This window comes from Anser anser, assembly GCF_964211835.1.
Source record: "Anser anser genome assembly, chromosome: 1".
NCBI classification, from domain to species: domain Eukaryota; kingdom Metazoa; phylum Chordata; class Aves; order Anseriformes; family Anatidae; genus Anser; species Anser anser.
This window is the reverse complement of record NC_139720.1, coordinates 67,245,364-67,317,452: the sequence shown is the minus strand read 5'-3', so window position 1 is coordinate 67,317,452 and position 72,089 is coordinate 67,245,364. Positions and strand designations below refer to the sequence as shown.

At 41.3% G+C, this 72,089-nt stretch overlaps 1 protein-coding gene and 1 long non-coding RNA gene across 2 annotated transcripts in view; both read right to left on the bottom strand.

Moving 5' to 3' along the window:
• Window positions 1–17,584, bottom strand: part of CALD1 (caldesmon 1) — a 193,193-nt gene extending 175,609 nt beyond the window's left edge. The window contains 1 exon segment of the mRNA XM_083802758.1: window positions 17,316–17,584. The gene's annotated coding sequence lies outside the window, so the exon portion shown is untranslated.
• Window positions 17,585–29,548: 11,964 nt separating this feature from the next.
• Window positions 29,549–55,168, bottom strand: LOC310890044. The gene is made up of 3 exons (XR_014576987.1): window positions 54,997–55,168; window positions 31,564–31,616; window positions 29,549–30,131 (listed from the first exon to the last, which is right to left on the bottom strand). It is a non-coding gene; the product is annotated as an uncharacterized lncRNA (long non-coding RNA).
• Window positions 55,169–72,089: the final 16,921 nt, after the last annotated feature.

Here is a 72,089-nt window from a genome sequence, read left to right as displayed (position 1 = left end):
TAAATATTATCCACGGACAGATAGAAGAACACAAAAATTTGCAGTTGTTTGTGTAGTTTGACTTATGTGCCATGCATTGCCCATCGTGATATATTAATTTTCTTTTGCAAGCAAAAATAAACAAATCTCAGCTACAAGTTGCTTGGGCTTAGGGGCTATATATGATGCAGAGTGCCCTGGGAACCATTCAAAGCAGGAATTTTACCTACATAATGTCTGTAGGTCACTCACAAACTTCATTTTCCTTCTTTAAAAAAAAAAAAAGGGGCAATACAAAACAAAACACCACAGAGTTTGGGCCTCCACTGTAGCTTTTGTATCCAGACACTGCTAGAGAGGCAGAGGGATTAAAAGCAGTCCACAGAGTTGCTATTAACTCCACAAAAGACTCAGAGCAGCATTGCACAGGAGGAAAATGCCTCTTAGAGAGCACGTGTTACGTCAATACAAGAATGAGGCAGTGTCTCAAGAACGGTCCCGTGCTGCTCTCCCTCTGCTGCCTTCCCAAAGAGTAGCCCAAAGAGGGACAAGCCACGTCTCAACCCTTGCACACCCCACTTACACACCCCTGAAGCAGAGACAGAGGAGTCAACATGGCCCCAACACAGGCTAGGGCACCACATAGGGCAGTTATTGCTTGCGCTACTACCACAAAAGCCTTCTCGGGGAACAGAAGTACCGCAGGGGTAGGAGATGAACTGGCTGCAACTCCTTGCACCCATCCTCAGTACAGACCACACACCTGGAAAGACGCTTGCTTCTCCTGGTGCAATGCTGAGGGATAATTACACATCTGTCCGCAGGAGTACAAATGCTAAGGTTACGGCTGCTTCTTGCCATGGTCTGAAATGCATAGGAAGTCTCTCTTAGCCTATTCTTCCTGTAGAAGTTACACCTCAGCTGGGCTGGCTTGTAATACCAAAATCCTTGACTGTTCTAAATCTGGCGTTGTTTTTCTAAGAGGAGGAAAGTACTTTAATTGATCGATGGGCTAAAAATACTTGTTAGTTTATCAGGAGTCTTGTCCTGTAACCTACACTGGCTACTCAAAGCAGTAATTTCTAAAACATTGTTAACCCTCCCTGAGTTCGAAAAGGACATGGTGCTCTAAGTTAGAACTGAAATTGTAAACCTAATAATTTACTCCAATTGGTTGGATTAGTCACCCCAAATCAGTTGGCCCCCATCAGCTCAGCAACGCACAAAGAGGGATTTAAAAGTATGATGAAAAGGAAGAATTGGAAACCTGCAGGATCAAAGAGCAGGAACAAAAAACTTAGCAGTTGATGATAGCTTTCTCTAGCCACTGGTTCTTGTGCCAATTGCTTTAGTCAACAATACCACAATGCACTTATCACTTCTAGGGCACATTTCATTAAAGGACCTCTAACCGCTTTGTAGACACTAATTACAGCTCAAGTCACCACACTACTGTGAGAAACAGGATCTCTACCTGCTGAAATTTCCAAAGATCAGGGAACAAGGATACTTTTGCTTATTGTTATAGCAGATAAGTAAGGCCCTACCCTCTATAGGAAATGACACTGACATTTGTTGGGGTGAAGCTGCAGAATAATGGACAGCTACACCCATGTAAGCCATGCTTTGCGCCAGTGGTCCAACCAGACAAAGATCTCCCACAGCCTATCATGAACTTATTGTTGTCTCCATATGAATTACTGACCCACACTGAATTCCTTTGCTGCAGTCAGCCTGTTACCCCTGTACTACTATGGAAATCCAAAATATGCCTTTCAAAGATAAGTAAACACGACAAGGCCAAAAAGTCTGCTAAAATCATACAGCAAAACTAAAGAAGCACCAGAAATGGAGTGCAGAGTCCTACCCACTGCTCCTGCACTAGCAATACTGCTGCATTAAAGTAGGTCAGTGAAGGCTTTTGGATGCCTTAGGTGTTCCTGAAGATTTTATCAAGTGTTCAATTTTGAAGCAGCCCACTTAGCTACAATTTTACCAGAGCTTTTGAAATAATAAAAAATAAAAAAAAAAAAAGCTTCCCTCACCAAGATGCTTTAAACAGAAGAAAACAGTGGGAAGAAATGTCAAAGGCCAGGACCACAACTCACTTTAATTCACTTTAATGTACACTCAGAAGAATGCAAGGCAATATTTTCTCCTCCATTCTGTCTGCATAGCACAGCTCAAGCCATCACCTCTGTCTTCTGACACTAGTCAGCTATAAGAAACAGGTATCTTAACATTAAACCTGGCCAGCTGTAATACATTTGCTAAAGTAATTACATTTATTTTTACAGATTACATGTGCTTAGGTTTCACTTACTGATGTACTAGAGAATCAGAGGTTTCAATTTTGCAGATAAAGTTCAGCACTGTTGTAATCAAAGACAGCATCTAGTGCTTAAAGCTGCTAACCATATGCACTTTAAAAAAATAATACTGTAGTTACCATGTGCTACGGGATCCATAATTCTGACCTGCTAACTTAAAGTTCCTTATATTTTTTCTCTCTTTCCTCACCACATTAACAAGGCTATGATAATTAGATAGCTATTACCTAAGTGTATAAATCTGTATGATCCTTTAAAGGAAGCTTTTTTCAATACACAATTTTATGTGGAAGCAGCAACATTATTCTGAGTCAACACCTGAGGTTCCTAACAAAATCCGGTACTTTTGGTAATACAGCAGTTGCTGAACTGCTTGATGGCTAAAAAGCATTCAAAGTGAAATTTCAGGTCCTCTTCCCGTCAGTCACCAGTTGTAGCACAACTACAAACCAGGCACCCTAAGCAACTGGGCACATGCAGATGGGTAAAAATCAAAGCCAGGCACATGTTTCTTTGGTCAGTCTGCATCGGATGTCAGTAGAAGAAATACTGAAATAGAATTAAACTGACATTGATGAAAATGTCCACAAGAGCCAGCAAACAACTGTTCCTCTGGGAGAGCAAGTAACTTACAATCAAAACTCTGACTCTTGAAAGTTCCTGAAAACATCATTTTGGGGCAACTCAGATTTTATTGTGCATGTGTCACGGGACACCCCAATATTGGAATGATTTCTTCCAAAGGCTGTTGGAAATACCATGCTTCGGAGTATAAATAGGAGAGGAGCTACCACTTCTGATGTGCAATACCTCCAAGAAGGCATTTAACTGACTGTATGCATTGCCCCTGAACAATTTGCTGGGAATTTTCAGAACCGCCTTTATTTTTTATTTTTTCCTATTAAGCTCTTACTTTAATACTCTACTAAACACAAGAGCTTGTTTTAATCTTGATGAATAGGGGAAACAATTGCTTATTTCGTGTCACTTCCAAAGATGTATTCTGTAGTATCACAGATACTGGAGGGAAATAAGCTTCAGCCATGGTAAACCTTGCCTGAGATTGCTAGGGTTCCAAATGCAATCAGCAGTAAAACACTACAGTACAATTGCCCAATAACACCTATTTAAATTGTCCAGAAGCTTTATACTGCTGTGGTATTATTAAACCAGAAGTAATATTTGATCACTAAAGCTGAAGTGAAGCAAAACACGTACAAAATAAAGCAATCGGGTAACATAGCAAGCAATTTGGTGTAACAGTTGGACTCGGTGTTGTACAAACTGATCTGCTTGAGACCTGATGCTCTTAGTGGCACTGTACACCCCAAAGTTTTGTCTTGACACCCTTTCCTTCTCCTTACAATTTGTTGAGAGTGCAGCTGGTTCCCTTTCTAGAGATCACTGAATCAAAAAAAGTGAACGTTGGGCAGTGATTTAATTTCAGTCTTTAGATTTAATATAACAGTCTAATTCAAGACTGAATCCTTCAGAGTTGCAAAATAGCATCTTATTTCTATTTATAGTCTCTCCCATCCCTGCCCCCTGAAAAAAATAAACAATCCAACAAAGCCCTTCCTGATACCACCTAAGGAGCTTAATTCGGCTTGGCAAAACTTTATATTTGCATTGGGAATTTGTACTTAACTTTGGACATCCCAGACAGATTTTTGCATGATGTGTATTGTAGGTCATGTTAAAAGAGCATGCAATGGATTGGAACAAGATTCAGCTGATGCTATCCACATAAACATTGTAAACCACTAATTGCATTTCTTTTTAATGAAGAAAAATGTATAAACAATTTCCATTTGCAAAAATCAGTGATTTCAGCTGGGTGGAATTCTGCAACTGCCTCTTCATCAAGCAGCCAAGCTGGGTAGCCACTACCTTCTTTATGAATACTGAATAGGGGCATTATATCCTTACAGAAAATGCATATGGGTAAGGAGGACAGGTCTTCTTTTATGCACACAACAAGAATGCCAACAGAAGTGGAGTGTGTTTGTTTTCTACCACTCATGTAAATGTCAAGAAGTAATTTATATCAATGATATAAATGAGACATTTCGTCTCTCGTCAAAACAGCCCTTCAGCTGAGGCCAGTTGCACCTGTATAAATGCAGTCACATGTTGTACATAAAGCTTTTCTTTCCGATATTTCAGAGATATGTTTATACTCCCAGTGGAGCAAGCAGCACCAATGCTGTATGAGGAACACAGCTGTTTCCATGTACCCTACTGTCCTTCTCTGCTGCAGACATGTTTCAACATGGAATCATAATTGTTCGTTCCTGACACCCACTTCAGCTAAAGCGACACTTTTAGATATGGTACAAATGGATGTAACACCATCTGTCAGAGCTTCTGCTCTCTCCCCTCCCACATTATTTCTTTGCTGAAGTCCCATTTTCAGACTTTGCACCACCTTTGCTTTCCGAAACCAGCACAACAGATACACACAGTCCATTCAGACTATTGCCCACTTTCTAATACCTCCATGATATTATGTTTAAAAAAATGGTAAAAGTAGTCCAATACAGAAAGTGTAGTAGTAATAGAACTCCACAGATGTTGACCATTTTAGTATCCCTGGCAGCAGCAAATACCACGCGGTTCAGCATCTCTTGCCATGCATTTTTACTGATCAAAAACAAAACTGATCAAGGGTGGCCAGACTACTTTGGGCGGAATACCATAACACTGCATACTAACCTCGGATTTAAGTAGCAAAGAGGGAATTCAGCTTCTAATAAAAGGCATCACCTCATAACATCCAAGTCACTAGACCACATCTAGCTAGGTCTTTTGCCAATAAAAACCTTCGCACAGGAGAATGTTCGGCAGATAAACCTGTATTCAATACCTTGAGCTTTATTATTTTTTCTTTCTTTCACTTTAATGTCTCTAAAGTTTGTCTAAGGTGTTCTTAAATTCTAACCATGCTTCACAGAAAAATTTGCCTATTTACTTATCTCTTCCTTTTCAGTCATATGCCAGTCCCATTAAATAGTCCCAGGAGCTAAGAGAAAAAAAAAAAAAAAAAGTAGGTAAATAGTAGGCTTATGAGTATGCCTTCAGATGAGAGTATAGTTTAGACCTGTGCATCTTGATGTAGGTGTCAGAAGTCCTGGTCTGTGCCTCTGACCATTGATGTTCCACATAACCTGGGCCATTTTTACTTGAAGGTACCTACAGTGTGCACAGTATTATTCTGTGTATACAGGTCAAGCTGGACTTGGCAAGCTCTGTTCAGCTAAAGACAGTATTGAAATAGCAATAGAATATGGTGTTTAGAATATGCTCTGGTAGAATATGGTCTGTTTTTTGAGTGATCCTGTGCAGACCCAGGAGCTAGACTCTATGATTCTTGTGGATCCCTTCAAATTCAGGATATTCTGTGATTCTATTTGTTTTGGGTTTTTCAAGGACAGAAACATACAAAGCAAGCAGGAGAAAACCTGTATGTGCTATTACCAGACAAATTTCTCTTAACAGCATCTAATTTGCTCAGGAGAAAGGTCCAGAGAGGACCAAAGAGCTCATCAGAAATCTTCTACGTAACTGGGCCTCTACTTTACACTTACCATGATGAATCTGGCAGAGCCTTGCAGCTAGAAGTCACTTCTGTCTCATGGCACAACGGTATCATACAGGAAATAAACTGGCACTCTGAGACCAATTCCGTGGGGGCACACTGCTGCATCACCAACGGGAATAATTAGCCTGTGTATGAACCACAGGGATGCTAGCTTCTGCTGTGCTTTTTTGTGGACAATATAATTAGCTTTGGCTCAGACAGTGAACAGCAAGAACCCTGTAACAGACTGAGAAAAAACTTGTAACCACTCTCCATAAGAGTTCCCTTTTAAACAAACGGATGGGGCCATTTAAAACATTTCACATACTTTACTGCCTTCTCCCTCTCAGTTTTGGCCAATAGATCAAGCTTAGTTATCATTATTCTGCTTTCCTTCGAGATCTTCAGTAAAATAAAAATGAATTAACACTACATAACTCCATAGTCTTAAAGTGTTTTCCCCCCATCAGCAGGAGTGCCCCAAGTCAAACTGCAAACCACATTACAATGAATATTTCTGTCGCACACCTGTAAACTTCACCATTTCAAAGGCTGAGCAAAGCAAAAAGCATCCGAAACCAGTGTTTATACTGCTGAGAAATCTTACTAAAATCCAGGGAGCTGTGTTAAAGTCAAACCCTAAAACACATTTCAAAGCTTGCACCAAAGAGGCTGCAGACCTTGGTTCCACACAAGCCTGTAACTCAGGTGCTGCTGTGCTGGAGAGAAAGGAGCAGGACCACCAAGACACAAGCAGCAAGAAGCCATGAACACACAGCCTCTTTCCCTGGCCTTTCTCTACTCTTAATCAATGCCTATCACTTCTTCATCTCAGTTTCCTCATACACGGTGTAAATGCAAAGCTCATCTCACAGTTGCAGACTGCTACTGCAGCTTGTAAAGTAACAACACTGATGGACTTTAGGAAGTTTTGAAGCTCTTCTCCCTTTTTGAGCCCAGAGCTGCACTTCCAACAGAGCACAACAGCCTTCCCAGAGTTTTGCAAGATTCAGCTAAGCTGAAGGCAGAGCAAGGAAGACGTATTATTGTGCAACTCAGAAGAGAGGTTTGACTAAAATACATGGTTCTTATTTCCCTGCTTGCTTTGATAGTTTCAAGGCAGAATAGCTGCACATGTGGTGCTTTTGTCTGAGCTGGCTTCACAATAGTCAACACAGCTTCTCTTTTAATTTGATATGGTTGAAATTAAGAAGCAAAAATACTGAAGCTGCAGAACAGTCTTACTCTGCCATATGTCCCACCCATCTCATCGAGGAAACACCAGAAATACACTCAGAAGGAAACTCGGCCCAGCACTCAGAAAAATGAGATACTTCTCTGGCTCTCCCTGGCAAGCTATCTATTCGTTTCGCTTTGGATTTACACAGGTGCTATTCAAAGCAGAATTTGGCCCTTTTCTCCCAGGTGGCCTGATGCATTTACTGAGATGTCCAGATATGCCCATATATTTTATATGTACGTAAAGTACATTCCCCAAACTAAAACCCTCTCCCAGAGAGTCTCCCTAGGTGTCTGACTGATTTGGGCCTCATTTACTCCCTTGCAAATGAAAAACTGTTCCATTGAAGTCAGTGAGGTAACACTTGTATTAAACTAGCGTGAGATCATGTCAGAGCCATGGTCCATAATAAAACCAGCTGCCGTTAACTCTTCTACAAGTTTCCATTCATTAGACATTTTTTTGCTTGACTTCACATAAGCAATATCCATAGGCCAAGAAACACATTTTAGAATGATAGCTATTTCCCCCTGCTAAAAACTAGAAAGTGCAGCAAAATATCCCAATCCTCACTGAAAAACTACAGCTTATTGTATTTTGTTAATAAACAGAGGTGTTTATGGACAAAACACGTGTGAATATGCTTTAGGGAGTCATCCTGCACTGCCTAGAGGAAAGGGACAAGATGACCTAATATGTCTTTCCCAGGTTTTCAGGCTATGCCTATAGCCTCTGGTATTTAATTCTAAAATGGGGAAAAAACCTCGAACGTAAAGATTTAAATTCAACCTCAGCGACCTTTAAGCACCGAACCAAAATCAATGAAACCATTTCTATGCCTGCTAATGCCAACAGTCTTTCCATCAGTGCCTTTCCATTGCTTTGAAGGGTCACAGGAGAGACAGAAATAAAGTGTTCAGATTATAATGTTTTTTCCAGTTCATCAAGCCAGTCTCCAGACTTTCAGGACTGTATAGCTGTATTTTGTCATATAAGTCAGATTCACTGTCTGCCACCACTTCAATCTGTTCGTTATAACTAAACATATTTCTTACACAGATAGTAAACTCCTTTCATTTCTTACTAAGATAAACTGATCTTTATCAGATATCTGATACAGAAGATAAAAGTACCTTTGTTCCCTCCCCTCTCATTAATATTAGGTTTTCTGTATACTGAATCTAAGGAGGACTCTTCTAAGAGGAAAAAGGAAATCAAAGCAGCCTCACATCTTACATTTGGGCTCAGGAAGACTGAGGATACTAAAACTAGAAGAAACAAAAAGTTTCTTCAACCATGCAAGAATACTTATTGCTCTCAATTTGCTTATTATTCAGGAGCTTTTTCCAAAGGTTCCAGACAGCATTTAAGGAGCAGATACAAAGCTTCTACATTTTTCTCCATCCAGGATTTAAACAGTGAGGAGGCTAAATATCTAGCTATTTTGGTCTCCAAATTGGCTCTTCCTGATCCTTTCAATAGCCAGAAAACAGAAGCAGCCACGTGCATTACTGTCACTTTAGTGGGCTGTCAGAACCTGAAAGCACTTGTCTTGGTCACATTACAGTTCCTCCATGGGCATCAGTCTTAGCCCAGCTTCATGACAGTGGTCAGATGATGTCACCTCAGAAGTACTGCCATCCAGAGAGGAAAAGTAACACCATTTCAAAGTGGGCCTAATTTACACCCTACTGCTCTTTGATGTAAAAGATCTTGTGCCTTCAGGTGAAGCTGAGGGTGCTGGTTTCACCATTAAAGTAATAAATGAAACCAAACCAGACCAAGAAAAATAATAATAAAAAAACTCTTCTCAGTAAATGAAGGTATCAGCAACTGTCATAAGGGATCACCAAAAAGAAAGGTCAATTCTCCTTAACACTAGGAAACTGAAGCAGTGATGTGTCAAAAAGCCACTGGCAGTGAGAAGCCAAACCACTTGAAAGCTGCCAGTCAATACCTAACCTAAACTGCAGGGGTAAACCCAGTATCACCCAATAGCTGGTCACTTGCAAGAAAGTCTGCTTTATTGACACTGACAAAAATCCATATTACCAGTTACTACTGTTGGAAATTGCAGAGGTCCAGATGTGTGTCAAAACAAGAAGCTGAACCACACGCCTGTCACAGGGCTGTTATCCATCCTGGGAGACACGATAACTTTTTGGAGGAGCGGAAGACTGGATTCAAATCCAGCCACCTGTCCGGGGATCAACTAAAATCATCCGAGGAGCCAATTATGATTTTAACCACGTCAGCTTAAGTGGCCTCAAAACTAGTAACTGGATGATGTGCAATGATGCATGGGGTCTGGGAGATCACACTAATCAATCAGCCTTTCTGGACTTACGTCAAAATGACAGCAGCTTAAAGGACCCCATCTATAACCTCTAAACCTACCAATATGACATAGACAAAATATTTCTAAGGCACGTGACAAATAAAAGCCTCAGGAAAATGTCCAGCAAGGAGGGACCCTACATAGCTCCATTGCTGCAGTCACTTAACTGTTTTTCTCCTTAGGAAATAAAATGCGAATAGACTGATGATTTTCTCCCTGTGATTTTGATGGCAGAGAAAGTACTGAACCCCAAAGAAATAAACTGAAAAGCAAGAATGTAAACACAACTGTGCTGTAATGACTTCACATCTTAATGTCATCTGCACAGGATTTCACTGCAGGAACTGATGCGGTGGAAGGAAAATCCCTGATGGGTATGCACAGCCTTGCTCCCCTGTGCTCTTTCCCATCCAAAGCACGCTGGTCCTGCCCTCCCCCAAAACTCATCCCTATTCATGCACACACGTTTCCTATTTGCTTCACTCCCATGGTCCCATTACTGTTTCGGAAATACCAGCATTTAATCATTGCTTTTGTTAAAGTTAGTGTTTTATACCTGGGGTGAGAATAAAATTTTGTCTGCTAACCCCAGGCTGCAGTCATATAAACCAACAACAGATACGCTGAAGACAGAGGAGCTACATTTATTTATACTGTTAGAGGAAATGTCTTTTTCTTGTTTGGGTTGTTTAGGGGGAAGGAGAGGAAATAGGCTGGTGTGTCTGGTTTTATGGAGTGAGGGTTAAGTAGCAAAACAAACTGACTGCCATTTACATAGATCTAAATAAAGGAACAAAAAAATAGTCACAGAGCATTTTAATAACCCACAGTGGAGAAAACTGAAAACAAACTGCAAGCAAAAGTTGCTGCTTTTCCCTTTTATTGTCCCAAACCCTTGCTATTTGCTTGCATACTGTGTCCAGTGAATAAGCCATTTACTATTGTGGCTGAAGTGAATGAAGCTCTGGCCTTCCCCATTTACAGCAAGGCCTTTTAATCACCAGGGAGCAAACGAGCAGTGGAATTTTACTGGCTTGCTGGTTTTGCAGTGCCCTCTCTTGTATGAAATATCAATTCCCAATGAATGCTTGTTACTGCAATCCTGACCTAATTTCCTGCTGCTAGCGGCCTTCAGGGGATGTATAGAAAGCAAAACAAAAAGGGCTGGTTTCTGATACCAAGCAGCCCTCTGAATTCTGAGTAACTCTAGGAAATCAAACAGATTTACACTACAATAACTGAGATCAGTCCCAGTACATACATATATATATATATATATATTTAAAACTAACTGTATGGTTTACCTCACCATACAGCTGCTGACAGCACTGTCAGATTCAGGCCAACCAATGCCCAGGTTAAAACTTCTCCCTCATTTTCACCAGCACAGTGACAGCAGACCTCAAACGATTCAAGTCGTGTGGTAAGTTAGTGGCGGTAGCAGGAGGGAAATCTTCAGCAGGCCTGCTTTTGTCAGTGTAATATACATTAGCCACAGAAATGCTTAGCTCTGTCATCTGGATTGCCTAAACACTCTTATTCGTATTTACAGCAATTAAAATGCTGCACTTCAGTCTTTATAATCCAGTTTTGTTTGAAGTGGCACAGAAACAGCTGCGGCTTATCAGACATCCGAATGATGAAGCCCCCTGTTTCCATAGCAGGGTGTGGCTGTGCATATAGGGCCGTGCTGTTCCCAAAGCTCTGCCAAGCAGCAGACCCTCTCCTGCCCTCAGGCCGCAGAGGTGCAGCGCACCACAGCCCTCCATGCAGGATGCTGACCTCTGCCAGAGGCATCCTACAGCACCCGCAACAGAGGGGATCAGCTCTGCAGGTAAACAGGAGCTGACCAAACTTCCCCACGTCTCAGAGCTAACCCAGCTCGCTCCCATTTCCACAGCTTGCATCCAAGCCTGAGGAAATTCTTTCCCAAACCTATGAGGCTTTAACTAGACAGGAATGAAGCCAAATTCTCCCCCTGGCTTTTGAAACTGCTGAGAGAAAGCAGGTTATCACCAGGTCATTATTTTAGGGCAAAAAGAAGACGCAGACAGAAAATCCTTAGCTTTTACTCCATCTGCAGCTGATCCCACAAGACCAAGCAAAATTGTTCTTGACACAAGTGCTTGTGTTAGATGGTGATGACCCAGGCTATCAGACAAGCACTGCTAGGTCTTCTGGAACGGTGAGGAATTAAACGAGGTCCTGCCTGAGCTTCTGGGATCAGAGAGAGGTTTTACCAGGGTGAACACTGTGGCTCAGGAAGAAAATGGGGACAGGAGGAGGACCATTTCACCAGTAGAGAGCTCGCTGTCAAAGAAAAGAATGAAGTGGGAAAAGGCTAGTAACATGCCCTGTGGCAGTCACAGACAGACAAGGGAACATCAAAGCCCTGCAAATAAGAAACAAACGAGGGCCTGATCACAGGCTCCTCCACATGGGCAAAGCTCCCTTTGAAGCTGACTTGCGCCAGTCCCAGGGCTTGGCCCCTGCAGCAGCACCGCAGCCAGTGGCCGCCTGGCCCCGCAGCGGGAGGTGAAGTGAGCTTCCAACACACCATGCGCCTTGCAATGCCAGTTCTCCCTCACCCCAAGTTACTCAGCTTCTGGAAGTGCACCCCGAGATTGCTGTGCCCCTTGGGTCTCCACGCACTTGGAGGAAGAAGTGTGGAGGGTGCCCACACGGCGTCCTGCTGCGGCTAGCAATAGCTGCCTTTTTCTTATCAGCTGGCCTACAGAGTTACTCTTCTGAATACACCCAAAACCAGAGCATTTACAGCAAAACTTTATCTCCACTAATCTATTTATAACCCTTCTATGAGCTAAATTCCAAAGATTTTTTTTCCCATTTAAGGACATAAACCAGAAAATGTGCAAACGGGTGGGTTCCACTTTGCTTCACACCCTCCACAGCAAGTCCCAAGGGAAATGCTCGTTATTTGTATTCTGTACACAAGAGGGTGTGGAAAACATGTAATGATGTTTCCATTGCCTGAAATCTTTCCCTAATATTTTCCCCACTGCAGCCTGGCCTGGCCCCAGGAGTTACAACTTGAAATGCTCCCATCAGCAAGAAACCAGACAAGCAGATAAGCTTCGCCAGCTTGGTCAGTAGTTTCTCTTCCACTCTTGTGGCACTGTGGCAGGGCTGAAGGTAAAAGCTGTCATCCTGCAGTTTTGGTACCCACACAACAGCTTCACAGGATGCTCCCTTAGGTGCAGCAAGTGCAGTTAAATCTGCGAGCACCCAAGAAATCCCATCCAGGCGTTTCAGCTCAGAGTCACCGTGCTGAGCCTGCCCTGTTTTCCACCTCATTCGCTGCACTTCTGGGTTTTTATGTCCACAATCTAGAAAAACAGTTAAATTCTAGTGGAATATATAACTGTGCAAACAAACCAAAAGTTGTACGTTCTTGCCAGAAAATAAATCAAAAATAAGGTTTCTCAATCAATCAAAACAGAAATCAATCAAAAATAAGGCCAGTGCTTAAACTTGGCATTTCAAGATTACAAATTCTTTAGGAGCACTAATGAATTAAGCCTCAGTAGCCACATGGGCTAAATACAAAATGGCATGGATTATTCTGCACTTGAAGACACAGAAACAGACACAGCCATTAAATGACTCACCAGGTATTTATGACCACAGGAAAAAAAAAATCAAAGGAGAAATGACTGCAGCGGTTTAAGATCTGGCCTTCTTTTTCCTTTCTCTCTTCCCCCCACTTCCTCAGTCATTTGCTACTACGAGTCAGCAGAACAGACCCTGTGAGCGCTTTACCCTGGCTTCAACACAAACCCCATAACCACTCCTATAGGCAGGATTTTCTGATCAGGAGGTGCCAACTGGTGATGCCTGGGGAGAGGGGATGTTGTAGAATCTGCACTGCTATTGCTGGTATCTGCTTGGCAGCCAAGCTGCCAGCCCCACACCGTTTATCAGCACTAAGCACAGTTCCAAAGGGGGAAAAAACACATAAGCAGCAGTTTCCTAATTGGATGTAAACCATACAGCTAACATACCAGGGCTAGCAGCTAATTGACAGTGTTACATGCCCTAATGTTTCTAGTTAATCTAATCCATTTCAAGAAAAGTAGGAGCAAGCTCCTCTGGGGGTGGGAGGGATCCCAAATTATAATGTACAGAGTGTCCTTCCACACAGGGCTAGCTAAACTGTGCAAAAGCTTTAGGAAAAGCAAAGAGAAATTCTTACATAGTTCAACTGTCCTATGACCTCAGTGTTTCATCCCAAAAGGTCAAACCTAATCTGATCTTCAAATGCCTTTGAGTCAAATTTCAGCTCCAGCAAAATCCTTGATGAACCATTTGGAGGCATGCAACAGCTACAGCTTCCCAGAAGGCACCAGCACCAGAGGAGAAAGCACTGGCATGTAGATGACTTGTTCCCAGCACAGTTGTGCCCGAAATCCATTCTCACCAGGTCCTGAGGCTTTAGGCCATGCAGGAACTATGAACTGAAACAACAAGCTGGCCTTTGCACCTGAATATTTCTGAAGGTGCACACTTGAGTAAGGAAGCTGTTTTCCTGTTACAAGCTGCCAGGGAGTAGTTACTAACAGGAGACAATTTTTAAAGAATGAAAACCTGCTTTGAAGATAGACTCCCACTCTTCGCAGTCACAGGCCTGACTGCCTCAGGCTTTGTACACCTGGAGCCCAGTCCTGCAAACACGCCATAATGCTCCCCTCAAAGGCAACGAAAGGTTCGCAGGATTGCACTTCACGTTCTGCTGGTTACCTTTTTTGGTGCTTTCTTGGACACCCAGGAAAGTCCAGGCAAGCCCTGCAGATGGACAGCTAATGCAGCTGTCTGGCCCTCTCTTTCTTATGCATATATGGTTTCCTGTCCCTCTTGGTTCACATGCAGTTATCAATGTACCAAGCTGTCCCCTTAGCGGATAGGAGTTACCAAGTCCACTGATCTCTGATAGAAATTAGAACTCGAGCACCCAATGGAACATTTTCATGTAAGCAGCTACCGAGAAATCAGAGTATTTTAGGCAGCTCCAGGGCATTCAAATCCTATTTGTCCTGCAGGAAGGAAGGAAGGGAGCAGAGGCTTACTTCTCTGCAATGGAACAGATCCCCTTGGGAAGCAAAACCTCTCCAGGGCATGTGGCATTTCAAGCCTCCATGAGCGCAAGGAGGAGTTTTTGGTTTGTTTATTATTATTACTTTGTTTTTTTACCTGTGACAACACAGATTAACACCCACCCCAGTTGGACACAAAAAGCTGAACCAGTGTCAGCATTACCAGAAGAATATGAGTTGTATTGCTCCCTCCCACCTGTGCAAGCAACCCAAAGTCAGGAAAAACAGTCACATCAGACAATAGATGTTCATCATTTGTGGTGGGGGATATTTTGCCCAGAGTTTGATTTTGTTTTTTGTTCAAACACATCAAACCCAGGGCCCTCCACCCTGCTCCTGTGTTGCAGTGCCTGGCTTTGCAGGGATCAGCCCCATAGGCTGTGCCACTCTGGTTGCACACATGGAAGGGCGAACCCCGGAGGACTTCCAGCCCAGCTCTTCATAGACCCTCACAGCATATCTCTTCATATGACAGAAGCAACCTCCCGGAAGGCAGCCAGCAAAAAGAGCTTTGCCATACCTTTCTAGTCTCACTACCTGGAGTTGGTAGCGCAGATCCCTAACCCTGTATCGGTATGGATGGATGATGACCAGTGTGCCTCCCTGCCATGCATGGCCCTGCAAATGAGACTTCAAGGAATAAGACATCTTCCCATCTTAATACACTTTAATTTTCCCTCTACTGGTAGCCAGAGGAACTCAGAGGCCCTCTGTCCTTCCAAATTACTTATTTTCCAGTGACACTATTGCGTTGTCTATCAGTGCTGCACAAGAAACAAAAGCAGAAGGGAAGTTACCCCATTCTCAGGCTGCTCTGTGTCAGAATACTGCTGTGAGCATCTGAAGTAGCAATTGCAGAAAATCCCTCGTTCTCCTAATACACACTTACATTGCTCATTGTCAAAGTGTATTCAGACTACACAAGGCTCTCCTCGCATCAGCTCCTGCATCTGTTAGTGATGGTATTGATTTCACCAAGACTAATTCTGTGAATGAAGGCCGTGGAATTGATCCCCTTGCCATTGCATGCTGCAACAAAAAGGAGTTTTCAGGAAATACAAATTATTGCAATTTTTTTCTCCTGTTCATGGTTTAGATAATATGTTAACGTGCAGTTGTTGGTTGTGTTTTGTTTTTTTATCAGCAAGGATACCGGCCTATAAGAAAGCCTCCCAAAAAAGGCAGACCTGTTACCTTCTTTGAGTATCTTGAAACACTTCACCTTAAAGGCAACTTAATTAAGCAAATGGACTACTTACTTCCTTGAAACATCACCCCCTTTGTAATTTAGGTCAAAACAGTCCATCTGTTTTGTTGTATGTAGTTTTAGGATCCCATCCCATCTCTCAATGGCAGGAGGAAAAAGTATGAAATTTGTCTGCAGATGTGTACCCTTGTGTAGCAACCTTGTGCTACATTTAAAGAGACTGAGAAAGAATGCATGCAGGGTCTCAGGGTTCTTTGATGGCAAATCATACAAGCACAATCACTCACAGTATGGTATCTAAAATAGACAAATTATAATAAATACACGGTTTTCACAACAGAAATACTGCCTCCTTATTTTCTTTGAGCTGCTGCCAAGGAGAGAATGGGTTATTTTCACAAATTGTTCTGCTATATGCCTATTAGCAAGAAAAGAGCTAGGCAAAATTGCATAAATACTGCCCACTGAAAATAAATATTCCACAAGAAGTCTTTTAAAAGAGTTATCTCGCCCATTTTTCCAAACAACACATAATATGACATATGAGAATAATCAATTCTAGCACTGCAGGTCTGGTCAGAGGTTGTTTGTTCAGTCAACGTGTGTCTCTCCCAAAGTCTCCCTCTGCAGCTAACTTCATCCCTGCTTTCATTTTCCCAGCTCTTTCCCCAAGAAATTCCCCGCTACACAGAATATCGTGCTAGCAGCAGCCAGCCTTGCACAACACTTTCAAGCTGTCCGAGCATGTCAAAGGAGCTGGAAACGAGAGCCTGCGCGCTGGCTCCCCAGAGCAGCGCTCTGACTGACACCAGCACAGAGCAATACTTTTAAGAGCTCCGGTCCCACCCAAGCGATTTTTTTCTCCCCCTTTTAACAGGAAAGACAACTTCACAATAAACTTTCTGGCAATACGCGGCTGTGCATGTTGAAGGCTGAAAACAAAAACGGATGCTGTCTATTGTCAACAAAATTTCTATGAAAGGCTGCCATGGCAGACATCTGCAGCAGCAAGCATCAGATCAGTTACATTAACCAGAGCTTTACTGTATCTGTATCAGTTACACCACGAGACTGCCTTTGCAGCCGTGCTGACCCGAAAGCCCAGGTATTAAGTTGCAAAATAAAAAGCAATTCAGCCACTACCACGCCAAAGACCTTTTTATTGCAATGCTTTTATATATTTATATATATAAAGAAAAGTTAAAGGAAGGGCAGACAGGTTATTGCCCCATGCGCAGTGGGACCAGCGCACGGAGCCAGCACCAACCTGCCCTGCAGCCAGAGCCTTGCCCCCACAGCTCCACGTACAGGTGGGTCCACCAGGGTGGGCGAGCTCGCAGCCCTCTGCCCGCCCCGGCCCTCCAAGGACAGCAGGAAAGGGGGGGCAACGGGGAGAGGAAAAAGAGCATCTGACACCGTCGGACCATTTCCACGACTCGTTATATTTCGCATGCTGCTTAATCTCTAGACACGATGCAAACGCAGTCAGACCGGCTCGCTCCCAAACAAACACGTATCGTAAGCCCTTACCTCTGAGGTGCAAAGTTTTCAACTAGTAGGAAGGAAATGAATAACTGGCTGCTTGAGCAGGAGCGCAGCAAGAAAGGCACACCAGCAGCCTCACACACAGCCCTATTCAATAAAACTGCAGCCTTTCCTTGGCCCCTCCCAAAAGTCAATGCTAAGTGAATACATATCCCTTATGTTTACAATTGGCAGGCAGCGGTATGCATTGTCCTCAATTTATTCTAATAGGCAGCCAATGACTACACACAAGCCAAGGTGGGTTCAGCCTGCCTGCAGAGATGCCTGTCATTCCCTAGGCATGCTCAGGAAGCCACTCATCAGAAAACCAAGACCTAAAAAGCTCCGAAAATTCATGCAAGCTGCCAAAACTGTCTTGCTACATGCCCTTTTTTGGTTATCCTTAGCAGGGCCTCTGAAAGTAAATCCTCTGTCAGGAACAATCATAAGAAATGTTAATCTTGGAGAAAGAGGCTGTCTTGTTGAACACAAACGGAGCTTAAAAAAGGAAATACACTGAATGTAGAGGGACACAGTAAACATATTTACTTTTTGCACCAGAAGAAAAAAAAATCAAATAATTTCACTACAGCCAAACTTCATTGTATTTTTATAACGAGCACCACATGTAAAAGGGAACACAGAAATGCTCCACTGTGCAAGCTTGATTCTGCAGAAAGAGGGACACTAGTGGAAAAGGCACATGAAAGATGAGTCGGCAGGCTCCGCAGCCTGTTTCCATTTCAAATAGCGCAACAGAAGTCACATATAGAATATCCATGTTCTGAAAAGTAACTTTAAAAGGGATTCAAAACTTTGACAGTGCCCCTTAGAAAGTCAGGGCAGTCAGATGAAGAGGTTTCTTTTCCAGGCTCACAGTTATATTTATCTATACATTAAAACAGGTTCATTTACTGCAAGAATACAGCCATACCTCTACATATTCTGACAATACTTTTCACTGTCTTTCACTAGTATGCATAGAGTAAGCTTAGATTCTTTTTTATCTTTTTTTTTTTTCTTTAGGGATCACACGGTATTGATAACTTTCCAAATTATGCAGACAGCTTGAAATGAAAGAACAGACGTAGTCTGATACTGGAAACAAATGAGCTACATAAATTAAGAGAGTGCAAAAAGAAATACGAAAATTATTGCAGCGCACAGACCCTAACACATGTACCAGCCACTAAGTAAAGCTGAAAGAGAACTGCTGACTGCTCCAGAGGACAGGATCAGGATTGCAGACCAGGGATATTCTGCAGATTCATATTTGACAATAATATACACAAAACCAGTTGGGGGAAAATATGTATAAGATGACTTTGCAGCTGAGTGGTCTAAACTATTTTAATGCCTTTCTGGGTCTTTTTTTCTGGTCACTGGGCCCCATGGATTTAGTCACATGTGTAATGCAAGAAAGATTCAGTCCACAGACAGTAAACTAATCTTTACAACATGAAAAAAATATATCTTTAAAGAGCTAAAGCTATGCAGAATTACACCAAGCAATCCCAATTTTCTAGTGCCATTTTAAATTTTACAACCTTATTAGATGAAGCAAAAAATAAATACATAATAATAATTGTATGTTTTCAGAAAGCACTTTAGAAAAAAAAAAAAAACACAACTTTGGAAACTGTTGAATCCTAGATATCTCCCATGATGTGACTGTGATGGTTTTAAATATTAACACTAATATATACAACATATATATATATAGTTTAATTTGCAAGATTTACTGGTTTATTTACTAAACAACCCAAATCTTTGGTCTCTGTCATGCTATTAACTACAGAAATTATTAGCTTATGTATCAATGACCAAATCAGAAGAGGTAGTGGTATTGTCTAGAAAGAAATAACAAATCCACACTAGAGCCTGCTGTTTCCCAGGTATTCAAAATGCAACACATTCAAAAATCCAGGCCAAAGAGTAGACAGTTGTTAGGAATGCTGATGGGCAGGGCAGAAAACTGAATGCTAGAAGTACCCCAAAGTTCTCGTTCCTGCAGTCCATCACTTACTGCAGTCTCCGTGCCCACTACAATAGGGAGTTAGTAAGTGCATGGCTGAAAAGCCACGTATGGCTGAAAGCCATTAAAAAATGTGTTTTGAAAGAGACTTGGCATGAGTTTTGATGCTCCCTTGTCAAAGCATCCCAAACTTTGTATTCTAGGTCACTTTTCCATTAAAATTCTGCAAAAAGACCAATATTGCTTTGGGGAAGTTATTATCACGGAAAGTAAAGTTTGCATCCTTCTTGATGAGCTGAATGTCACCTAGAGAGACTTAAAACTTCCAAGTCAGTGAACTCACACAGATACCATAGCCCTCCTGGAGATATTTCTGAAAACCCAAGCCACCAAGAATGCTGAGTTAAATTTCTAGTGGATGTCCCTTTGCATCCTATGACCAGGAGCAACCTGCAGATGCCTGCTGCCAATACATAGCTATAATATGCTTAAGCCCCCAGTAGAAGGAAATTAGGGAACTACCATGGCAGTCCTTGCCCTCATCACCAAGACTGCCACTCTAGCCACAGCTTCCTATCCCCTCTGCTTTGACCCTGGCAATAAAACTCTGTGTCATAGCACAAGGCTGAAAACCTTTTTGGGGCTGAATAACCCAATTCCTGATTTATGATTGCAGATACAAGACACGGGAAAAAAAAATGTACATGCAGAAATTAGGCCTCAAAACAGACACAATTTTAATATCAATACCTTATAACTGTAAGTAAGGGCTCTGCAATGCTCATTGCTAAGCTCTGGAGCTCGGTAACTTGGGGCAAGGGTGGGACTGCTTGTGATAAGAGCCAAAGCATTTATGTGTGCGGCTGTCAGAGCATTCCTGGAGGCCAAGCATGTGGTCACTCTCTCAGAAGAACCACGTTAGAAATACCTGGAAATCTCTGTTGAGACTGTGGTTCTCTAAGGTTTATCAATTTTTCCTATGAAATTTACAGTCTAAAGCTGAGGTAAGTCTGTGGCCTAGAAAGTGCACTATTAATCATCCCCTGGGAGGCAGGTCTTGTTGCTGCATGCAGCCACGCTGAAGAACTTGTGCTTTGGTGCCGCAACGCCCTCAGGGCTCTGCAGGCAGCAGTGGCCAAGGGGGTCACTTGGATTATTGCTGCTCCAGTCCTCCGAGTGCCCTCTTCCTAAAGCAGCCATGAGGAAAGAGCTGTGCTCCCTGCTTGGGAAGTGTGTTTGGGGTATTTGGGAAGGGATAATTTTTTGTTTTTCAACATGAAGTCACTTTTTGGTTTGGAGTTTCCTGATATTTTTTATTTTTATTTTTTTCATTTGACTTGGCACACGTGACCATTACTGAGTAGCAATGAGTCTCAAACCACCCCTATCACTGGCAGCATCCTCAGCTTCCTTTTCAAACTCCAGAAATGAAAAGGAAATACATTCCCACCCCTGCACATTCCCACAATACAGCAAGATGCATAATGGAGCATCAAACATGCCATGGAGAAGACCATTCTTCAGTCTGTTCCCAACCCACTTGCCCATTATCTCATATCCCTAAAATCTAGTTTTGGTGGTCACCACAGATAACAGTGGATCAAACTGATCTCATGCTCACAGCACAAAGACAGAAATCCTTAGGAAGGAGCTTCCATGCTGTAACTATCCCAGATGCTCAGTGTTTAGGTTGGGAGACCAGGGCTCTCTTTACGAGGAAGGCAGTAACGAGATCTGTGCTAGGAGTAACTGACCCTATTTCCTAGCACAGATGGACACAAACAGGCAGGCTCCTCTGGCCCCCAGAAGGGCACAAATGGCCTACAGGTTCGGTCAGCACCAGGAGCAGTTGAGATGGATACAATAGTTGCTGCTGTCTGTGCGCTGGTCAGCGCAGGACAATAGGCAGGGGCACCCTCTCCAGCAAACCTTGCTTTCTTTCTCTCCCCTGGTACAAGAGAGCAGTGGTCAGGAAACATGCCGTGCATCCCGGGCCAGTTCACAACCCTTTTCCTTACTCCAGGCTAGGGTGGAGAGCAGGGCTCGGCTCTTTGCCCTTTTTCTCACAGCCCCTTATAACATAGAGAATAGCGTGGGTCCCCCCGGCCGCAGCAGATGAATTCAAAACAAGGTTGTGGCTATGCTGTTTCCACAGCTCATCTGAAATCAGCCTAATCTTATATACAGAGGATAGAGCCCAGATGGCAGTGCTCACAGCTGTGTCTGACATGAAGGTGAGCAAGCTTAGATTTGTGAGCAAGCCACCCAGCTGGCAGGTCTGTCTGGGGGACTGCTTCAAAGTGTGTGAGGGAGAAGCCCACACACCATGAGCGGATTTGGTCATCCTTATGATTACCTCCTGGGCACAGACAAGGTTCTTCTATGTTAGAGAGTCAGAGGTAACTTTTTAGGGAAAATGTTACACATGCTGATTCAGGCGATATCTTTTGGCCTGGAACAGCACAATCCATAGGAGTTCAAAGCCATAAGTGCATTCAAAGTGGGTGTAAAAGCTACCACAAAAGAGAGCAGAGGAATATGAGTGTCTCTTCAAATGCAGGGCTATGTGCAATACAACGTCAGTCAGCCAGAAATAAAATCTAGTGCTGTTCAGACACAGTAGCAAGGTCTGTAGTGTATGTAGATAAAAGAGGCATGTGTGTCTTTCTTTATACAGATGCCAGCCTCAGTCTCTGTAGTGGTCTTTTGTATCCATTGGAAGAGACAGATCCCTCCAAAGGGCTATTCACATCATGGATGTTAGCAGATCCAGAAGAGCTCCACTGATAAGTAGAAAACTCAAGGCATCAAACCCGCCCAGACAAAATGCCACAAATCCCCCACGAGCAGCAGAGACTGTGTTCTCTTTCCTTACTGAAAGGCATTACAAGTCTTCCAGGTCCTAACAAAAGCAATACACGAAAAGGCCACGGGATGCTGTTTGAGGTGAAGGAAATCAAGAAGTGTGTCATTCATCAGTCCATGCCATGACAACCAAGCAAGGAATGCAGGACAGAAGATGGTACCACTTTCAGCTTGCATAAATGTGTTGAGAAAGAAGAGACACCCCCCCCACTATGACAAAGTTTCCAGTCTAAAGTTTCCAGAGCACTCATTCTCCTTGGGATTAAAAAAAAAAAAAAAAAAAAAAAAAAAAAAGTAAACAAGTAACAGTAAGCATATAATTGTGTGTCATTCCCATCCATTTTGATGTGGAGTATCTGCCCATTTGTGCTCGGTGTTGTACTCTATTTCTCTTGGTTTAGCCAAGCATAGCATATTTATATACTAAAAAAGAATAATTAAAACAAAAAAGGCACCCCAAACCTTCTGGAAAGCAACGCTTTACCCACAGTAAGAAGAATTAATCATGGACTCGGTGACTTTACCTTATTAAAAAACAAAATAAGCAGCATAGTAGCCCATGTTCCAAAGAAAATTGAATACCTGCACATTTCCAATAAGAAAATAAGCCTAGCTACAAGTACACAGTGCCCCCCAAAGAACAGACACTTCACAGCACCTTTACGTATGAGTAGAAAGGGAAAAAAAAAAAGAAAAAAAAAAACAGAGCTTTTCTGGATTGCTTTGGGAAGTAGGACGTTTATACACTTTTTCTGCAGTCTAACATATGGTAAGAGAACTCTGCCCTCAGGGACACCTCCTTTCCTGAAGGGCATGCCCACTTCTCTCACACAAGCTATGAACAACAGATGTGTATCTTTTTCCCCAAACACCCCTGTTTTCCATTGGCAGACATGAAAAATTATGTGCAATTGAATTAGCAGCATTCAGAAAAATTGTGAGCATTCTCAAACTATCTTGATTTGAGAAAAATCAGTGCATCTGCTCAAAAACAATTGCACTGTATACACTCCTCCTTTGTAAAATTGGCTTTATTTTGAGTATTGTTTTCCAGGCAGAAAAGATGGTGCCATCATTTACTTTTGCAACCAAGCTACAAATTGCACAGCTGCTGGTACAGGCTTTTTGAGGGTGAGGCATATTCCTTGGCCTTGGTTCTCCTCTCGCCTAGACTAGGGTAAACCAAGTGTCAGCCTAATAAAATCAATATTCTCTGATGTATCCCATTGTTACAGCAATGTGAGAACCAGGCCCTTTGTGCTCTGATGCTAATAAACTATTCAGCTTCAGCAGTTTAGTTCAGGCAATGAGCAAAGGTTAGGTCTCGGTCATTAACTTGGACTCAAATGAAAAACAACGTTAGTGGGCAAGCTTCATTTCAGTTCTACACATGCCCATGTTTGCAAACAGTGCTACTGATCTTCCCCCATGTCTCCTGTGCAGCTCTGGATGCTATAACAGAGTTCAGCACTTTCAGCTACTTCTCCACAGCCACGTGCCTAGGGATGGCAAGCCACGGTAGAGAGCAAGGCACCTCAGGCAGCTGTAGGCAGCGCTTACCCAACAAAGACCTCTGCTTCTCTACTGTAGCAGGCTTCGGTTGCGAGCTGGTAGAAACAAGAACAATAGCAAGGAAGGAATATTGCTCCCTTTTTATAGATAGGAACCAAGGTACAGAAGGGATCCATGTAAATCCATCTTAGGTCCATGCAGGTATGCAGACATTCAGCTCTTATTTATGCAATTCATAAGTTCCCTGTCATTTGAGCACTTCAGTCCACTGCGGATCCAGGTCTCAGCAACACGCAATACCATCACACAGGCAGTGTCTGGCAGAGCCAAGAAGGAGACCAGAAGTTCTTCTCAGTCCACAGTCAAGAGTCAGGAGACCTCCTAGTGAAAGGCTTGCTGTGCCAGGCAGCTCACATGAGGCTACCAGCTAGCAGCTTCACTCCAAGCAGCAGAGCAAGCTAGCCGAAAGAGTGCAAGGCAGGACTGCGTGCGTTAGGCAGGAAGAAGCTCTGGCACTGTATAGGACATGGAGAAAACATAGCAAAGTGTGTGGCACAATAGCAGAAGACTGGTCAGATACTGCAGCAGGCCCAGAACTAAGCAGGATGAAAGCGTGATGACTAGGGTGTACAAGAGCACCAAGCCCCCATTTTCACACTCCATTTGCTATTTCATACAGAGTGGTAGCGCTGCACTGTCCCAGCTCAGAAGTGACCAGTTGCGGCTTTGTGCCATGCTCTGAGCACAGATGTGCAATAGCTCCAGTGAACAAACAAAACCCAACAAATTTGTTTAAAGTGAGATCTCTAGTGCCCCACATCACACCCTGTTAGCCTGTGCAATGCAACAGCAGAGCCATAATTAGAAGCCAAATAGAGCCAACCGTAGCTGTGCCAAAGTAACGCAGCAGTTCTGTAGAAGGAGCTATGCATGTCAGTCAGAATACAGCCCTCCCTCAATCTTCCAGCCACACAATCCCTCTGGACTGAACAAGCCTTTGCCACTTCCTTGGGAAAGCCAACTTTCTGTCATCACCGCTGACAAGAAATCTATAGGAAAGAGGAGCAGGCACAGCAGACAGCTCCAACAGCAGTCCCAGGCATTTTGCTAAGCCAAAACCTCCGTCTGCCCTTGGGTTATCCAGTGGAGGGAAGAGGAACTGCAACATCTGCCTCAAAAGAAATGAAAGAATTGGGAGCAGAAGAGAAGAGGAAAAAAATGAAGAAACATTAGATATATGGCTTATGTAGTACCAGTGATCAAATTTGAGAATTGGATATAGGAGTCCCTAACACTCACCTAGCAACACACAGTGCCAAGCCATCTTGTCCCAAAGCTGTGAAAGGGCTCACAAAAATAATGACTCCTGTTGCAACATTGCCTGATAATCTCAGTCAGGTTCCCATGAAGCAGTCCCTCTGTTTACATCGCAGCACACAGCTGTGGGGGGCACTGGTGCGCTGGGACTCCCAGGTAGACGGATGTCCTTGCACAGGCAGGACTCCACACATGAAACCCTTGGGAAGCCCAAGACTTACCATGAGCTTCTGACAAGGAGGTAGCATTTAGTGGTATAGTGCAACGTCTTTCCCTGCCCCCTTCTCCTATGGAATGGAGGGATTGTGGCTTTTTTGCTAACTATCCAGCACAGCAGTTGCTCTTCTCCAAATTTAGACACACCCAACTTCCTCTTTAGAGTGCTGGGTAATGTCCTCTGACAAGCAATTTCCTGTAGCAGCTTCATTTAAATTAAAATTAAATATGAAATTTAAAAAGATAGGATCCATACAGAAGCTTCCCTGCTATATATTTTGAAATTACATTTCATTTTACAATTCTTATCCCCCTAATTTTCCCACTATGTCTCAATCATCTCTATTGACATAGTGGCATGACAGAATTTCTCAGGGTGAAGCTATCAGAGGGCAGCTGGGGCTTTGAACTGCAGACAGCTATGCTATTTGTCTATATAAGCTAAGTCACTGGCACAATACATGATGAGGTAACTACAGAAGTACACAGGAAAGAGGAGCAACAGCTCATATGTTTCTCACAGCTCTAGTCTCCAGTTTCTCTGGGCTTCAAAATGACTTTGCTTCCAAGAGATTAACTCTCTATGTTTTGCTATGCAAGTCATATAGGCACTGTTTATCCTAAAACTGGGGTTGATGCAGAATGTAGCTTGCTGCTCTGAGCACTTTGTATCAAATCTACTTTGGCCTGCCCCTTGGTCAGAGGGTGAAATTGAAAGTACTAGGTTTAATTCTCTAGGGAAGGGTCACGCTTACCTGAAAAATTACTTTGTGACCTTATGGCTCTTCTGTAATCGGCGTTCATCAAGTACTTATTAAAATATTTGACCTCCTGAATGGCTTCAATTTCCCTTTGGCCCTTTCCTTCCCAGGTTCACCTTCTGTGGCACACTCCGATCTCCTGGAGTTTTATGCAAGTCCCAACACACTGACATACACACGCTCAGTGCAAATGTCCTATATTTTCTTCCTATTCTTAAAGAGGAAAATCACAACAAGCTAATTTTTCCCTTAATTGTTCTTTTGAGACTAATTCACAGCAAGTGAGCACTATCAGCTGTAATGGGAGTGCATTGATATCAATTAAAAATACCTTATGTTAGGAGAATAATTCCCACTTGGTCCTTTGAATTTATGTTTCAAGCCCTTCTTTAAATGCGTATAGTGACCTTCCTCCAGTTCTGCATAAGGAAGAATGGAAATGTGATACTAATGTAATGTTCCTACCAGGTTTCTGGAATTCTTCTTTTGTAGGTCATGGTATCTCATCAGATACCACTTCCTCTGACAAGCCATATAATGTCAGGGAACACTGCTATGCTCCTATGTCTTTTTGCAGCAGTAACAGTAGACAAAGATTACTTCCAGATACCCTGAATAACTCCTATAAGGAAACACTGTTTATCTTCTTTAACAACAGCAACAGGAACATAGCAATGCAAGCAAGTCACAGGATTTCTGTAGGCATAAAGCATGTTCTTTGTCATCATGCATGCTCTGTAGCACTGTTTTATGTTCTACCACAAAGATCAGCACAGGGATGCCCATGTGATATACATGTTCATAGTATCTCAGTGCAGCTTCACTCACCAAAATAGAGGTCTTAGGACCCCTACAAAGCTCAAAAGACACAGTTTTGAAAAAAACACTCTTTTTCTTATTAAAGACTGAAAAGCATCTTTAAGAATTTTTGGCTGAGCATTAAGTTCTCATAAAGAAAATAACTTATTCTTCCATGAAACTGGATTATCATGCGCTACCTTTACTAAGCTAGCACCATTACCACATTCTTCTCATTGCTAATGCTCAGTCTCACACGCTATTAAAAGCGATTCCCAGTGCTGCAAGTTTAGACCCCGATGACGTAAACCAGTCACCAGCAGCTTATGGTTAATATCTTTATTATTTTCAGCCACAAAGAAAACTTCCATAAACAAAAAATAATCAATGAACTTCAAGCACAAATATGGAAAGAATTATGCTTTCTGTTACAAAAGTCTTTTCATTGCTGTTAAATGCTTTAGGGTAAAGAAAAGGGACCTCCTTGCCAGGATCTACCACATATGATATTATAACCATTGAGATAAACATCCACGCATCACGAGACAGAGCTGCTTCTCAGCATCAGAATGCGTGCATGCATTCCTAACTAATAGCTATTGTTTGCATTCATTAGAAGTATCACATGCCTTTGACTTTTTCCAGAACTTAACACTCTATAACACCACAAGCAAAAAAGTATCAGTTGATTGGTTTAAGAAGTCACCTTAGATTTTAAAGAGACTTTCAAGAAATCATGGATTAGAAATGTTTACGCATTTGGTTGCCATTTTTAGGGTTCAAAGCAAGTCTCAAAATACTCCATATTTGATAGCTATACACAGCAGAACGTATAGCTCTATCTTTCAAAATATTGTCACCCTGAACTCCGGTGTATGTCAGGAACTCTTAAAATCACAGTGAGAAGATTTGCTTATTCTCCTCAGCCCATATAATCAGGGCTTACTCCTCACTTTGCACTGCACTCAGCTGCAGAATCCCACAGGCATGCATTGTGTTCCGCATCAGTCTGAAACCATGAAGAGCTGTTGTGAAATACCAGCTAGTGAAATGCAAGTAAAAAAGCCATACTCTCCCTCTCACCAGAGGTGAGCTGTTCCATCCCCTACCTACACCAAAGAGGCACACTGAGCATTAAATTATCCTTGCACAATGCTATGAAAGGACAAAATGCTATTCCAACATTTCTCTGGGCTGGTCAAAGTCCCAGACGTCTGTTTCATGGGAAACTCCACCATTTCAGGAATATACTTGAGTTCATTATTTAATTGGAAGTAAGAAAATTTCCAGTTATGTGAAATTTTGGAAGTACCTTTGCTTGACAATGACATCCTTTCTAAATTCATCCAAGAACTTCTTCTTAAAGTTAAATAATAAATACCAAAATGTGTTTCACTTGCTTTCAAAATCTCTTCAATAATGTTTAGTCAAAATGACAAAATTGATTCCTGTGAAATACTTTCCCATGAAATTTAAGAAATATGTAAAAAAAAGTTACTGAAATTAAAAAAAAAAATCTTAACTTCTGTAGTAATCATTCATTATTTACTAATACAGCCTCTTTTTGAAATCACAAAAGATATGTGAAGAAGCAAGTACTAATTTCTAGAAAAAAATGTTTAGCTTAAGAGTTTTGGTACAGTGACCAATTTCTCAATTGCTTTTTCAACTTATCTTCCAGCTTCATTATGATTGATTATAAGAGTCACGTGGTACTAGTTCTGGCTTATGGACATGGGCTTCGTATACTCAGAAAGATTAGCAAAAGATGTTTTGAATCATTTTTTCCAAGGGAGAGAAGATTTTTACAATCTTTGTCCAAATTCAATCAGGAAAAAAATATATTGGTGGCTACATAGTTCAACAGTATGGGAAATTGGACGGCTTATTGTTTCAGGCACAGGCCACCCAAGATTTGAGAGGGTTTGGCAGCTTTCAGAATATATCATATGAGAGACTGGTGAAAACAGACAAACAAAACAAAAACAACCCAGATGGCTGTGCTTCCCTCAGTTACAAGGCAAAGCCAGAGAGGCCTTTTCCTGAATAGAAAAAAAAAATCATTTTAATAACAGATATTTTAAGAATGTCCACCTTCCATGGTCTTTACTTTAATTCTACTTTTATCAAAAATCATGTTCTCCTCTTAAAATTTTCTGTGTGAAACCTATAGGAAATCTCAAAGAAACTCATAAGATTTCTGCTTCTTTCTTCTGTTTAACTATGATGCATGAATATTAAATGCAGGAATGTATAAGGGCAAAAAATAGTTTCTTAGGCTCATCCAGGTACTTGAATAGTTCAGTCATCCATCTCTGTATTTCCTGGCATCATTAGATTTTCTTGGGCTTGTTACATTGATTTTTACGCTGTTATAGGACTGTTCCTTTTCACTATATTTTATTCCCTCTGACTAAAATTAGTATCAAAAAAGTATTGAAAAACAGTACTTTCTCACAATGTTCCCTAATAACAACCACTCCGATTTCCAATGCTGCTTGGCTTCCACTCAGCTTCATCAAGTCCTCCCAGTTTAAAGCCGGACACCTTTTTTAAGCACCCTTTTCTGCCTCACTGCTACAAACTCAGATCCAAACTCTGGGCAGCCCTTATGTATGCACACAGCTGGCAGGCCTGGTATATAGCCAAGGAATGAGATGGTATTTTGACTCAGTAATGACTTTGGTACATGACCGCAGCAATGCCTTACCCGCATCTGTTATAATGTGCAGATTTACCCATTCCTTATTTCTAAACAACGGTGGGAATTAATGTACAGTACTGCTTTCCAGAAAACATCACAGGAATTGTTTTCGGTTCACTTGTTTCTTGGAAAAAACTTGCCCAAACTGTACACCATGGTTGTATGCATCTGCACACCCAGAGATATACTCTCTAGACTGAGTTAGCATTCATCCTTCTTTGTTACCTTCCCTGGCTTTATAGCCTGTAAATATTCCCAAACAACCATCCTATGGAGACAGGAGCATCAGGGTTCCCACCAACAGGAAACATTCCTAATCTTTGTTTAGCTTGTATGGCAGCCAGGGATATTAAGTTTGCATATATAATGACCAGATGGTCCATGGATGAAAAAGATATTCACAAAATCTGCTACAGCTATGGAAGACATCTAGCCCACTGATAGTAAACGGTCTTCTGTCCATCATATTACTCTCATGCATGCAGCACAAGCACAGGAGTTAATGTGTACATTGGGACTTATTTGAGGGTAGATGATGGGTGTAGATGGCTCAGTCATTAGGTCTTGATAGAGCAACCACTGCTGTCAAGAGCTGTTGTCCTTCTGTTTCCACCCCAAGGAATCTGCTGGCCCTTGACTCAGTAACGGCAAAGCTTCAAAGGAAGAGGTGCAGGCTAAGCATGATAAATCCCCAGGGGAGACAAGAGGAGAAAAAAAAAAAAAAGTCTTATAATAGCTGTTGGAAGAGAAACCACTACATGAAAGAGCATAATCTATCAGAAATCAGGATGGAGAGGGAGGAAAAGAAGGAGCCCAGATTCTCTACAGGAGACAGTCAAGCAATGGGAGGAAAAATGAACCTAAGCTTGAAAAGCAGTGCTTGCTATTTTCTGCTTCCCTTGAGAGTTGTGACCCTGAATACAGCATGCGTGAGAATTGAAAGCTTCTTTGCAAAATACCCATGTTTCTTGCTTTCACCATTCATCATGAAGTCCCCCCAGGACAAATGATAGTCCAAAAGAAAGATCAAAAGTAGAGATACAGAGAGTGCACAAAGAATAAATATGAGGTTGTACAAAATCTGAGGAAACTACACAGAGCCATAGCTTCCCAGAAGGGAGCCACAGATCCTAAAACCCAAAAACTTGCTGAAAGGCCATGCACACACATGACCCGACTAAACTGAACATCACACCCAGGACCAACAAGTTTAAAGGTCAATGGGCTGCTGAAGCTCAGTATAACAGCTAAATGTGCATCCTCATCAATGGAAGAGGTCCATTAAGGCTGTAGTTCAATTAATGAGAGCTAACTAGCAATAGTGTGGCATTGTATAGGGTCGCCAGTAGATACAAGAAAATGCTGACAAATATAGCATATTTTATACCTCATATACAATAGGAATAAATCAAACCAGACAACTTCCAGATCCTCTCCTTTTTAAAACACTTGAGCTCTACTCATTAAAATATTTCATTCCTGACTTCATCACTACTAAACTACTCTGTCTCTTTTGCCAGAGGTGCAGAGCCTTTACCTAAACCCCTTAAAATTGTATACTTCTGCTTCTTCTCTGTTTCAGGTTTTCTCTGGATACAGCAAACACCTGACAGATTCTTTCAGCCCAAACCAGACCTAGGACAGCAATAACACAGCACTGTAGACAAAGATGTAGGAAGTGCTATGCCCAAGGTGCATTTCCTTGATCACTGCAGTCCTCAGCGAGGTGCCAAGTACCTCAGACCACATGCCTAGGCAAAGTCCACTTGCTCACAAAAACACTTCCACCAAAATTTTCTGCCTAGACAATAGCAGCAGATCCTCCAGCCAGCAGGCTTTGCTCAGCCAAGTAAACCCCACTACTCCAACATTATATGTTAATTCCCTCATAAAGGTCTATCTGCTCCCCAAACATACGGACAGTTATTTCATTACAAGGGGTGTCCAAGGGGTGAAGGCTTGCTAGAGATATATTTCAGTGGGAATGTGCACAAAAGGGCAATTCTCATACCACTTCACTCAGCAAAGCTTAAATTGGTATTTTCAATTTAATGTTGTTGGGTTTCCTCTCTGCGACAGCAGAAGAAAATATCTCCCAGTACTGACCTGCAGTGTAGACGAGCCGAGTCCAGTCCCTGCTCTAATGAGCTTTGAGAAGCCTGCAAGAAAAAACGTGTCCTGAAGCAGAGGAGCAGAGACTTGAGCCAGTCTCTCCCACATCCCAGTACTGTAGCAACACAGCTTGTCTCCCCCAAACAGCATCTTTTGCCAAAATGGAAACGCTCCAAAGTTTTTGGTGCAAAATTGTTATCTGCTGCTGGAACCCAGCACAAAACCAGAGGGGGGCACCAGGGTCAGAACTATTATGCATTTAGATTGTGTAGTGTAGCGTATGATTTATTTTTTTTTTAAACAATAGCTATTTTCTTGCTCCGCAGATGCTGATCACTCAGCCCCAGACACCTATTCTGCGAGTTAGACACATGTTGTGAGCTGTTTATGCTGGTCACATCCTCTGTGTAAAACTTTTATGACTTTTTTAGCTTTTTATTGTTATGTATTTGGCTATCGTAGTGCTTGAGTGTGGCTGGCCCACCTTAGTCACTGTAAATCAAGTGGGACAGTAGTGAGTGATGAAGGATTTTATAACTCTGAGGAACTGGCTGAACTCTTTCCCTGTTGTTTTAAGATATTTATATTCCCTCTTCTGAAGGTGTAGAATATTCCTCAGCAAAGGGAAAGCTAGGTTTTTGTCTTCCCTGACCCCCTGTGCAGGGAGTCTCCTGAGATTACTTTCAGTTTTAACTCCTTTCTTATAAAACATGCACGCAAACATGACAACTAAGAATACACAGATTAATTCTCTAGATACAATATCCTCCTCCTGTTAAATCAACAGCAAATGCAGATTTGCAAGCTGACTCATTCTGAAACTCACTTTGATGAGTGAGTGTGATTTACTGGACTTTTCAGGTGGTCTCCCACACAGACATTGGCCACACCGAAACTCTGTTTGCCTTTTACAGAGAAGGAAGGTGCATTCTGCCCAGTAAAGGCAAAGATCAGCTCTCTAAACACCTTCAATTTTATTGTGTCCGAGACACTATTTTTCATCCTCACTGCCCTTGTTCCTCCTCTGTCACACTCAGGCCTGTTTATATTCAACACAGGCCCCAACAACGCTCCCCACTGTGCACAGAGGTGATAGTTGCACACCACAGAGCTTGCAGGACTCCTCTATGAATCTAAGTTTCTCCAGGGCAGCATCTGGGACTTACAGAGACCCATCCTCTGGACTTCTATAACTGGAAATAAGGTTTCTGTACTTTGAGGTTGCAAAGAAAAGAAGCCAAATGCAGCTTCCATCTAACTTTGCAGAAACTAAACCATTTATTTTAATTATTTTGAATGTATCCCATTAATAAAATTAGATGTTATTTCTTCTTATTTCTTTTAATACCGACATTGCTAGCTCTTTCACAGCTACCCACTGCATCAAAGAATCAAGTATTGGACTTACTTTACTACCTTGAATATATAACATGGAGAAGAATAGCCATCTAAGAGAGGAAGCATACCAATAGGGGTGTGAGACCCACAAAGGGAATTCAAACTCCACTGAAATCAGGGGATGAGCTCAGCCCAAGAGAGACAGAGTGGCAGAGGACAAAAGCCACACTTGCCCAGTGCAGTGGTCAAAAATTAGGAAAGCTTTGATATTAAGCACTGTCTGTATTTCTCACTCCTATAATTTGTGCATTTAGCTAAAGTGGGTCATTGTTCTTACTCTTCTTCAGTTTATATTGCACTTCCAGCTTCTGTGAAAAACCTGCTTGCTGTTGTAACCATTCGAACATGTCTATATCCTTTCATTCTTGTAGATTTTGGGGAGGTTTGCATTCTGGTAAGAAGGATTAGTACAAAAGCAGCAATGAAATCTTACAGGCTTTTTCCCCTTTTTCATATCAAACCAATTGCTGGGATCTTAATCTCTGGCTTCAATTTTCGTTTCAGTTATGGACAATATCACAATGTGGAAGTAATTGCTTAAAAGGTTTAAGTCCTTTGCCCCTTGTCTTCTTCATTTCATAATTGGAAGAGTAATGGAATCTTTAAGAGTCTTCAAAGAAAGTATAAATACTCCCAGAAGGAACTGAACTGAAGAAGTGGCCATTGTGGCACTTTGTAGAGACATTGTCATCTTCTGTGGTAGAGAGGAGAAAGAGAAGCTGACAGGCTGTCAGGGCAGCTGACAGCCTCTTTGAGTTCCCTGGCAAATAAAATACTCAGCCCCTCTGCTCTACCTCAGGAGCTCTTCTCCCTCCCTAATAGCTGCTCCTTTGCCATTGTCTCCCTCAACACATCATCCAGCAGTGGAGCTGCTGAGGGGAAGGCAGAAAGGGTCTGAGAGGTTCCTAAGCCCTGGACTATTTCTCTTTTGCCTCCCCACTTCTTTTTTGCAGTTCATAGGCAAGAGCTAAAGAGGTTAAAAAATGCAGATTGCTAGTCCAGAAAAATGGGCCATGTGAAGTCTAACACATTTCTGGAGGCGAAAAGGATTGAGACCATCCTGAGACTTTGAGAGTAATTGTACTGACTGAACAAAGTCAGGGAATCAGAGCTGCCATTTACATACTGCTCCACCAAAAAAAAAAAAAAAAAAAAAAAAGATATCCTTTGGCTGAATCTGAGTATGAAGTATTTCTTGCTCAGCATAAAGTCTGGAAGGTCCCAATTAAGATACATATACTTATATTGATTTCTTTTAAAACCAGCTAGTAACACTTCTACTTTTAGTTTAAGATTTCATGTAAAAATACCTCAGGGGCAAATAGTTTGTGCAAGGTAGCAGAGAAGGACAAGCCACACATGGCTTTAAAGTTCTACATACCAGTGGCAGCTCCACATCTATTTCAACCTCTATAACATTTTCCATTACAGGACACCCTACTTTTAGTAGCTTAACTTTGCTCACTCTTAGCTGTTTAAGTTTCCATGTTATGCATTTGTCTCATGCTACCAGATGAGGTAGATACACTACATGATGAGAGGAAGATGTTTGGACCACATGAAAATGATCTTACAGTGGTTTCACAGAGAAGCTCCAGGCTTTAGAAGAAGAGTTTTACTTTTGATAGAAAGACCCACTCCTACCATGGGCTGCTCTGGGCAGCTGTGTAGCCCACGATACGCCTGCTGACTATCTGAAGGCATTTACATTGCCCACATAGGAGTCTTGCAGTACTAGCCCCTAAGCCAGCAGCTACTGCACAAACTGAACAACCATCACTCTTCCAGAGTGTTTTTTTTTTTTTCTTTTTCCTCCCCAGGAGACAAAGATCTGTTCCAAGTAAAAATAAAGCAGTGTGGAGCAGAATGAGAAGAGAATAAGATTTCTTGGACTGTTAATCAGGAATTTTAAATTGTGAGTTTTTCAGACCCATAGAGCCTGGAATAAGATCCGCAAATAAGAGTGAAGTGAAGCCTTTGACTGTGTTTGCCAAGTGTAGCTATTTGCTCTTGCTCTTCTTGACCAGCTTTCAAGACCATTTCAGCTGCAGCTACAGGGCTGCCAATCTATAGGACTGCATACTTAACTGTCTGCAGTGGCTTGGGGGTAGATCAACAATCTGCAAACTCAAGCTTCTTAAACCAATTTACAGACCATACATCTCAGAAGCATGTTAAATAATTCATAGCAAGTCCAGATATTCACTGATAAAAGCCCAACATACTTAACACAACCTGAGACACTGACAGCTCTTTTAACATATATAAGCACAATTCAATTCTCTGGAAGCCCTGAAGTTCAGTTGTTCACACCCAAGAAAGTCCATAAGAACAATCAGATGTTGATTCTTCCAACCAGCCTAGCTTTTGCCAGGATCAAATCAAACTAGTTGCCAGAGTCAGCCCATCTATCTGGCTCAAAAATCAAGAGCAGGCAGGCATGGGCTCAAGATGCAGCTATCGTTAACAAGGAGCCATGCTTACCATGCTTCAATACCTCCAAATTCTCTCTCTACTTAAAAATCAGTTTCTGTAGCTTCCAGACCTGCACACATTCTTCAGGCTCACAGTCATTAAGACATTACAATTAAGGCATTATCCTCCTGTCTGGTCCACGTAAGGAAACCAAGCTGTGGCCAATGCGTCCAGCCATACAGAGTACTCCTCATTTTATGATTTAAACCAGATGCACTGGTGAGGTTTGCAGTCACAAGCTGGCACTGGATCATACTAGCCCATTTTAGGACTTCATTTGCCCGCCACCACACAAAAATGTCACTGCTGATTTCATCAAGAACAAGTGCAAGTAGTAATCCGCATGTCTAGCTGGAAAAACAGTAATAGAAAAAGCCTGGCTTGGGGCTAACACTGCTGCAGAAATCTTTCCTTTTGCTTCTGCTGTTTAATGTTTAAACCATGCAACCCTAATTCCATGTTATGTTGCTTTTTACAATATATTTTTGATTTGAAGAATAAGCAACAAGCCTGTTCCTTGTTTGGCAGCAGTACAAAGGCACTTTGAACTAACAACATATTCTGTAATCTAGCCTCAGGTATGAAGTTAGCTACTGGTTGGACATAAAGCACGTGGCTGAGCAGCACAGATCTGGCTGCACAGTCCAGATCTGCACTGCTTTTAAAACAAACACGAACATGCCTGGTTTCTGCCTTCACATACACCTGCACAGCTCCCCTGAGCACAGCATATGTGTAAATCAGAGGGCAGTCTTGAATCCACGTGGTCTGAACAAGAACTGTGCCTGCATTCATTCCTCCCCCCAAAGTCTGGAAGTCTACGGTGAACTGACATGCTAAACTAATTTTCTGGAATTTGCTTCTGTAGCCAGTCCCACAACGTGAGCCCGGGCTGTGGTCAGAGGACACTGCTGCTGAGCTGATAAGTTGGGACTGGCTAAATATTTGGGGTTCCACTTACAACTACTTCCCAAACAAGAGAGCAATTTAGAGGAGAAAGTTTTTTTTTTATTGCACATAATGACCTGTACAAGAGCATCTATATGCTATTATTCTGAATCTCTTCTACACAAAACATTGAAAGTTTGTGACAAAAAGAAAGTATCTAGTAGGAAAAAATAAGCACTTCAATCATCTAGACTTATTTGTGGATATCTGCTTCTGTATCTCAGTTACACTGGGCAGACCCTTCAAAGATTTAAGCACCAGTAGAAGGATCTGTAGCACAAGAGGATCCTACTAGATTTTCCAAAAAAAAAATTAAAAAATAAAAAATAAAAATAAAATAAAAGAGGCACATCTTAGCAGGGGTGGAAGTTTCAGGCACACGTAGGCTTTTACACATCAGTTTCAGCTTGCATACACTGAAGATTTAGACTGCAGCCCTCTGTGTCTCATGCTGTTCTTTCCAGATCAGTGGAGAAATAAGGCTGCATTGTGTTTTCACTGCCTTTTATTCATATCGGTAATATTTCCCCTGAATTCCAACCCATAACTACTACCAAAAAATGCAGCAAAATATAGTCCGCATATAGATTCTTCTATGTATCTGTTCAATTTTGCAGATTTATGGAAGCTCTTGGTACCCCAGGACCAAAGTCAAACTGATATCTCCTATCATTTGAAGAAAATAGCAAAAGGAAATTCACTATTCACACACAAAATTTCCTCCTCAGGTCTCTTCCTTGCGTTTCAGGTTAGACAGACAGAGAAATGAGCCCAGCTCAAAGTTATTGCATCTCACTGCCCTGCAGAAGGTGGCAGATCCCTTGTGCTGACAGAGCTGAAGCTGCCTACGCTTATTTGCCACATCTTTCCTGTATATACTTTCCTAATTGCCATGCACTAGAGTCAGACGTGATTGTTTTACGTGGTTGTTTTGTTTAGTTGTTAGTGCTTCCTCATGTAGAAAATAACTGATATCTCATAACCAATGTGTTGTAGTTTTTCGTCCAAACATGGAGTAGATATTTCTCCATCTCTGCAAGTGAAGTACAGCAAGGACTCGATGCATGTGTACCTTAGTAAAATTGTTTTACATGTGGTTTTACTTGAATAAGGACCAGTGATCCTGGACAGTTAATATTTACCTTAATTTTAATTTTTTATGGAAGTTGTCTTCAGCCAAGATGGTAAGCATTAACCTGGACACTGTGTATATTTCCATTTGTTTCACACATCCCAACACTTCACTGTAGTAAAGATGAAAGTAAAAGCTCCAAAGTTTTTTCTAATTTTTTAGAAGAGGGAATCCATTCCTTACAGATTCATTTAGGATGTTGGAAGAACTGGAGAACAAAGCTCTTAAGCTTTTTAGAAATTGTAACTCAACTTTTGAAATATGAACTGTGTGCCAGACAGTTTTGCCAAATGTTTACATTTTGGTGCATAGCTGAGCTGCTTATCAGAAGTTCAAATGCTCTTTGTTCCTAATTTCCCACAATTATTCACACTGCATGCTCTAAGCACAGTAACACCCTGTAGCCATGAGAGCCAGCAATCCTTCTGTCTCTCAAAGGAGACCAGGGAGACTCAAGTATTCAGCACCCATAACATGCCATAACTTCAGAGTATAGTCAGAGTGATTTCCCCCTGCATTTATCTTTATTATAAGCAAGACTACGTGCAGAGCAGTATAAGTTCTTGTATTCAGGGAAATCTTACAAAGATGTTCCCCCAAATTATGAAGCGCTTCATCTTGGTACTTCAATACTGGAAAGCAGAATGCTCTGGGCATTCTGATCCTCCCTATGACCTTTAACTCATTTCCAATTGCAAGAGCTCTCACAGGATTTTTCCACCCTGTGAAATCCCAGGCATGTGCCCTTTTCTCTCCCCTCTCCCATGGGATGAGAGAGGTCCTAGATTTTCTGTCTTAAGAGAAAGACATCTCCTGAGGATGATTTAGCCTACTATGGGATACAAACCTCCTCTGGAAGTACCATTCTCCACAGACTTAAGAGGAACAGAAAAGTCAGCCGGGACACTTCTTTGGGCACTAAAGTTAAGCATGATGAATATCATGCCAAGCAATTGCACCTGGGCTATCCAGTGAAATCAAACATCATTGAAAAAATCACCATTCATTTCAGCATTCTGAAAGCCCTTAGTTTCTCAATCAAATGGAGGAGGCAGACACTGGTAATTTTGAGGACAGGCATGTTTTCTGCTTTTTCATGACAGTAATGCGAAGTGGGATTTGGCAGGTGTAAAACAAGTGGGGAAGAGGAAACAAGACAAGAAGCAACAAGAATCGGCACCTTCTGGAAAAACAAAAAAGAAAAGACTGGGGCTAAAACATTTCATAGTCCTAACAAAGATGTCCTTGCTGTTGTTGATTGCTATAGCTGAGAAATAAAGAGGAAAAGGAAATTATTACAATGACTTAGTCTTCCAGGGGGTAGATTAGCAGAACTAGAACAAACAGAAGAGGTCAAGTCAGCACGTATCAACAGAAAATATGAGACATTAATCACTCTAATTTCCAGACACAACGTGGAAATAGTCTGAAAATATGTCAACAAATTATTTGCATGTAAATCAGCAAAGCCACAGTGACTTCAGAGGAACTCCCTTCATTTACCCAACAGACCATCAGGGCAACAGACAGGATCAACTCCTTTCCAGTGCTTCTGACAACATTTGCATTTGCTTGAAAGAGAACAGACTATCAGGTATTCAGGAAAAGGCTTTCTAGGACTGAGTGGGGTAGGTATCAGAGGAAAGGAAGCTGCTGACAACTGACAGAACTACAGCATGCTTTCTTAAAGCCAGGCTGGAGTTTTTCCCACTGCCTCCTCACAAAGCTAGCTGGAAGTGGCTCACTCCTACTCTGATCAAATGCAAGAAAAACCTGAAATTGCAGAGTGAGAAAAGTCTGTTGTTTGCCCATGGAAGCCAATGTAGTGACCAGAGAAGCTCTGCATAGAAATATGACCTCTCATTCCTACTTAATTTATTCTTTCATTCACGTATTGCCCTGAATAGAGAATTACTATCCTTAGGTATTCTGGCTTTAATATTTCAGCAGCTATCCAAAAATCTAAATACATATATGTATATATACATATATCTACCCTAAACATATCTTACTGCACTTAACCATGAAAGTCAAAGGAAACTTGGAGGTTTCTGCTCTTGAAGGTAGCTGTAAAGTTTCCATACATTGATGCCATGACAGAAGCTGACTAGAGATTCAAAATCTTTGTGTTCAGTCTTTGAAAAGTCTTTGAAAGAGTCTTTGAAAGACTCTGGTGGATCACAGTTGCATTCATATCCCCTCCTTCAAATCCAAATGCACTGCAGCAATCAATTTACCAAGACACAGATCTGATCACATTTTGCTACTGTACTGCTCAGTGAAAAATAAAGATCTAAGTGCTTAACAGAAACAACAAGGAAAATATTCTAGATAGGAGCTTGCTGGAAGGAAAATTGCACATTTGTACTTCAACACATCTAAAAGGTATAATAGACAAGAGATTCTCTATGAGAATATAAAATCACATTTAAGTCAGGATAGCACAGCAACACTCTCTCAGAACTTGCCCAACCAGTGAGAAAATGGCAATGGACTTATGTTGAACTGTCAATAAGCCTGTGGACATCAGGGAAGCTGTGTGAAGCGCCAGGATCCATCCACTTACACAAAGCTTAGGGAGGTCAGGCCCTAAAGGAAGTCTTTAGGAATTCAAATAATTCCCTAATTGCAGCAATTGTTACAGGGTAAATGGGAGTACTAAGGAACACTGTAAATGCCGAGATAACCTTCTTCTAGTTGGAATTGGCAGCTTTTTAGCTCTTTCCACCATACTGTCTTTAATTAGCTCACCACAAATCTTGCATAGGCTTTTAAGCTATATTTAGACATCGCTAGAGCCACCGGGAATTCTAACACATTTTTATTGTCACAACACGACTTTGATGCATTGTCTCTCACCCAGAAGAGCAAATAAAGTTCCTCTTTCCTCATCATTCCAGACCCAGAATAGATTTTCCCAGTGTTTTCAGAGACAACAACTATGACAAATAGAACAGAAACAAACGTGATAGATATATACAGACAAATAAGAGACGCATGCATTGCTCCACTGTATGAAGGAGAGGAAAACAGTAAAATTGTAGTTTGGATAGAAATATAAAATCTGTCATAAATTAGACCATTTATTGGACAGTGAGATTTTGCTTTAGATGCAGGCGGAATTTGTGCTTTAGGTAAGTTAAAAACAATTAGAACAACCCCACCATTTATTATCTGCTAAAGAAAGATGGTGGGAAAGACAGTGGTACAGAAACATTGCTGTTGGACTTTCACAAAACAAGCTACCAAAAAGCCCTGATGTTTGGGATGATACTGTTATCACTTGATCTAAGAGGTTACCAAATGGAAAAGTATAAAAATAGTTGCAACAAAATTCTGGAAGATGAATATATTTATGAATATATTTTTTTTTCAAAATCAGTAGTACTACAGTTTGTATTTTGCACTGATAGAAATTCCAGAAGAGATTCTCACAAGGGAGTGTTCTTGAACAGTTTGCAAGTCTCTTTCCAGAAACATTTCCTATTCACTTGAGGTCAAGATCCTATAACCATTTTTGCAAGTACAGAGCTTCAGATAAAGAAAGAGCTTAAAGACTACTCTTAAAGTCTTTAGTAGATCTGAAAACAAGCTACCACTTTCCTAACTTCTGTATCATGGCAATGAGACCACACATCTCTTCCATTAAAGATCATGACTCTTATGGGCGCTCTACTCAGGTGTTAGAAAAGCGTTGGTAAGGCACAGGGCATCCATCCAATGAAGACTAATAGTTGCAGAGTAATTCTAGCCATCATAGAAATCTCAGATAAAAAGCAAACATCTACCAGCATAACAAAGAAAAAGCTAGCCTAATGGATAGGATCACAAATGTCTAATATAAATGGCTTAAATTATTTATTGGCATTGCAATAAAGGAGATCCATTCAGAGGCATGAGTAAAAAGGAAACCCACAGGCTTTCCAGACATGTTTTCCAGACAGTATGTCAAGTTGCCATAATATTGTTCTACACTTCTGCAGTTCCTCTTCTACCTCCATATTCAAGGATGTAGCTACCCAAAATATTGAAATAACTTTAAGTGCCAGCTTCATGATCTTTATTAGGAAGAAAAGGCTGAATTAGCATTCAAACTCAATATACACATGTATGTATTGTCAGAAATCTGATCATCTCTGGAAAGATTACAACCACGAATAACCTCTGAAGTGAAATCACCACTGGCGTTTCTGCAAGTACATGGCAACATTCTGGGCTGAAGAGGTAGGACAACACTGAACGCTGCTGAACGCAGCAAGAACTTGTCAGCACTAGGAATCTTAGCCCAACCATTAAATAATTCTTCAGCAATTTTATTTTCATCAAAAATACCCTGACTGTCAATCTTACTGAGACTAAACTCAAAGAATAGACATCCACATCCTTTGACAAGTTTTTATTGCTCCTGACTCATCAGATGAAAATGCTCCCTATGAGATTCAAAGGGAGCTAACATCTTGCTTTACACACAGTCAGCTGCAGAGCACAATTCTTTCTACACTAACAAAAATGAAAAACAAAACCAAGAAATCCTTGAAGCCAAAAAGCCCAGCAGGTCTGGATAGGAACAACAGAACTGAAGCAGCACTGATAAAGTCTGATTAGCATGTAACATTCAGACATTTTTACTAGTTAAACATTATTTTCACTGCAGTTTAGAAAGAAAAGCAACCTTCACATCTTCAGTCTCTTGATTTTGCATTTTCCTAGACTCTATACAGGTTCCCTGACATAACACAGAATGCTGGGGACCTAAGTGAAAGAACACAAAGCTGAGTTTCTGTATTTAATTGATTTTCCTTAAAAATGATGACCAGGAAGGCGGGGAGGAGTAGGGAAAGCCAGCTGGTTCAGAGGATTAGTAGTGGGATATGGAATATTTCCACCCTAAACCAACACAGTTCAAAACCAGTCCAAGGCAGTGGGTGCTTTGAAAGTCATTTGATGACCTATGTGAAATCAGCGAAATGAGCTGGTTGTCTCAGTAAAACTGCTAGCCATTTGCCTATCTTACAGTTGACTTCCTTGGTTGAGGTCTCTACAAGCACTCCAAGAGGAGATAATCACTGAAGTGTATCTATAATGCACATAATATGGCACATCACTGTCTCTTAGCAGAGAAGATGCTAAGGAGGACCTGGAAAAAAGCCACTGTTCAGATCCAGCTGAAAAGAAATCAAGTCTGAATTTGAGTTTTTGCAATGACAAAGAAGAGGTTACCTCCTGAAGTGAAAACATACATAAAACCGTGATCTAAATTAATTTTAGATTACATGCGAAACTCTCATAGTGAGTTTCAAGGAGTTTCAGACATGTACAGGAATCACATCAGTTACCACTGAAGCAGACAACATTGAGCAAATAAAAAGTATTTTAGTAAGACAGCACCAAACAATTGCGTACAGAGCACAAGGAGAAAGACGCAGTTATAGTTTTAGTTAGGTAGACCTTAAGTCAGTGAGCTGGAATTTTCTCCTTTTGAGACATTTTAACACTTTGCTCTGGCAGAGCTATGTAATCTCAGTATTACAACTCATCCAGACTGTTTCTACAGTACCGTATCCCCTAACAGCCTGAATTGATCTGACTCCCAACAACTACTGAGATATTTAGTTCTGAGTTAGGAACAGAGTATTACCTACTGACCAAGGCTGCTTCCTCTAAGTTTGATGTCTGCTATCCAAATAGTTTCAGATGGCCCATTTCTGGTGAGTTTATGAAGAACCGAGAATCATAACACCAGTTTGCAGACAGGGAAAGGAATACATGGGAACCTTTGATAATCAGGACTACCACTCTAGCCAGGAACACTCTTGTTCTCCTTCCGTAGAAGAATGCAGTCAGCATCAAACAGGGAGTTTTTCTTTAGTGGTGGGGGACATCTGTATGCCAAAATTAAGCAACTCTTAGGATGGCAAGAAAGTTTCTCATACAGCAAGAAGCTTCTGTTCCATTGAAGCCACTGAAGTTAAAATTCAATGGTCAATACATCAGACTCAAGACTCTTACAGTCATCCAACCAACTGGAATGAAATAGCATCAGTAACATCTGGCTCCAAAGTCTAATCTTTATAACCAATATCACCAATTTTACAGAGAGGCTATTCTTTAACTATAACGTAATTGTCTTCTGTGCTTACAGCATTATTATAACATAAGTCAACTCTTTTGTATAACCTGCTCATTGATAACTAAATAATGGACAAATTCCTCATAATACCTGGACAAAAACTCTTCTGCCTTCAGAAGGGATTTCCCCCTGGTATGGCATTGCAAGAAGCACGTGGAAGGGAAAAATTTTTCATTATATCTGTGGAAATTATTTTTCATTTATGTCAAAATTCCAAAGCTGGGGCTAAATGATAATCAGTACAAAAAACATGCTCAGGGTTATAAACAGAATATCTCCGTTAGTGATTAGCAAAGTTTATTCCCAGCATAAGCCAACAGTGTGCATGTTTAACAGTCACAAGCAATCTCCCCACTGTCACCTATTAGGTCACAGGTCTAGATTTGTCAAGTCTTCCTCATGCCTGGCACTTCAAGGTCTCAGGACTCCAAAGTCCACCTGCCCACATTAAGAGAGTCCCCTATGGCTAACCAGGTTCCCCTGAAATCTCTCTTATGGCAACAGAAGGATAAAAATTAAACAAGTTGATTTGCAGGAAAATTGAGCATCCTTATTAAAAAATGGAAACAATAAATCTACTCAAGAGTAAAACCTATGAAGATATTGTCTGCAGTTTTGTCATACCAGCTACTTTTCAACAGGGCAACCAGTTCTCCCATCCCTTGCTCCTGGAGGACCACCTCTCTCTGCAGTTTCTCCTCCCCAGTCACAAAGCGTCCCCACAACAGCTCAGCAGAACCAACACAAACTTGGACAGCAAGTGACAAAAAAGAGTTTCTTCTCCTATCAGTTCTTCCTGTTCTTTGCTCAGTGGAATTTCACTTTAGGATTTCTATCAAATATAGCTTTGAGTATTCATACTTCTTCTCAGAATGGATTACCAAAAAGCTCTCCAAGATCAGATTTCTTCTCCTGTGAGTTTCTCTGAATTTCCACTGTATTCTTTACTTAGCACATTCTTTCTAGCTTCAGGCTCTATTGCAAGTTGCAACATTTTCAAAACTGGCAAAAACTTTATAAAACATATACCAGAAGACATACTCATTGTACATGTTTTATGAGAGTCAAAGCTTTCAGCTTGCCTTTAAATTTTCAGAGACCACCCATGATGTATTAATAATATAGATGAAAGACTTTAGTTACAATGTTTTTTCTAAGTGAGCTTCCTGTTCGCATTTTTGGATCATACTCCAAATATAATTTTGGCCCAAAGGATTAGCAAATAGAGACAATAACATAAAAAAATATGTACAATATTTTAAGCATACAAAGTTTTATCAGGGGTTAAATCTCTATACCACTTCCCCTCACCCCCCCCCCCCCCACCCAGTCAGTGGGCCAGAAAAGAAACTAAATTCTTGATTTTAAACAGCAAATCAGTAGCAGCAGAATTAGGACTTCGGGTTTCATATTTTTTCTTGGGCTAAAAAAATTCCAGTTAGAAAAACTGGTATAGGAAAAATGGGCTTATGGCAAGGCTTTTCCATGAAAATCATGTTTTTCATTGAGAACTGGTAACTTTTTGCACCAAAATAGTCCAAAATAGATTTCATTTGAAAAAAAAAATCCCTTCAGAAATGTGAGGATGTTGCTTCTCAAGACTTCTAGGACAAACACCTCAATCTCACTCCCTGAAAGAGTTTTTCAACAGACCCAGGCTTCTCATGAGGCACTGCCCAGTACCCCAACTAATAAAAAGCTAGTAGTACATCCTAGGATTGTGAGGGACTGCAGGGACAGTTGGCACCAATCAAATTCTAAGTGAGAACTTTAGATCTCAGTACTGTTTTCATGACGTCAGTTGAAAGTCTACAATTAAGAATCTTTTTTTTTCCCCTGCATTTAACTTTCAAAACAATCTTCTTGTGAAAATTATTTCCATTTCCATCAGCATTTTGAGAGACAAGCAGGCCACTAAGGGAATTAAAGTTTTTCAGGCAGATAACTCCCCATCATATGTGCTCTTAAACAGAAGAAATGCCTAGAGAAACAGTGTTTCAAATCATGAAAACTATGAATAGCAGAATTTTATCACAATTTAATTCATTTTTTGAGAAGCTTGCCAAAACTGCTGCAAAGCAGCAGATACACTTTAAAAGAAAAGAATTTTAGAGTAACATTTTATTTCAGTGACCTGAATTTCAGTGATGTGCCCTCACTTGCAAAACTGAGGCAAAACATCTGTCCTTTTCCATTAAAGGCATGAACGCCCTAAGAGCAATAAAATGATACTGTGATGGTGAGCACCACAGAAGTGTCTATAAATAAATTCAAACAAACATTTTTCTGGAATGTATACAGTGAAGGAACGGATAATATGTTCCTCTTCCTAGGAACAGTGTACTGCATTAAGTAGCTAGAGTGATCTAAGACAGACCTGGCTTTACATTTATTCCTGCAAGTTACTTGCAAGGTAAGAGGGATTTTCCTTGACTTAAACCCTCAGGATTTTTGGTCTTTGTCCAGAAAAATATTTCCAACTCCGTTTCAATGGTAGAGTGTACTGAGAGCTCTCAGTGCTCATTACTTACCAGGGGCTTGTGTACCTGTGGGACCTCCACCTGTTCAAAAAAAACTTCTGGACTTTGTACCTTTCCCTGCAAATCATAACTGGATAGGAGTCCAGAACAAACATTTTCAGGCCTTCACTAAGAAGTAGAAACTGGATTCACCTACACAGGTGAACATTCAAGTTCAAAAAACAAATAATCTGTGTAAATGCCCATTGACATATTCTAAAAAGTAGGTTTCTCAAAGCTATTTTGCTCCTCAGATAGAAAACTAGTCAAATAGTTTTTCAGTACTTGCTATCACAGTCCACCCAGAACAGTACTTTTCCATAGAAAAAGTGATTTTAACTGTTTTTTTTTTGTTTGTTTGTTTTTACAGAAAACATTGTCTTCCTGAAGGATTAAGCACAGTACATTTAAACATAAACTGGCACCATTTAAGTCAACGGTAAAATTATTCTCAGCTTGAATAGTGGCTATTCCCCACAATAACATTTTACCAAGAAAAATTTCAGCTAGAAAAAGTGGCAAAAAATCAGCCCACAAGCAGAGATTCAACATCAATTGAATCACCACAGTTAATACATAAAGACAAATTATTTTGCATGATGCTTTTCAGGACAACTTCCAGGGTCCTGTTTTTGTATCCTGACAATTGCCAATTGCATGACTCTGCAAAAAGTCACGTCACTACAAAGTCACATCACTGTATACTTGCACAGTGGAAACAATTCCACATGAATTCAGATAGTGAATGGCATTTTCTTCCTAAGGGATAATTCCATCCCAATGAAAGGTGAATGTGCTGAGATCCCAAAAGAGAACCTATTTCTCTGTGCATTTTTACACTTGTTTTATTTAGGGCTGTTACTTCAACTTGAGAGACACCTCAATACCCTCCTTATTTCTTTATTCTCCTACTCTAGGATGTGACACTCAAAGAGTGACAAAGTGACAAAGAGTTACCAAACTGGGTAGCAAGCACATTTAAAAGGGCATTAATAGATCCGTAGATGGGCCTAAGGTACATAGGTGACTTCATCCCACCAGAAGTGTACCCCACCGGCTTTTTCTATTTTGATTCAAGCCCTAAAGACCTTATATTCTTGCTACTCATGGCTGCACTCTGAACTCACTGGAGCTCTGAGGAAACCTGTTCAACAAGAGTGAACTCCAGATCCACAGTACTAATGCAAGCATCTTTAGGACCACTCTAAAAATCACCTCTTTCAAATACGCACTGTCTAAATACCAGTAAGGCTCTGAACATTTAAAATTTCCATTTTCAGCATGACTCCAACATTGTTCTAATTAGCAGATAGACCACTATTACCTTATCTCTGTTATTCATACTTTAAGGTATTAAAACCAAAAGCATAAATATTCTCTTACATTCTTACGGTATTTGTTTAGCTTCTGTACTTCCTTTGGCTTGGACAATTATAAGAGGCTCAGTTTTGTTTTGTTTCCCAAGTCTGTTTCACTTTAGGGGCATATTAATTTTGGTCAGTGTTTCCAAGGAAAAGAATTCAAGAACTATTTCTACAGTGGGCCACATTCCATGAAAGCCAGTAGAGAAAGACACACACAAAACTTGGATGCAGCCCATCAGATCTTTTAATATCCTGCTTTCCTTTTGTTTAACCTACAATTGTACTGGGCTCCAAGTATGTCAATTAAAATGATAAATTAGTGTGAATATTAGAAATGGACTTCTCCCAAAATCTCGTATTTAAATACTCAAATACTGTAGAGGACATCAGATCTCTGCCTAAATTACAGAGTTAGTTTTCTCACCAACACTACAATCAACAGAATTAAACACCCTAAGGCCAAACGTTAGCCTTGGGTTCCATATTTAATTACTATATATGCTATATAGAAGTATTGCTGCATGATTTGGCATAGAATATAACCTATGGGCACAAAGTAGTAGTAAAATATTCTGCAGCTTCTCACATACCCTTGACAGCTGAATTTTAATTCAACACAGTAGAGGGAGGTCTTTTGAGGGAGCAGCTTCAGAATATTTGCAGATGTCTTAACCTAAACAGTTACATAGGTAGAAGATATCATTTGTCAGTTTTTCATGGCGTTGATAATCATCACCAGGTTGCCAAGGTATCAATTAGCAGAAACCTTGAGCTTATGAAACAGTTTTCTTCCAGCCTGTATTTCAGATATATGGGCCAGAAGCTACATATTTTTGTACCTCAGAATAGAACATCATGATTAAGTACACTATCTGGGATTTCAGATGAAGAAAGGTCAGACATTTATAAATACCATTTGTATCCTTTGCCTTGTTAAGAAATTTTTGTCCAAGGCATTTATTTTTGCACAGTAATTCTTTGGTACCATTAACATCAACCAAAGATTATGGTGAAATATGACTACTACTATTTAGCAGAGAGCTGTTGTGACCTTTGGCAAACGTACTTAGCCTCAGTTATGACTGCATGTTGCTAACATCGAAAAACTTAGTTGTTGTGTTTTTTGTTTCTTTTTCTTTTTTTTTTTTTTAAGAGATTATTCACTTTGAAATTAATAACTTATGGAAATGTGAACCCTAACCCATTTACTATGAAGTTATTTCTCATGGAAAGAAAAACCTGGGCCTCTCTACACCATCAAGATGCCAAGCACATCTACAGCTGCTGTTGAGGCCTGGGCATGTAGCACGTCCCAAAGAAGTTAATGCTATGAGAATACTGTTTCCCTCTGGCCTACCTGCAATCATGTAGTCCACGGAGGGATGCAAACAGGTACAGAAGTTTCTATTCAAAAACTACATTCCTCCTGCTCACAGTACAGACAAGTCCCAGTTAATTATTAGAGGGATTCTGTGAGACTATCTGTTGACTTGGCAAGGAGCAGTGACCCATAGGGTTTCCAGGCAAAAGACCACTGTGCAAATGCTGGGTGACTGTGACATGCGGGGTCACAATGCCCACCCCCAGTAGGTCTGATGCTAGACACTCAGTGCCATCACTTCTGGGTCTGGCAATGCTGGCAACCCCATTCTCACCAGGGACCTGTGAAGGATCTACTGGTCCAAGAAATTCACGCTGCACATGCACAGACCCGTTTGCAAGTGTGCATCAAGGCACACAGCCATTACTTCTAAGAATAACCTCTACCACTACCTACAAGGTGTTCAACTCTAACCAGTAACAGACAAATCTTTATTTACCTGAGGCTTCTAGTGATGCTGTGGCACCAAATGGTCACCCTAAGATGAACCGAAGAACTACAAAAGAATTCTATCAACTTCAGTAGCCTTTTACAATTGGGCTAAACTAGAGCAGCATGTTACTTGGATCATATATTACATTTGCCTCTGATTGTATACAACTACATACGTATATATGCATGATTTTATATATTTGATTTTATATATTGAGCAGAAACTGCTCAACCCTGAACCACTGCCAATGGAAGTCACAGCAAGACACTGCATTTTAGTCCTGAGAGACAGATGTGGTACCTGGCTTTTGTGCCACGTGCCTCATATCAATCAAGCACTTGAAAGAATCAGTCATCACATTTTCCAAGTGAGTTAATGTCTGACAAGTTATTATGGAAAGCAGTTTCTCAACTATTAACCAACAAGCCTTTGTCAGACTCTAGAGAATCTAGATTTCTAGAGGGTTACAGCCATGGCTCCTGGAAATAAGGCCCAAGAACTATCCCTTCCCCTGCTGGTACTCAAGGATATCCAAGATCATGCAGTTACTTCTTTCTATATGGATAAATATTAGCCTGTGCATGGAAATATTAAACCAAATTTTGGAAAAGTCTAGCTTTTGAAGCATGATTATTTCAGTGCTGTAAGTCACATTCATTGCATTTCCTTTTTTGTTTTTAAGGCAAAAGAGATTAAAGCTGATGGTGGAAGGAAGGACTAGAGAGGCCTTACAGGAAAGAAATATTATAAGCTAGAAAGAGAACATTTATTATAAGTGCATGCTTTAGTGCTGTAGTTCATGAATAATTAGAGTGTGCCTCACCCAAGCTATCTAAAACGGACCAGGAAGACAGTATAATAGTATCAAGTTCTGCAAGTAGTAAACATCTGTAAAAACAAAGAACCATTTTTGATGAAAGCCATGCTAGCATTTCATTTCCTTCCCTCCCTCTTGATTAATAAAAAATGAAATGCAACAGGAAAGCTACTTATATATAACACTAATTATTACAGACCAGAAGGCGGCAATAGGTAAGGTGATCAGCATTTTCTGAGCAGAAAAGTTAATTCCACAAGGCCCTTAACAGTATCCTGCAGGAGAAGACATTTAACTTTCATGAACTTTAATTGATAAAACATTTAGATCCTAATTACTTCAAGTGATTCAAAATTTTTGAAAGGCCTGTAATGATTTTTTTCCACAAGCATTTTAGAAGCAGAATGAAAGGTTGGCACATCAATCATCTGCAAGCAAAAAGGATCTCCTCATGTGTCAAGTGCATTATGCCTTGAGCTGTATTATTGAACACAGAAAAGACTTGGCATGGTATTCATCAGCATTTTAAAAGCTCTTGGTTATCTCCCTGATAAAGTGATTGTACCTTCATGGCACTAGTATATTAAAAATATATATATAACTGAGAACAGGCGTTAAGAGTATTCCTAATTTTATACAGTCATCTGGCTATGAAGTCATGACACCAAGTAATTTTACAAGTACTGTGAGAATAACCAGGAGGCCCTATTAACATTACCACACGGTCTCATTACAACTTTTAAAGTACTCAGCAAAATAAAATGATAGTCACCATGAGCTCTCCAGATTCATGGGATCTTGAACAGTGAGCATGGAAACTATTGCAGTCTGTACAAGATGGAAAGTTAAGGGGGTGGAATAAGGAAGGAAGTGCCTTTTGGAACTTGTAAGTAGTTATTTACATCTTTCAGTTTCAATTTAGTAATACAACTCTAGCACAGAGGAAAGACAACATTATATGGCTCCTAGCTGCAAAACAAAATTCATTCAGAAAAACTAAGGTCTGTATGAGTTTTTTCAAATACACACAAACCCATGTATTCCTTGTAGTCCAAATTCAAAACTATATAGGTTTAAATTGGCTCCAGATTAAACTTCAATTCATGCAAAACAAGGCTCAGGTTTGCTTGAAAACATACAGGGATCAGTGTTGTAAAGCCCTGGGCTGTGACAAGACACAATGAGGACTTTTCATTAAGGGGACTGCACCAGTTCAGAGCTAACTGGTGTTAGGCTTCATGCAAAATTCTGGACAATCTGAGAATTCAGCTGTACTAAAGAGAAGGCACAGCTCCAGGAACCAGATATTTGAAAGTTCTGTAAACTTCTGTAAAGTTTCCAAAGAACTACAATTTTACAGCAAAACTTTAAACACAGTAAGATTTCCCGTAGCTCGCCTCCCACATCTGCAATAAGGTTATTTAATGTTTGCCACCATACCAATATAGAGGATTGCAAAGACAGAAATAGGTAATTGCAAGGCTATCACTTCCCCCATAAAGCAATTTGAATTCTCTAGATGCATAGAGAATACACGCTTCTGACTGCTGATTTCAGTTATGCTGCTATTTGAGTCAAAATAAAGTCAACTACTTATATACAGATGCCACTAAATCCAGATGAAGTGTATCAGGCCTTTTGTACACTCTGCTTTCCACCAGCTTATTGTTTTCTTTTGACAACACGTATTTTTTGGAAGCAGAGAGATCAGATATCTTAATGTATCTGAGATTTCAAGCCTTTCCAGGAGGGACTGTCTAATGTAATACATAAGGAGATTGACATAAAAGCCAAAGTACATCAGCATAAATCCTGTTCCTTGAAGTAAAGGATGTCATCACCATCATGAAAGAGATAAACTTCCTAAAGTGAACTCTTCCACCTCGGGCTGCTGCTGGATCTTCCATCCTCCTGAAGTGTCCATCTTGGGTGTAAATCCCTCAAAGCAGGAAACATTTTATCTTCAGTAATAACAGGAGACAGCCAAGTACACGGTCTGTGCTAAGTAATATACACAGTGAATACAGTCAAACCAGGCATGCTTATGTATGCATCTCCACCGCATCCAACTAGACATACTATTGAATAATGGCCTATTTTGAACAGATACATGAAAGTTTTATTATTTTCTATGCACCTTCCAAGCAGTGTTTCCAGCAGGACTTCCAAGCAATTGGCTTGTTCCCAGGACTTCTGGAAAACCCTTCCTTCCTGCAGCATGCCAGAAAGCACTTCATTGCGAGCATGGATTCCCCAAGAACAAGGCAGACAGAAGTGGGGGAGTATAAGAAAAACAGCAGGTTCAAGGCTCACAAAGCTGCACAACATCTTCTAATGGCTATGTAGGCCTTTTGCACAATGAATATCTGCAACTGAATATCTGAAGCTTTGGATAAGCTATTTTATTGGCTGGAAGAGTCAGATGGAATTTGAGGAATTGTTATTGGTGTGAGAGTCCACCATGGACACGCACCAGTGTCAGGATAAAGGCTCAAACTGTATTTTAGGACATCCTAATAGATCAATACATTGGTTCCCCATATCATCACTCAAAACAGAGGCCTCAGGAAAAGCATCCCAGGGGCTCTCCCCGGGATCCTTACCCAGGACAAGGGCAGCAAGCCTGGAAAAATCTGCGTCAGTGAGGAGAAAGTGGTCTGGGTCTCTTCCAGATCCCAACAAGACTTAGAGAGAGACTCCCAGATCCTAACACTGCAACACACGATGCCACATTTCTCTCAGTCAGCTGAGCAGAGAGAACACACAGCCAAGTAATAAGCTTTGGACTTACCCCAGGTGCCTCATGCGGGTGGTTTTGGGGTGAACCTGATGTTTTAGAGGTGTTTCAGACTTGTTGCACACACACAGCTACCTTTAACACAGCCAATAGCTCAATACTTCCAGAGCAGCTGACTCATTGCACAGAAACTGTGCAGTCAGCCTGGTTTTGTGCCATAGAAGTGTCCACGATTTCCAGATATACAACAGGCTGAGGACAGCACCCCTCAGCAAATCTGGCCAAATATAGAAAACTCTGATTACATAGAGGTTTCTGAAAAGGCTAAGAATGAAAGAAAATGAGAATGAGAGAAGACACGTCTATGAAAACTCAGCCATACAGTAGCTGTAACTGGAACTCATGTGATTTCTCCCTAAAAATTATAGTTCTAATATGTCAGAGCTTTCCTTAAAAAAGCATACACATTTGGTTGCCTTTTAGAGCTTGCATTATCATTGTCTTAGCACAAACGAGGCCAGAGACAAAAAAAATGCCTTTCAGACCAGCTTTAAAGACAAAAAACCTTCAGACTTGTCTTCTTCTGGTCTTTCACCTTGACTCCAGCCACAGACCCTTAATTTGAGCTAACAGCACCTGGATTCCCAGGCTGTTTTGTATATCCAGGCTGTGTTGGTTTGCAAGCTTAAAGGAGATCTTACACAAGTTGGCCATGGCGCACACACTGCGTACAGAACTTTGCAGGATGTTATGCAGCAGCAGCAACTATACCTAGGTTCCCCACCTACTGGCTATTAGCACATCTTTATTTCTTCATCTCTTATCATAAATTGCTCTTGAAGTGACTGCCAAAAGAATGAAAGGGAACCTTAGAAAACACACAGGAGTAGAAACGCTCACCAAGGAAGCTAAACAAATCTTCATTGCAATTAAGCTAAAGCAAGGACACACCCAGAGCAGTTAGCAATTCCCCTGAGTAGGGCTCCTTTCCATGCAAAATTTTCTTCACACATAGATTTCTTTAGGTAAAGCTTCCCCAGTTAATTTAATGATAAAAGAGCAAAGCTCCTGTGTTCTTCAAGCATTCAAACATTTTCCAACACTTTAAATAATTTAAGTGGTTCTTTGTGTCCCTTCCACCACATTCAGTCTTTCATCCTTTCTTGCCTTTTTTTTTTCTCCTGGTTGGTTTTTCTTGTTGTATTGCTCTCAGCTCCTGTAATTTCCAGCAAGGAGCCACTGGAAGCAGCTCCTGTGCTGGCCTGGTATAAAAGTGCAGCTTTCCTTTTAAGCCTTCTCTTTGGCCCGAACACTCAGCTGTAATACTATTTGAATGGCATCATTTAATGAACGCTGCAATGCTCATAACTCAAAAACTGCCTCACAAAAGCTCTTCATTCCTCCCTAGCTCAACAAAAAAAAAAAAAATCAAAAACACATCTGTCAAAAATGTAAATTTTTTTTATATGTATACACACAAATCTCCTAACAGTTAAAGCAAAATTACTTCTCAAGCTCAAAGTTGGAAACAGATGACAAGTACAGCACTGAGCATCTGATAATATTTTGGTAGCACAGCTAAACTGCTTATAAATATTGTTTTGGGATCCTTCTCCCACCCACCCCTGCATATTGAAAACTCTCAACTAAAACTCCTGAAGTTCTCATCAGCCCTTTTTCCTACCATTGCTTGGTCACATTGAGGGCTTGTTTTCTTTCAGGATAGACATTCCCCGCTGTGCTTTTCCTGGTTTCGGACTATTTTTAATATTTACTTTAAGTTGCTATAGCAACAGGGAATCACAGATGGTAAGAGTTAGAATTATGCCACAGGAGACATTTATCATCATGGCTTTGTATAATGTGAGCTCTTGTTCTCTCAAATTTTCCCCGTACTGGACACTCCCCTGTTTATTTTGTGATGACTGCACTAATGAATGCATATGCCTAATGAAAAGTAAGACTCAAATGTATCGGTACATGTTTAATGGCATATGGTAATTGCATTAATGAGAAAGTGCCAGCATTTATTTCTTTCCATTTCCCACCACTACTGAAAGAGCCAGATTTCCTATACCAGATTTCATGCTTACCTTGTTCCACAAATAAATCACCTTATTTCACTGGTGCAAGTATTTGGTACCATCAAGGTGACTGGAAGCCAGACTGGGTTACATACAACATAAGAGTACTTTATGCACCACAGCCCCCCAGGGGAATCATGTACATCTCCAGTAAATCAGAAAGGACCTAGAAAGGATTCAACAAAATATATGAACAGCCACTAGCATCTTCAAAAAATGTGGTATGCACCTATAAGACCTGGGCCTGAATGGCGGAAAATCCTGGATCAGGGGTCACTCAACACCTCTGGACACCAGATCAATTTTCAAGTACTAGCGTCAGAAAATATTGGCAATTATTATTCTGTTTTTCATGCAGTTTGAGCCAGCTGAACCAGTTTTAGTTGTTACCCCAGCTGTGAATGTTTGGATAGCAATCACAGTATCTTCTCCCTGTAAATTCTCAAAAGCCCTTTTAAAATGAAAGTATTTTAAAATCAGTTTTCAGAAGCAAAGTTCCCTTCCAAAAAGGTGAAATGATTCCTTGGTGCAAATCACCAGCAAGACACTCCGAGCTGAGCCATGCCAGCCTCCCTGGAAATCCTCACCATCACGTTCCCCTCGGAGAGCCCAGGATGATATACAGTCATAAGTTACTTAGGCCTCACCAGCTTGGTCAGTTACTATGGTTCAATACAAACACACAAAACACAGGTCAAATTCTCCCTTTGGCACATGGCACGTTGCTGCAATAGAGCATCTCCAGGATTTAAAAACAAGAAACTTTTGGTTCATATTTCAGGTACCAGAGAGCTTCAAGTACATCTTGTCCTCTAAGGATACATCAGTCACAGAAAAATCAAGTGAATTCCACAGGTCAACCTTGAAGCTGTCTTAACAGATATCAGTGCTCAGCCTCACTAGGCAACTCCCACAGAAATACACTCGTGTATGTTGAGCAGACTTTTGCTGTGCTTTTCTAAGCAAATGACTTTCATTACTCAGTCACCATCACCATGAATTCTGTTTGGAGCTCATTGATATCTGATAGAAAACACCTCCAAACTCAATTAAAACTACAGAACACCCAGCTGATGACACTGTGGCCATTTGGAAGAAAATTTACTATTGAATTATGGTATTTCACAAACTCTTGTCAAATTCAGTGGGTTTTTTTTACAGGTACAGTCCAAACCTGTAACAGGGTCAAATCCACAAAGTAGATTTTTTTTCTATTAATCTCTTCATAAAATGGTTACCTCTAAGACACTCTCTTTAAACAAGGTAGCAGAGAAAGATGGGAAAGGGTCAGCATGAAAAAGGGATTAAAATGTGTAGAACCAGCTTTGAACAAAGTTTGACATATAAACCTTAGTTTTAAAAGCGAATCTTTAAGAAACAAACTTTCTGAAATACACTGGCTTGGACTCATAGGGGTAAATACTGGACACTAAAAATCTCAGCAGAGTTATACTCACTCTAAAACGCACAAGTTAAAGAGATAATGGCTTACAGTTCTCAAACTAGAATGAATTCTGAAATGAAGACCAAATGTAGAGTTAATTCTATATAATTAAATCTAAAATCAGAAGTAGAGGGATTTGTCCAGAGCTTGGCTACTGTATGTATTGCTTTCTTAAAAAGATATTTGAATTACTTTTTGTAAAAGCTAACAGGAGAAAAGTAATTGTAAAGCTATGAAAAAAAAAAAAAAGCTATTTGAAGTGTCAGTTGTTATTCAAATGCAATAGATAGAGAAATTAAAAACAAAAAATTAAATTATTACATGCCTACAAAAAGGCAGTGGGTGACAGAGGCTGATTTCCAGAACAGATGACTTTAGGCAATGCCTAGATAATTAATCAGGAAAACAATCAGGCTCTTGACAGCCTCAACAGATAAATGCTAAAAAAAGCTGTGCTGTCTTTATCCCAAACTTGCAGAGACTACCCAAAGCCTCACAGCCATCCAGAACTACAATTTAACCTGTAGATACACAGCTACCCTCTTAAAATACCTGTGTCAAAATAGCATCCTAGGATCCTCCTGCTCATACATTTCCAAGCCAGGAAATGTTCAGAATGAATGATCAACAAGTTATTAAGCTAGAGTTTTGTTTCAGCTTGTTGAGAGGCAAGGAGAATGTCCCACCATCACACCCAGCTTTCAAGAGTAACATGCAAACAGAGCATTTCTGACACATTTTCAGTTTCTTTAATTTAGCACACGCACTGGATGGAAGACACCGCTAGTAGTGATACTACCGGTGATACTGCCAAAGGCCCCCATCCAGCACATATTGAAGCCAAAAGAAAGACTCCCATAACATCGAGCAGATTCTGAAAAAGGCCCATAGTGGTTGGACACATGCAATACATCCTTTCAATCTTTACTTGTTGAAATATAGGAGCTTGGAAGGAGGTTGCAAAGACCATATAATCTTTTTTGTACTTCCAAAACAGAACAGCTTAGTAACTGCTCTGCAAATACAATAAAAGTAATAAGGCCAAAGACACTGGTACTACATATGTTTTCTAAGTTATAAATAGAGCATGCTGTACGTGCTTTCATTACCTAAGACAACATCCTCCAAGCAAAGGCAGACTGACTGAAGAGGCCCCTTTTTAAGCACTCTGATTTTTTAAATATCCAAAGCATTCAGAAACCCAAGTTTCAGAAGTTTATCACTGTTAAAGTAGAACAAGTTCTTCCAAGTTTGCTTCACAGTGATTTCCCCCAAAATTCTTGCCAGATGCCACTGACATCTGGCTGGTAATACATTTGTCACTGACATCATGAAAATGTGGAGGACAAAGAAAGTAACAGTCAAACTGGAACTGTACTTCAAGCAGAGATTAAAGTACTTTGGTAGCTGAGGAAGCAGTTAGCTATACTACGATATACTTTAAAATCATTGTAGGTATTAGCGCTACAAAAATTCACATTTTAGGAAAAAAGCTCCTGATTATAAGCTAACCATCAATTGCAGGTAGCTTAAAGTAGCTTCCTTGTTAGGATACTTCAGCAAAAAGAATATTTTAACTGGCTTCTGAGGTGCCTTGGCCTCTGTTCAGAGGTCCTGTAGTTGTGTACATAACTAATTTCTCATTATTTTTCCTTAGTACATACAACAGCAATGGTTTAACCCAGCATGATCAAAAGCTGTCAAATGTAGGTGACCCCAATGAGTTAGATCACCCTGCCTTTAAGGTGTTAAAACAGTATTTGCTGCACAGCAGATATTACCTTCCAGTTCAAGGATGTTCTTCACTAGTAATGTACTAAGTCTGGGCACTGAGTATTCCTCACTATTCTATGTTCAGGAAAGGGGGACCAGTATAACATTATCACATCATAATTGCCCATGATTACAGAGAATTTGAAATATGAATGTTTGGGGGGGGGGGGGGGTTGGTTTTTTTCTTTGCGTGTTGTGGTGTGGTTTTTTAGCAATACCTGCCCAAGGGAAGCTGCTGATCTACTCTCAAAGTTATGTAAGCTAATCTCTGGTTTTCCAAGTAAAATCACAAGCAATCTGCATATTCACAATTGGAGCTATGAAAAAAAAAAAAAAAAAACAAAAAAAAAAACAGAAAAAACTACAGAAGTACATTTTAAATTAATCCAAAATGTAAATAGCTCTTTAATCATCTTGCTAAAAGGCTAAATGGTTAGGTCAGTTCCATTTAGCATCATAATCATGGCAAAAGAAAATCCTTTACATTATGAGAGAACTAGATTGAGAACTGCAAATTCACTTCACCTTGCCTGGGGAACATCTCAGCACCATCAGCTCCCAGCCACTGGCCAGCTAAGCGACAGCATCCAACAGAGCTGACTCCCAGCAGTGTGGGCTGAGGCACCATCTCAGTCCCAGGCCAGCCAGTCAGCTGGCTGGACAAACAAGACATTATTTGAATTAATCTAGAACAGAAAATGGGGTATATCGGAATTGCCGATTGGAATTGCCAACAAGGTCAAGATGTTGTAGCAAGAGATAGCAACACAGAAATTCCCATAACAAGTATCAAAGATGAAAAATATCTGACCAAGGTCCTAGCTTCCTAGCCAAGTGGGTTAGCAGCCCGACCTACAGACACTGTCAGAGACACCCGTGGGGAGCCAACACAAGTTCAGGGAAGACACAGCAGCAGCAGCAGCACATGGACTGCTGGTTTCACGCCTGGCTCATGTGGCTGCAATTCATGCTGCACCCTGCTTCTTTGGAAGGTTCTTCACACTATTGTGTGTTCACATTTTATTTTCTAAGATAGCCTGGCTAAGGACAGGTAGTTCAAAATTGTGAGTAGACTTCTTAGAGCCAGCTGTCCATGCATGATGGCTCCCTTCCCCTTTGCTAACACCACCTCCTAACATGATGCAGTGGAGAGGAGCCACATTAGAGGACAGCTCTTCCGATTGCTTACACCAACCTGGCTCACTTGACTGAAACAGGTCACACATGCAGCCTAGCCAACAGGCATAGAGGTGATAATCTCCACCTGAAGACCCATCATCACTGGTTCTGGAAGATATTGCCTACATCCCACATTTTGGAGCTACTTGGCAGTGTTCCTACACATCAGCCAAGATATTTGGTTATCTCCATGTTTTGTTACTCCTAAACTTTCAAACTAGGTCATAACTTCCTCACAACAGGGTTGTTCAATATTTAAAACAGATTATTCCCTTCGCTACCTAAGGATTTAAAGCCAGCTCATACAGATTATGTCTTCCTCCAGGCAATATGAACATTCATTTTACCTGAAGAATGCAATAAGAAGGAACAATCTTCTGTTGTAATTATTACATATGCCTAGTTTTAAGATTAAAAGTTTTTATTCCCTGTCCACATGGACACCATGTGTGTAAGGAAATGCTTTAATTAAATTCATTGAACTACAATGTGAGCCGTAATTTAAATAATAGAAAAATGAGGTATTGAATTTCCAAGGATATTTTGTAATTGGAATGAGAGCAGCTGCCAAAAGAAGACAAAAAGCTTCGGGGCAAACAGAGTCTATGGGTTTGGGCAACAGCAGGTAAGCAGAACCCTAGATCTGAGATTGATTACATGGATTTTTCTAGCTTGGAAAGAAAACCACTGAAGAATTAACAAAGTACTCAGCAATAAAACACATGTAGAAAACAGACTCTGAACACACTCTATTGATAAACTGAAAACAGCAGAGTCCTCTCCTGTGAGGACACCTTCTCTTGTGGGTAGAGAGCAAGAGAAACGGATACACTTTGTTTTGCCAGTGTGGTTTCACAGAAGTTAGAATTAGTTCAGGTAGAACCATTTATTATCTGATTGGACCTTGCTTAATTTTAGATAATTCTTAGGAGAAGATCCAGTTACATCTGTGTGTTTGGAGTAAAAATCATAGTATAGACACAAGCAGTTTAAGGAAGCCTTCACCAAGTCTTATATAGTACTTCTAACTGACTATAAAATGTTCCCAATGTAAACGAGCTCTGAAAGTCAGGATTCCCACAATTCACTCCTGCCACTGAGAACATCTTACTTGCATGATCTGTGCAAGCATCCCAGCTAAATGAGACTCCTACGTTCTCTTTTTTAGTTGAAATCAGCATCTCCTATACTCACACAGCACCAAACAATGGGGAACTTTCAATGCTTTCAGATATCATGGGACAGAGACAGAAAGTGTAAAAAACTGAAAAGTGCAGAAAGCATCATGGCATGAGGTACACGAAGGCTGGTAGGACCAAGCACCAAAACAATATTCACTAGACCATCAGATGCATACTACCCTAAATGGAGAAATGAACTATTCTGTATTGCCAAAGAAAACACAGCTATTAAGCTATTTTTATATTTTTATTTTATTTTTATATATTGTCTTAAAATTATTTAAGACAATTAATTTAAATTAAAAATTATTTAAGACAATTCTGTTCAGAGGCATCAAACTTAATCCACCCTCCTCATTTTGCAGCACTATTTACTCAGTAAGAAAGAGCATGAATGTATGAAACAAAAGGATCCAAACGAAACCCTATACTCAGTCCCCACAGGCTACCCTAACATAATCTGTGAAATATTTTAACAGGTCTATCATTCTAACTTGAAGTTAGAAGGCCTAATAACATTTTATTTCAAGTTTTTTTTCCAATAATTGGCAATATTTTGAGAGCACCTGGAGACAAAAGCTCATATGAGAATTACAGATTTCCTTGGAAAAATGCCCTATTGCAACAGGAAAAAAAAAAAAAAAAAAAAAAAAAAAAGCATAGCCCTAGAGGTTCACAACTGAACAAGAAAAAAAATTGACAACTTTTTCATAAGTCTCATTACTTAAGCCAAGTACTGAGCCTGGGAGGAGCCTGACTCATAATATCAACATGTTTAGTGTTGTCAGTATTTTTACTGTTGTCAGTATTGGATAAGCTCACTGTCACACCTACCTTTTCTTTCATTTTAGCTTGAACATCAGAAGTCTTCAGATCTCAATTTGGATTTTGAACCCAAAAGTCCAGCAATGATCAAATTTTAATCAGGTCCACCAAGCAGATATGAACCATCTCAAGTGAACAATGAAAACCCCTTCACAGGTAAGCAACCCAATGCAAAAGGAGCTATAAATAGCATAAAAGCTCCAATTGTTTTCTTTTAAAAGTAAACACGATTGTTTCAAACCCAGCCATTTGCCAAAATAAACCAGAATACCTATAATTACATCATAACACAAAAGGCAACACAAATACCCCTTTCCTGGGGTAATGTCATCTAATCAATTTAATTTTACATTGTTAGTTGTGCTGCAGTAGTAGAGGCAGAGTATTAGGGCATTAAACATTTCTTGTCCTTACATAGCTTTGAAAATTAAGCACTAAAACTGAAGTCTTAAAACTTTCTTCAGAACTCTGTGGAAGAACAGAATCGCACTAAGGCACATATTTCCATCTAGGCACGCAGATCTGCAAACCCACATTTTACAGAAATGAGTTTCTTGTGAATTATATTTCAGTCCTTGTCTTTTTTGTTTTCCGATGAGGCACAGTGAGCTGCAGCTGCTGCCAGACCTCTGTTTGTGCAAATGTGAAGCAATTCCATTTCCCATTAAGCCAATGCCACAAAAAGTGACCCTTTTAATTAGCTTCAGGTTCATTTCCAGAGGACCAGGGGTCAGAAGAGCAGAAAAGCCAACAGAAGAAAAAGCGTATGGACAGCTCGGTTCTTGAACCCGTAACTTCACATGAAGAAGTTCAGACTGCCTTTTTCAGCAATGTCTAAGCAAGGCCACAGAGATAACTTGCACAAGCCATCCTGGGCACACGGTCGGTGCAACTCCACTGTGACAGTCCCCGTCTCTGTGAGTCCAGGGCCATCACCAAAAGGCAGGAAGGTGCACCTGGGCATTTTCACTCTAGGTGTTATGAATGGAGCCTCATCACCAGCAGTCACTATGCTTTCTGCCATTCTAGCCCTAGAACAGGCTCTCCTCACTAGATCCAAGATTATCTTCTCTATTAATGAAAACTGTTATTTGTTCATTAACATGCTTCAGTAAGAGCAGCCTTCATTTCTGCAGCATGGGTATGTGCTCTGAGCAGCAGAGGCATCTGGGAGAAGCAACGAGCTGTCTGCAGTTGTCAGAAGAAAGACTGCAGCAGTGGGACAGCAGATGCTGCTGGTAAGAGGAGAAAAAGCAAACGAAATTCCCCTTCAGTTAAGCCATTTGTCTTAAGACAGTGATCCTGCTTTGAGCCTGATTTGTCCCTTTACTTCTCTCCCAAGGTTCCCTGGCCTATTTCTTCACTCTACTTCTCTACATTTGATAACTCTGCACTGGCCATAGCCTCGGCACGCTCCTTACTCCCCATATCTAAAAAGAAAAAAATTCTGCTAGCTTCTGATGAATTCAACCCAACTTTTTCTCACTAAAAGTGCAGATATGTTTGTCAGCCTAGTCTTGTACAGAATCAGGCTGCAGACTTCTGCCTATCCATTCTTCTTTTCATGTAGGGAATTTTGTATCTCAAAAATAGCCAATTTCAAATCAATCTGAAAGAATAGCTCAAAAGCTGTTAAATTCTTTCAAGTATAAAAAATAAATGTAAAAAATTGGATCTAAGGATGGAGGTGTAAATCAGCACCCATACTGAGGGCAAGGCAGTAGCCTGATTTTAGAGGTTAACTGTGCTGTCTGACCTTCCAGGTAGCCAAGCAGCACATCACATTATTCTCTCTCACTCAGCCAGTAGCTGGGCCATACACAGAGACTGCTCAAGATGTTTTTCATGGGAGAAAAAAATATATATATATATGTGTGTGTGTGTGTGTGTATACTTTTTAAAATACTAAAATTATAAAATAATAGGGGAGAAAAAAAAAAGAAAGAAAAAAACAGGCTTTACTAATTCTAGCATAATCAGGGTAATTTCAATTTCATATTTTTAATTCTGTTAGTAGCCACCCATTCTCAACTTACCTCAGCAAAGCACCTAAGCACAAAATTCCCAGAGAGCAGGCAAGCCAGAAGCTGAGGGGAACCCAGCAGCGGCAGCCCCACAGGGCTGATAACAACATCCCCAGAAGCAGCCCCAGACACAGAAAGCAGAAAACCAAGTCCAAGGTCCATTTGTGGCGTCCCCTCAGGAGCAGGGAGGGGACAAAGTCAGGCAAAGGACTGCAGACATGCAGAAAGGCACACTGGAGGTCCCCATCCAGGAGAGAGTTACCAACAGCACAAATCTAAGGTCCACCCAGGAGGCAGAACCAAATGCAAGGCTGACAACCAACGCTCCTACAATGTAACCTGGCTGGGGCTGAGCTTAAATGGGGCTCCTGGATGTGCATGGAGGCTTCAGACGAAGGTGGTCTGGAAAATTATAACCTATTAGTGCCCTCAGGGCCCTCACAATGAGCACCTGTTACTACCTTTTCTGGAGACTATCACAGTAAGTAATATGTTGGAGAGAAGGTAATTTTCAGTATTGTGTTATTTGGAAGCAAATTCACTCGTTCTAACCATAAAAGTCATAGCTTTAGAGCTTTCACTTTAAAGAAGCAAGAGGTGCTCACCTCTACATTTTAGCCAAGTAACTCCTTCTTGGAGCCTCACAATTAATGTGGGATGACTTGCTTTTATTGCACTGATAAACACATTCATTGTCAAAGCATGCACATTAGATTACTTCCTAAACTGTGAAAACAAATTCATACACAAGTCTTATCGCAGATAGATTCTCTAGTAATCCATCAAGGATTTCAAAATTAAATCACAAAGACAGTCTGACCATGCGGCACAACTTCTGGAGGAAAGCTTTAAGGTGGATCGCCCCTAAACCAAGCCATCCTGTCCAATATATTCACATTGCCTCCACAGAACTGGTTTCAGGAGTTTATGAAAGGTCTTAGAGAAAGACACACAAGTCTCTTAGGAGAAGGATCCTGTTAATAAACTGCCATGGTCACTAGGAGCCCTCCAAAATTACTCAGACCCACTAAGGAGATCTGACCCCCCCAAAGCCCCTAGCCCCACAGCTCTGACTCCCCATCCTTGTGATTTCAACCCTAAAGTCACTGAGACTTGCATGAAAGTTGACGGGCAACAGATAATACACCTTCATATCACGCTGCAGTGTCATCGTGAATCAGGCCTCTTTTTGTGATAACCAAATGAGCACTTGGAGAAAGAGAAGATGAGTAGGGGATGGCAGCCATGCTTGCAGGAAAAGGGACGCTGTTCCTCTCGGAAGAGTTATTTAGATGTGCATCTCCCATTTCCAGTAGCATCTACTGTGAAAGTGGTTGTTTTGCAAACATTTAGTAGTGCCCGTACTGTGAGGTGCCCAATAACCATGGCCCCCTTATCGCTAGTAGCAGCTGCCTTGATGATGCTCCATGATACAGAGGAAACTGCTGCTCTGCAGTTTTCTGGATCTACTCCCGCACGTGGGACTAGCACAACAGGTGAGCACAGCCCATTGCAACACACATCGCTGGGGAAAGGCTCTGTCACTTGTACCGAACCTAAACTACGGCATCCATCTGGTGGCTGAAGCCTTGCGTGGGCTCAGCTCTGCTGCGGAGGGAGAGCTCCATGTGTGCACCCTACGGGAGTCGTCAAATGGTGGCTTCCCAAGGGGAGACAGCACTTGAGCACTTAGTGCCGACGTTAGGGCTGAGAACAGCACTGTGCCTCTCCCCTCCTCCATACTGGGCAGAAAGTTGGGTTTGGCAGCAAGTCCTCTCAGTGCCTTCTGCAGACACACACAGATGCAACAACACATTCACTCACACGCACAGAGGAAAAATATGGAGTTATTTTCATTAGGAACAGGGAATCTCTCTTCGAGAAAGATGGTGCCAATTAGAGAGATTTGTCACTGTCATTTCAAACAGCCTAGGACGAGCTGTGCTGCAGGAAGAGGACAACACAGTGAGGGACCAGAGCTTGAGTACCTAGGCAGAGTCATTACAGGGCCAGTGAATACAGGAAATGAAAGATTTCCCAACCAAATCCTGGGAATTTTATGTTTTAACCAAGTTCTCAAGCTTCAGTTTTAATTGTGCTTTTACTTGGTGCAAAGCAGTTTTAAAAAGCAACTTAGGGGGAGAAAATGAAGAGACACGGTTATATGAGGCTTGGGACATTTGGAGCTAAAATGCTGACTGTTGTCTTGGGCAGCTCACAAACAGTACTTACGCAAGCTGGGAACTGTGCACCGCTGCCAGTGCTCCTTTAACTCCTGACCTTTTCCTGGACGTCAGATGGGAATGATTTTTAGTCTATCCGGTCTGGACTGAATTTGATCCCGAGCACCAGGGCAAGGGAAGAAAAAAAGTTTATTCTTTATAAGTTTTACATACTGGATGCTTAAAATTTAACGCTCGCCCCTTAGAGCTATACTCCTAGTTCAGAGCTGGTAAGAAGCAACATGTTTTTTGCTTTAATCCTTTCCAAAGACACATTCCATAAATCGTTAGCATCCTTGCCAACCACTCAGTCTCTTAGTGAGCCCACATACCAGCTTTAAAGTAAGCTCTTCTAAAACCAATGCAACAGTCCTGTGGGTTAAGTTTATATTATTTCCAGATTCGTATAGCTGCAGGCTCCTTTTTAAAGTTGCAAATGATAAGTCATCTCTTTGTTGCCAGTACTTTTCTTTCTTTAAAAAGAAAAAACACTTTGTTTAAACGTTGTTCACTGATGCACTTAGTGAAAAACAGACTGTACTAGCTGTAACATAGCTGTACATGCTGTAGCAACAGGGATATTGTAAGTATTTTGCAGCAGGAGGGGTGAAGAATCCCTGCTTGGACAATTCAGTCTATTAATAACTCCAGTATAGTTACCACTGCTTAAAAACAAATTGAAGCACAGCAACAAAAGCAATATATTGCACTGACACAGCACCTCTCATCTCGAAATGCACCAGTCGCATACTCTCAACAGCATAACCACAAGCTGTCCAAAGCAGCTATTCCAAAAAATACAAGGGCATGAGGGACTTCCCTATCCTCTCATGCCAGCTACCCACAGAGAATTAAAAAAAGCATAATACAGTCACTCCTCCCTCTGGCACACTGGGGTTAGGTAAAACGCTCCTGTCTGCTCACTGATGCCTTCATCTCTCCCTGACCTGACCAACACAGAAAGCAGGGAAACTGGCAGCAAACACTTTAGCACACTGAAGTCCTCTTTTTTTTTCCTGTTTTCCCTGATAGACTGTAAAAAATTATTGTAAAAATGACACCACATTAAAATTAAAGTGTAGAAACATTAATGTGTGAAATGCTCCTCCCTTTTCCTGCCTCGCCTAGTTTTGTCTTCTGCTGTCTCCACCAGTGCTGCCATGGCTCACCAAAATTCAGGCTGGGTTTGAGAAACATTTGCTTCTCTCCACACGGGGAGCTCATTTTCTCCTACCCTCTTGGAAGCCTCCAGCTTCCGCTGGTTTGAGAATCAGGTGCCTTCCCCAGCCTCTCTCAAGAAGTAGGTACCAGAAGCAGAAAAAAGGAAAAGCAATTGCAGGAAATGCAGGGGAGTGATGCTAGCCCCTGTTTTCAGATCTTAGTCCATGGGGCCTCTTCCACTCCTGCATGCTCCCACAGCCCACACCAGCACCGATCCTTGGCTGTCAGTGGGAACTCTTGGTTTACTTAAAGAAAAATAAACGTGACCAATTTATTTATTTTTTTCAACAATATATGCTGCAAACTCATCAGCCTCCAATTTAACCTTGAGAAACAACAGGGAATTGGTACTGGGAGCTCCAGTGAAGGCTGGACTGACACTAGACGGCATTTGTCAGTGTACTGTGGTTATCAGTATACTGTGTTTGACCCTTTTTTATGGATCAGCTGGGAAACCAAAGCTCCCATGCCTGCCTGTGAACTCACACTGTGGTTCTGCAAACATTTATATAAACAACTTAATCCCGCATACTTGACTGGTCTCCTAATTGAATATTTGCAAGACTTTGACCTTCGTGTAAACTGACTTCGCAGGAGACCAGGCAGCAATTTCCATGCATTAAAAGACAAGACTGGCATTAAAATACCAAAAATCCATTCTCTCCATGCTTAAATTCACCCTGAGTTTACCTTTTGTCCCTTGAAACAGAGAAAAGAGAAGAAATGTCAGGATGCAGAAACAGAGGTAGGGTCAGACATGAAAGCAGAGCTGACTGACAAGCACACAGAGTTCTTCTTTGCTCACCCCATTGTACTGTCTGAATGTTTGGGGACCTCAAAAAATCAGGAATGGAACATCTGTTTCTAAAATTCAGATCTCTAAGCGAAAAAAGTCAGAGGGTTTCTTTCAAAGTCCGATTCAGCTGATTACATTCTCCAGCACAAAGCAGAAGGTAGAGCTTCCATGCACAATTAGCGTGAATATTGATTGACCTTGGGCATACACAGGAGCTGCTGGAGAAAACTACATTAGCGTATTGTAAAGGTAACGCATTGCTTAGCAGGCTGTGGTATAGCAGTGAAGTCGTGTAATTATCTTGCAGAAAAAATGTGTGAAGAAGCTTGCAGACAACACTTCCTGCCAGTGCCTCAGGCCAAGCACTGGAATGCTTCTGGGATAAGGCCGGAGCTGGAATGAAGCTATTCCCCTCTCATTTCCCTTAAATGGTGTGTCTGACTCACTTCAGTTGGGGGACATGCCTTGGTTACTCACCGACTGTTTATCTAAATGTTAACCATGTGATTAAAATAACTGCTTCATAAATCCCCAGATCACCAGGAGCCATGCCCTGGTATCTCTCATGCTGATGTAAGTCCCAAGAGCAGGCCTTGGACACACACTCGCTTGCATGAGTGTTTGCTGTCCGTGCCGCGGACGCAGCTCTTGCTACTGGCCACGGGACAGAGCAGAGCCACCCTTAGCCTTCTTTTGGTCAGCCTGGGATGGCATCAGGTCTCCAAAGGGATATCATGGGTCACCGTGTGAACAACAGGAGGGTCCTGTGGTTAACCCGCTGAGGCCAAATGGGCTCAGACCCTTGTTGAGCCATAACTTCAGGCTGTAGGATGGTGCAGAAAATTCTCTTGGACTTTCCGTTTCAGTTCTCTAGCTGCTAAATGGAGAGAAGTTCTTTTGTTTCCTCCTTCCACCCCTGCAGGCTGTAGCTTCCCCATTAGCGCCAGTCTCTTAGTCATGTGCGAGCATGGTGCATCCAGGTTGGGGTTTCAGACAGTTTTTTGCTGCAAGTGCAGTTCTAGTGATGGTGTTCAAGACCCACATCTGCCTTTGTAAAGCATACAAAATATATCTGGATGGGAGGGATAACCAAGTCGTTTCAGGTCTGGGCCCGATATTTTTGGCTTCATGTTCTGCTGGAAAATCAGTGTAAATTTGGTGCCAGTCATTTCTCCCAATGCTACAGGAGGAGAGAAAGCTCTCCTAGCTGCAGGATGCTGACTTGCTGTCCTGCTCTTCAGCCACCAAGGTGAATAGTAGGGCAAAAGGCTGGGAAAGGGAGTGCTCCCCGGGCTGCAGCCTCAGCTGGATGCACGGTGCCACTCTCCAGAGCTAACGGGGCCAGGACCCACGAGCGCACGTGCTGGGACTGAGAGGACACTAATTTGTTGACAGTTAACAAAGCCGATATCCGAGGGATGTGTCATAACATTGCAAGGAGTACAACTAAAATAACGGAATGTGTTTTCACTTTAGATGGTGTATTTTTGGCTAATGAATGCAGAGAAAAATAAAGGATGAGTCCTTATGACAGGGGGAAGTAAAACCCACTGCTTTGAACCCTGAGGCTAACCCTCAGAGAAGGGTATTCAGTAGTATTCACCCAGACTTAAATCACAGATATCCAGACATGTGGAGAAAAGATAAAGGCTCACTACCAAACCCAGCCAAGTCCCAGTGCTGGTACGAACTCCCAGTGACATCCATGGGTTTTGGATTAGGCCCCTAATGAGCTGCGTTTATCCCTTCAACGCTGTAGTTGCTGGAGGTGCCAAAAGTGGATTGGGGGAATATAAAACAAGAGAGAAATTCCCACAGCAGCACTGAGCTCTTTAGCTGGTACTTGTAGAGAGTGCATTTCTTCGCCAGCTCCATAAAGCAGGACTGCTACAGGGCGACTCATGACTGTTTGCTTTATCCATACTGCACCACGTCAAACGGCGCACTGGGTCCTCCTTACTTGTATGTCAGCTTCTCCCCAGTGGCATGACCTAAAATAAGGCTGCCAAGGCTGTTCGGCATTTTAAAGCGACAGAACACGACATGAACACCCGTTATACTCTCTATTCAGCTGGGTTTCTTAAACGTGTTTTAGATGGTGGGTCTGGCTTACTTAAGGAGGAGAAAAGAAAAAAAAAAGAAAAAAAAAGCCATGTCTTTGTTCAAGTATTGTTCTTCATTCTAAGCACAATGGGTTGTGGTTTTTTGTCCCCACAGTGCAACAGGTTTTTGACACAATGGATGGAAATACTAACTCACGGCTTTAAAATGGCAACACATCACACTCTTGGGACTAGCATTTGTTTTTGAACTCAAGCAGCATAGACATTAAAAAGATTCATATCTCTTGACTTTGTCAGGTACGTGCGAAATAACTGTGTTTGTCCTGTCCTGCAAGATCTCATCAGGAAACACATCTGACACCTTATAAAGGACAATATTTCCAAAATTTTCATTTAGTGTGCATGGTGGATAAGCAAGCTCTGGACCACCTTTCACCTATGCACAAAGCTGCAGCTGAATGACAAAGCCCCATAGTGTTGGTTGAGCATCACCCAGCATTATCTGTATTGAAGTATCTTGAGTTCCCGCTCCAACAGCTGGAGTCCCGAGCAGTGTGCGTGGTGAAGAAAGTCTTGCCTCACAGTGCTTGCGCAGTGCAGGCCTGTCAACATCAAGGAGGACAGATACCAGCATGGAGAACCAGCCTGTTCATGCATAGCCAGCCAAATGCATCCATGGTGGGATCTTCATGAATGTGCAGCAGCCACTTCTCAAACTTAAGTGTGCCTGGCTATTGTAGGTGCGCTGATTGATCTGGTATTATATAGCAGCCAGATGTCTAGAACTGACTAGGTCACTAAATTGCAAAGAAAAACAATAAGCTATTTCCAGAAAGTAACTGGGTTGGCAAGTCTACAACCTGCAGTAAAGGAGTCAGAGTCCAACCCATCTTTTTAACATAACTGCTGATCACCATCATCTCCTGCCAATGGAGGATGAAAGAAATTGCCCATCATCTTTTCAATTAAGTTATGCAGCTACAGTACACACTCTACAAAGTCTCTAACAGCAGAAGTTGCTGTCACAGAGAACTGCAGGGCAGCAGGCATTTCAAAAGTGCACATATCTGTCTAAGACCACTTTAAGAAATCTGGGAGAAATTCATACTGCACACTACTGAGTCTACTGACTTGAAGTAACCAGTTACCACCCTGCCAACTGCAGTTAAAAAATACACACACAAAAACAAACCAGGAACCCCTGTCACACTCATCCAAGGATACATTACACCGAGGCTGGCAAATTCACAAACTGCTGTTCATCATAACATAAGCAGAAAAAATGAGTCATTATGGGAGAAAATGCAAAACATCATGGACAGGGGTTCCCCATTTAAAGGCACCTTTCAATCAGCCAAACTTTTCTGCGTGGCCTGCCATCAGGTGTTGTGTTCAAGAGGGTGGTGTGAGCTCAAAAGCATCCTGGTACCATCCCACCTGGTACCAAACTCTTTCTGGGGAGGGTTAAACAAACACACATATGGGCAGTCTGCTAATACATGTAGCTTCTGTGGAATTAGGCTGTTGGCAGATAAATGCAATTTAAGAGATCTTGTGTTGCTGTGTGGGTATACACAGGGTGCTCTTCTCTCCTAAAAATGCCCAATACCTGCAACATCTTTCACCGAAGATGTAAAAACACAGCCCTACATCTGTGACTGCATGCAACCCCACGTCCATGACTGCACACAACCCCAAATGTTCTTTTTTGGCCAAACCCATGGTTACAACAACACACCAGAACAAGTCCACTGCTTCACTCTGCCTGGTCTGCTTTGCAAGGCCAGGGCAGTGCAGCCAGTGCACATCAGTGAATTTTACACACAAGCTCACTCGTAGTCATCTTACTATTTTGAGCTGACCAAAGCAGTTCAAACAACATTAATCTCTCGGGGCAAAGCACACGTCAAGGTTTAAAAGAAAAAGCACTTTGGAGTCATCCAAGCACACACAAAAATGCGCTCAATTGTGCACTGTTGGCCCATCTCTGCAACCAGGGAAGGGCTGACACCACCCACAGAGCCTGGATCAGCTCCTTCTCCTCAGGGCTCAGTTTATCTTCCAAACACAAAACCATTTTCCTGACCAAAACAGACAACAGAGACCTTTTTTCAAGTTGCTGCTCCCTGTCCTGTCCTCACTTCACCGCTTAACGCTCTCCTGCCCACAAACAGCACCTTCTCACTGGTATTCCCTCAGCCCTTTCTAGGAAACACCTCCTCTCTGCTGGGTTTGATGATGGAGCAGGACTGGTGGCCCCTTGGACCTCTAAGGGACATACCATCAGTTACCTTCTCTGTTTGGAAGCTCGCCCATCCAGCAGTGGATTTGGTAAGGGAACAGACAGGGCTGGAAGGCCCCATTTCCACACAAA